This window comes from Notothenia rossii (assembly GCF_949606895.1).
Source record: "Notothenia rossii genome assembly, chromosome: 2".
Taxonomy (NCBI): domain Eukaryota; kingdom Metazoa; phylum Chordata; class Actinopteri; order Perciformes; family Nototheniidae; genus Notothenia; species Notothenia rossii.
In genome coordinates this window covers 29,834,421-29,906,509 of record NC_136904.1, presented here as the reverse complement: position 1 = coordinate 29,906,509, position 72,089 = coordinate 29,834,421, and the positions used below count along the sequence as shown (strand labels likewise).

Genomic DNA, 72,089 nt, shown 5'->3' with positions numbered 1-72,089 from the left:
TTGAGAGCGAAAGGAAGAGATCTATGGATACATCTCTCAACACCCATATGAAACAGAAATGTAAACAGATTTACTTTTTCTTGATGGATATTTTACAAATCACCCTTTTAAACTTTATTCTTGTTTTACTGTCATATAGTATTTCATACCTGTTTTTCATTTATTCTCTTATTTTTTTATAACTATAATGATCATATAAACGTGTGCCTCGGAAATAATTATTTACATTAATGGTGACCAAAACATTTGAGACCCACTGAGATAACACTGAGAGAGTCCTTTAGCTCTCAGTCTGACAGGAGAGGACTCTCCTCCACTTTGTTGTTGAAAAAACTCCTTATATCCGTTAGCGTAGCTCGCTAGCACCAGAAGCTAACAACAACGATCTCCAGTACCGGTGCGCTCTCTCTCTCTCTCACGCGCACACAAAATGGCTCGTTCCACACACACACACAGAGCCGAACTTTAATGAAACAGAGACCCAGACGTAATAGTACTGTACTGCATCATATTATTTTCGAATCAATAATTTTTCAAATTATGATTTTTATTTTATTTTATTTTTTTATCTTTTTTTTTTTTTTTTTATAACCATTTTTCCTCCTGGTCTCTCGCGCCCCCCCTGGCATGCCTCTGCGCCCACCAGGGGGGGCGCGCCCCCCACTTTGAGAACCACTGCCCTGAGCCAAAAAGTTTGGCCACCCCTGTTGTAGGACATTAACGATAACACTGAATATTGTTGTTCTACTTTTAGACATCTCGAGATCGACTGGGGATCGACTGGTTGGGCACCCCATATAGAGATATACAGTTTGCTAGTTAGCTAACTTATTATATTCATCATGGCCATGTTCATGTCCATTCTCTGGGCTAAATAAGCATCATCACCTGTGTCATCTGTGGGCGTTGTTTTTCAAATTTTAAGCACATTCTGAGTTTCTTCATCTCTCTCCTTTCTCTTAAACATCTGAAGAATCGTCGTTTGCATTTTTGCTTTAATTACCACGTAGCCTAATTTTCTAGCTGTCATTCAGTCACTCCATTCTTTTCTCCTCCCGCTGTTCTGATCAAGTGGGAAAAAGCTAATATGTGACCCGCTCTATCGAAATCAGTCGGAAGTCGCAACGGCTCATTTCAAAATAAACGTGGATTTGCGTAAAAAAATAGTTTTTCGGGGTTCGGGTGTTTTGTTTGATTTTAAATAAACAAAGTCTTGGCTTTCAGAATATGAAACTTTTTTCGGCAAATTCAGATGATAAATACAATTTAGAAGCTTGTAACGGCATAATTACAAGCGGAGAACGGAGTAACTTGAGGTCACAGCAGGCATAACAGCAGCCGGTGTTTCTCGTTAGTGTTTTCCCCGGGAAACAAACACAATACGCACAAACGCAAAAATACACGCAAAAATACACACACACACACACACACACACACACACACACACACACACACACACACACACACACACACACACACACACACACACACACACACACACACACACACACACACACACACACACACACACACACACACACACACACACACACACGAGCTTCCCCCAGACCAGTAATCCAAACCAAAATATCTGCCCTTCGTAGTATAAATTCCACGGGTGGAGCTGTCAATTCTTCCTGGTCCTCCGGACCGCCTGGAAATCTCTTACCGGTACTAAGGACCGGGTAGGACCGGCACACTTTCAACACTGCTCTTAACTCAAGCAGACATATCTTCATCTAAAATTGCAGTGCCTACAGCAAGTCTTCTGCTTGGCATCTTTCCGTTGATTTTGTTTGCACCCGTGCCTCCTCCACACATCACTTTGTGCATGAATTCCAACTGAATAGCAGATGGCTTTGGACAGTGAGGACGCTGATTGAAGAATCATATAAATAATAATTCTAATTCTAAATAATTCTAAACAAATTATCCCCATTCACGCCTCCGCACCTTCGGGGACCGTGCCTTCAGTGTCGCTGACCCAACCGTCTGGAACTCCCTCCCTGCTGAAATCCGTAACACCCCCTCTCGAACATATTCAAATCCCTGAAAACTCATCTGTGCAACATAGCCTTCCAACAATAACTCACACCCCCCCCCTGCAATGTAACACTTCCATTTCTGCCCTCTGTTCTATGTATTTGTGTCTTGTCCTTATATGTTCCTTGGGTTAATGAAAGGCGCTATATCAATTAAAGTTATTATTATTATTATTATTATTATTATTATTATAAAGTTTAAGGATTTATTTAATTGTTTAAGGGAGACACTCTTGCAAGTTTTTTTAAAGGTAATGTTTGAATGTGCAAATTAGATATATTGTAATTTGTAACAGTTCCGTGTTCCAAACAGTGGATAGAACCATATGTTTTAAACTGTCTTTACAACATCCACAGGCCTATTTTGCAAGACACAGTAAAATATTTTATATCACTATTACATTTCCCCCGTAGTTATTTACATTAAGTAATACTTTTTTTCATTCCACGTTTGCTGTAATTGATGTTTAAATACGCAAATGAAGCAATGCTAATGCTAACTTTGCTTAATCCAAAATACATATTCAAAAACAAAAGAGACACAGTTAAGTTAAATGAACACAAAATTGTGCATTTTGGACTTTCTTCTTCAGTAGCATTAAAGAAAATATGTTATGGAAGCAGAAATCCCTAACCCTAAGCCCAAAAAATTACAAGCGCAAGGAAAAAACGAAACATTCTGTTTATTAAATGTTCTACTGAAACTAAAAAGTAATACAACATAAACAGAATATGTTGCCTTAGGAGGAAAAAACATACTATCTCTACTCAAGTTGTGTCAGATATATTATGATCATATTGAAGCATGGCCCCTGTATTACAAATCAAGCTATGATGACTGTGTCACTGCTCCCCTTGTTTTGGAAACAACATGACCTTCAGTGGAGGTTATGTTGCAGCTTTAGACAAAGTAACAAAAGACTGATTTTTCAGATATAGAAGGGAGGATTAGTCCATATTTGACATTTACAGAAGGTCAGTGTTTGTGAACATTACATGTAAAAATGAACAGCATTATGCGCCTACTGATCAACCCAGACAGCAAATCCTCAAAAAGTTGAAATACTCAAACAAGCGTTCTTCAATTGGGTTGTCTCTAAATTGTTTTTAAGCTGTTGTACATGCTGACATGTCAAATTTCACAAACAAACTCTTCTCTCCTCTTACAGTCATAAATGTTCACCACCACATAAACCTGCAGTAACAGAAAGTTACAATTGTGGGTTTAAGGAAGAGGCGAGTTAAACTGCAGTGTGATTTCCCACCGGGCTCGAAAGGATAAACTCTCTGGGATTTCTTACCCCATTTTTGAAAGTAGAAGTTTGCCCAGCAATCGACCCAGTGCCACTCAACCTCCTCCCAAGAACGATTACCTGCTAAAAAAAGCGGACCTATACTAACCTGCCACCTGCTACCTGTTTTTCTTCTCCTTTGCTATAGTAATAACACCATATCGTGAAAACAGGAATGATTAATTGCCTTGTCATATCTGTTGAAAAGAAACTTGAAATATCGACAGCAGTGTTTTGTCTTCTTAAATAATTTACACTGAGTATCTGAAAGAAATGTTGTCTGTCTTGTCAAAAGCTTTGACATATTATTAATTCAGTTAATATGTATTTTGTTGTGCATTGTTTAATCCTGATTGTTTCCTCGTTCTTTAACAGCCGATGAGTCATCTTTCCCTAAGATAAGACCTTCTCCGTCCTTTTTAGAACACAATGAGTGATGCATACAGTAGATACAAGCTTATGACGTCAATACAGATCACAAATCAACGGTGCTACTTCAACAGTAAAGACCAAATAAACCCTTGTTCTCTTCCCTATTGTTCTGAAAAACTGGACATCAAATTGGAAAGTGAAAGGCAGAAAATGAGTGTTACATGTGCATTGCAAGGTCAACAAATTTGATTGAACTGAATGAACAAAGCCTTTTGTCTCACAGATTCATCTGAAATAGTGCGCCGTCAGCTTTCTCTCGGACTATTCTCAAGACCTTTTTCAGAGAGCTGAGGAGTTCTGGGAATACAGTCGAGGGGGTTGTGTTAGCTTATACAACCTGTTGAAAACCTCTCTAATAAATGCAGCCGACCAAATCTCACATGGTCAATTAAGTTGTGTCCCCTATGCTGCTTGAAAGAAAAGGAATGCAGAATGTATGAGCTAACCATCCACATTTATAACAACATTAAATAGCAATGAATGTAGTTTATTGAGCTGGTCTTTGCTGCATTTCCATGGTCAGTTTCTTCTAAGACGATTTTGTTGGACAGGTGTGAAGCTGATAATAATTGAACTTTTTTTTGTTTTTTCCCAGTAACCAAGCAGAGTGTGACAGATGAAAATGTAGGGAAAGGGGGCTGGAACAGCTTGCTGCCACACACTCAGACATTCTCTCTTTCTCACTCACACACACACACACACACACACACACACACACACACACACACACACACACACACACACACACACACACACACACACACACACACACACACACACACACACACACACACACACACACACACACACACACACACACACACACACACACACACACACACACACACACACACACACACACACACACACACACACACACACACACACACACACACACACACACACACACACACACACACACACACACACACACACACACACACACACACACACTCACACACACTCACACACATACAATATGCTCTCCAGTCGGTAGGAAGTCCTGACACTGTCTGCTGCTAGCCCATGAAATAAGCTGCTCCCACACTGTTCCACCATGTGCTTTAATTTTGGGCTTCAGTGGTCAGACTTCATTCTGTGACCCTCTGAAGAGGCACGGTTTTCCTCTAAACTCACTTTTTAAGTGTCCGTTGAAAGTAAAAGAGAAAATATTCCTGTTAATGTATACTTCCTAATTGATGCATGGATCAGAATAATAAAAGAGAAAATAATGAATAGAATTGTTGTTACGACTGAACAAGTCTGGACAGAAGTTATACTGATGCTCTGTTCCAACAAAAGGGTGGTTTCTATTTGTTTATCACTAAGTTAATGAAGTGGTGAAGTTAATCGTGAAGTCTTACTTTTTAAGAACATTACTACCTACAGTAAAGGCATGAGATTAGGGTTTGTATACTTCACTTCTATTTGTGAATAACATTGGCACACATTAAGCCCTGTATGTTAAATAAAGAAATTCAAATTTGAATTGAGTGATAGAATTGATTCACAACTGCAAAAACGTTAGCGTGCTATACCCAATTTAGTATGGAAAAAATTAAATGCTTATATACATTATAGATATAAAACCTGCCAGGAACTGCAGATGAAAATGTGCCATCATGGCTGTTAGTTGAAGTGCATTGTCTCTTCTCTAATAAATAAATAAATACAAATACTAAATAATTTCCACTGCACACTACCCACTGCATCACTAAGCAAGGATCTACTTCCCAATATTTGTACTGTCTTCCATATATGGGAAAATATCTATATCCTATTGAATGAACCTACCAGGCCATGGATGAGCTGCAGCTGGCAATAGAGTCTGGCTTTGCTGGAATTTCTCCAGGAACTCTGCATTGGGTCAGGGCCACATTTTGACATGTGGTATGCCTCCGCCTGCCAATATTGTGTCATAGAAATGTGCAAAGTACGAGTGTTGCTTGTTTGCATACTGCATTTTATATATGCTGCTAAAACACGTGCATGATATCAAGCCGGATTTCACAAGCTAATAAACCCACGTTGTTTCCCCAGTAGCTTAGTGACAACATACTATACTGGATCTATCTCAGGTCTGATTATAAATCACACACTGAAGCCATCACAGTTTAGTTATTCAGCATTCATGCAAATGAAATCACTGAATAGCCATATGTTTTTACTCAACAAATAGTAAGAGCCACAATGTCAAGAGTTCAAAACATTAAATGGAAATGTACAAAGATATCTGCTAAGAATGGCAATAGACCATGATAGACCTGAACCAAATTATATATAATGTTAAAACAGCAACTAATTAATTAATATTTGCTTTCAACCTTTGGGGTAGATAAGCTCCTACACTTTGCTGGGTTCATTTTAGCCACGGTGATATACCGAGGAAAACCCTCTGTAGGGCTCCCTGCAACTGTGCAATTTATTTTCGAAAATGTTTCAGACTGCTCCCCATTCCATCCCTTATAGGACTGGACCTGGATCAATAACAATGACACACATTATTTAACTAATTTACTACAAATAACATACATTTAGTTCTGTTTGCTTTTCAAGATTTCTGTCTATGAATGCATTTTTTATCTTTTAGAAAAGGGGAAATTGGCTTTAGTAAAATGTAAATGTCAGTGTAAAGCTTCAAAGTTCCTACCAATATATGGGACATAACAGTAGGCAAGTAGGACACACATATATGCACTAGTTCATCAAGCTTTCTTACGAAGTCATTGCTCTTTACCGCAAGTCTTTCAAACACATGTACAAATGGCTTCTCAAGGCTTCAGGTATTTTGCCATGCATTGTCCCCCAGCTATGCAGTTGAGGTCCCTCAAACATTGCACAAATAAAATGTGCCTCTTTTCTAATTGCCACACCAAGGACACTGCATTGGACTAAGTAAAGTATCTAAAACTCCAATCAGACTCAATAAAAAAATAGTATCATGCACAGCATTGTGACTGGTACCAGAACAAGTTGTCCTAACATACAGAATGTAATACAATCTATATGACAAAACAGGCTTTGGATGTATACTGATGTACAAAGAGCTGCTGGCTGTTGTTTAAAATGAAATTACTCTTGCAGTCTAGAGTCCCCACCCCCATGCGCTCAGTCAAGAGCCCATTAGTAAACCAGTGACAGACTCCATTCTGTTCCAGAAATATATGGCCCTTCACTGACCTTGTTAGATTACATCGCTGCTCACCATTTCTCTTTTGTGTGCCCAAGAAAGAACCTCCTTAGTCAAGTTACTTAACCAAGTGTCTGCTCCTGGATTGATTTCTGGGTCCCTCTTCCCATCATTAGCATTGAGTGTGAGAGGATTTCCTGAGAAAACACATCAAAACGTATAGGTTCTTGCCTTTTCTACCAACACTAAAAAAGGACAATACAAATTAAAAGTGTTTTATTTCCCCACAGCACAGAATCACCACACTGCAGCTGTGGGGAGCTGATACTGTTATTGATCAATGGTGGTCCCCTGGGAGACCATTAAAAATCCCCCCTGGGTTTGGGTGACACTTAGTTATTTGGTGTTAATAATGTATCAGAAAACGTGACTCAGATGTGAAGAACCAAGATGAAAGGGTGTCATTCATATCTTAAGAATAACACAGCAGAGCAAATAAAGATGAATGATGGCACAAAAATATATTTGCAGTTGAATTACTTGAAGGAATTGACAGTGTTTCTCATTTTTGTACATAGTTGGTTATTATTTATTAACGTATAAGTATATATATAAGTGTGTATGGTCATTATTTGTATTATTATTAATATTAGAAGAAGTAGTAGTTGTATTAGTATTTTTACTACTATTTGTAGCACTAGTAGTAGTATTTATAACATGTATATCAATCCACCATTGTTGTTATACTCTACACATTGATCTATTTGTTTGAAATGCATTTCACACACTTAGATTGGAACCCATATTCTCCCTGTCTGTTCCTTCGATCTGCACACATTACCGAAAAAAGAACTGAGAAATCCAATCACTTAAGTGTGACAAGATGGCGGGATGGGAGATACATCCACTAATCTTGTCTCTGTGACACTTCCCGGATGGTAAAGTAGTGGGAAACAGGATAAAAGAAGAGGCTGTGATATCGCTTTCCCTGCTCAGTCATCAGTGTCACATATCACCAGGCTATAAAAGAGATTCCTGGCAGTTCACTTTAGCCAGCACCTCGGCTCCCTGTGCTCACGGACGATAACAAAGAGCAGAGTAAACTGGCCATTTTGTCTCAGACAGGGGGCTGAGTGGCATGTTTGATTTATCTGTAGTGCACGTCTTTGTGCTTGGGTTGACGCTGAAAGACAGAGACTCTGTTCACATCGCCCTTGGATAGAACAATTGTACTGTTTGGATACTCAAACTGTCTTTTGATGTTCCATATCAAAGCAAGTCCCAGTATCCACATTTCTGCTGCAGTGACTCTCATATAATGATGTGCAAAACAGAGTCTATTTAACAGTTGTAGCTTGAGGTAGTTTCAGAATTGTTTGAAACACGGATCCATATCAGCTTAAACCACAGGTCTCAGCGTGTTTTAAGGCTAAGGCCTTACTATAATAATGCATAGCCATTAGCCAGCTCACGTGATTGCTATTTAACAGCCATGCTTTAAAACAGTTTTCTCTGTCACATGTCAGTGCATTATTAGCCCTTCTTTAAAATAATTTACTTACAGACTTAATTTAACTGTTAATCTCTGTGTTCAGCTAAATAATGATTGAAGACCTCTGACCAGCTTTACAACATTTATATTCAAGCAAATATTTATACACCGTTTCCAATTGAAATGATTTAAATGAAAAGTGAGTCAGCTGTGGCGTTCTGAATACTTACATAGATATAACAACAGGCTATGTAATCTACCGCACAAATACAGTACAGGAAACAAACATAATCATCTGGTATATATAACGGTGTATGACTGATGATATGTGTATGTCTCTTAATGTCCACTATGTTTATATGTATATGTATGCAGAACTGCAGGACGGAGTCCAGAACAAATGTCCTTACGGGGACAATAAAGTATATCGTATATCGTATCGTATTATGTTAGCTGACAAAGCCAACATCATGTGAGCCTAAAGCCTTTTCTAATCAACATGAATAACTAAAACAATTTTGGCCTTGAATAACTCACAGTGGCGGAAACTTTGTAAAAGGGTCATTCGTACACATTTGTAAACTCCTAAAGTAATGACCTAGCACTGCAAACAGACAAATCCTGATGACAAACAAACACTGCCATGTTTGTCTTGCAAGCTGATTAGCTGTGATAACTCTCCTCTCTCAGCTTGTTATCTAAACAGGTAACAGCATATGCATACATTACCAGTTTTAACTCCAAAGTGTATTCTTGATGCTAATATGATATCAGCAGTGTAAGAGACATTTACACCTGCAGTGAACATGTTCTTGTCTTTTGTTTTCCCTCCAATAAAGACAGAAGTTAGGTGCAAAAGGCTTTGAAGCATGTAGGCTAATGTTAGCTATTCCAGATATATAAGTCAGGGAATTTATTGTAATGCAGTCGAGCGAGCTAAGTCAAAGATAACCTTGCTCTGTTGACCTTGCTTTGTAGTATAACCCCCATCATGTGTTGAAACTGCAACCCTATTAGGGAAGTAAATAAATATTACTTATTAAGAATGCAGTTTAGTTGTATGGTAAAATATTTTGGGGAAAATAGTGATGCATCTGGTATCCTCTTCAAACTCACCATGCTGACCTTGTACTCATTCGCCATCATTGGGCTGTAAAAAAGGAAACCAAAAAAAACGACGTTTACTGTATAAAGACTTGAATAAACTTTCGAAGATATGGACTATTTTGTGAGTTGGATGGAAATGTTAAAGTACAACAAGAGAAGGCTCTGCTTACAAATCTGGGATATCTTACAATAGGAATAAGTATATGTATTTATTCGGTAACACTTAAGGTACACAAATTCACCATCAACTAGTTGTTAATTAACATGCATATTATCAGTATATTGGCTTTTTATTAGTCATTATTAAACACTTATTAATGCCTTATTCTACATGACCGTATTCTGCAAGTAATAGGCCATTAGTTGAGAGTTTTTCCTCAATAACGATCTAATTAGTGTTTATTTATTGCAAGTAAGGAAGTTGTTGTACATGAGTTTTGGTCTTAATATGCTCTGCTCAATATGGGCCTAATAAGGCATTACTACCGCAAGAATAGTAATTCTCCCATAATAACACTTAACAAATGATCTATTCTTATGTAACAAGAAATGAAACTATAAGGGTTAATTGTGCCTAAATAACTCAAAATTAGGTAGGCCTATTTATATCTAAGAATATGTTTTGGGGTATAGAGAACCGCAGTGACGCGTCATAAAACCCGGAAGTAAACTTCTTCCGGTTCCTTTGTCAAAAACAAATGCAATTTCTCCATAGGATTTTGGAAAATAGCTCGAAATAAGGTATGTGGTTGACACACATTTAAGAGAGGGATCACGTTTTGTTCAGCCGGATAATCTCCACACGTCAACCCTACTTTTATAATTTTTGAATCATAAATCTAGTCGCCAGAAGCAAAATGCTAACGTTATGCTATAAACGAACTACAAGCCAGTACATATAATATATATATAATATATTAACATTTTAAACTGTATACCCCGGTTATCTAGGCCCTTTTTGTTTTGTTTAATTTATACCACGTTTATCTTGGCCCTTTTTGTTTTGTTTTATATATATATGTCACACTGTGGGAAACGATATTTCGATATTTCTGGATGTATAACACATGTCGAATTTTTGACAATAAAGCTGACTTTGACTTTCGCACGCTTGCATATTTTAACAAAGCTTTTCATTTTAGCCACACTGAATTTAACTAGAAGTCATGGCTGTGTCAATTACCAGTCTGATATCGTTTTACAAAGATGACAAGAAGAGTGTAGATAGAGGAGAGAACCACTACAAGTCAGGACACGTAACAGTGCAGCCTAGATGAAGGTGTGCTTACCGGTGTTGTCAGGGCTAGCATGAGGGACAAGGTTTATAGTGTCGGTGAGTAGTGATAGCAAGAGTACCGTTAACCTAGAGTTCATTTATTCACATTAATTCCCATCAACAAATCAATTGTATGTGTCACATGAAATCTTTATTAGGCAAGGCAAGTTTATTTATATAGCACTTTTCAACACAAGGCAATTCAAAGTGTTTTACAAAAAATGAAAGACATTAAGAAAATGGCATTTAAAATCAGTCATTAAAAAGAAAAGCTAATAAAATAAACATTAAAAGAAAAAATACATGGATAAAAGTTACAGTGCAGTCTAAGATATGAATAGTTCAATTAAAAGCAGCTACAAAAAGAAAAGTCTTCAGCCTGGATTTAAAAGTAGTAAGAGTTGCAGCGGACCTGCAGGTTTCTGGGAGTTTGTTCCAGATATTTGGAGCATAATAACTGAACGCTGCTTTACCATGTTTAGTTCTGACTCTGGGGACAGAAAGCTGACCAGTCCCTGAAGACCTGAGAGATCTGGACGGTTCATCATTTAGCAGAAGATCAGAAATGTATTTTGGGCCTAAACCATTCAGTGCTTTATAAACCAGCAGCAGTATTTTGAAATCTATTCTTTGACACACAGGAAGCCAGTGTAAAGACTTCAGAACTGGAGTGATGTGATCCACTTTCTTAGTGTTAGTGAGGAACCAGAGTAAAGACTTCAGAACTGGAGCGATGTGATCCACTTTCTTAGTGTTAGTGAGGAACCAGTGTAAAGACTTCAGAACTGGAGCGATGTGATCCACTTTCTTAGTGTTAGTGAGGAACCAGAGTAAAGACTTCAGAACTGGAGCGATGTGATCCACTTTCTTAGTGTTAGTGAGGAACCAGTGTAAAGACTTCAGAACTGGAGCGATGTGATCCACTTTCTTAGTGTTAGTGAGGAACCAGAGTAAAGACTTCAGAACTGGAGCGATGTGATCCACTTTCTTAGTGTTAGTGAGGAACCAGTGTAAAGACTTCAGAACAGGAGTGATGTGATCCACTTTCTTAGTGTTAGTGAGGACTCGAGCAGCGGTGTTCTGAATCAGCTGAATGCTTTCAAATAGATTTTTTAGTGAGACCTGTGAAGACACCATTGCAATAGTCCAGTCTACTGAAGATAAAAGCATGGACAAGTTTTTCCAAATCCTGCTGTGACATTAGTCTTTTAATCCTAGATTTGTTCTTTAGGTGATAGTAGGCTGATTTAGTAACTGTTTTAATGTGACTGTTGAAACTCAGGCCAGAGTCCATGACTACACCTAGATTTCTGGCTTTATCTGTTGTTTCGAACATTGCAGACTGAAGCTCAGCGCTAACTTTTAAACGTTCTGCCTTGGCTCCAAAAACCATTACCTCAGTTAATCATTTTTTATTAAAAAGTACAGGCTGCATGTGTTCTCAGCCTTGGAAAAACTTGACATGTTTTGGTATACTGAACCTCTCTTTAGTGGTTCATTAATAAAACAGATATTTCAACGTGTGCCTACTTTGTTCATGTACTATTGAGGTTCATTTCAGTAGTTGTGTGCTATAGCACACAAAGCATACAAAGTGTGAAGAGGAGGCAACTTTAGAATCGGGAACCTGTTTAGGTCAATTAGAGTCAAATTACTAGCTTATTGGTTATGAACAACACTTCACTTTGGAATAAGGAACACATTTTTAGATATAAATACCTAATTTTGAGTTATTTAGACCTAATTAACACTTATAGTTTAATGTCTTGTTACATAAGAATAGATCATTTTTTTAAAGGTCCCATGTCATGGCCATTTCTACTGATCACAATTCCATTGTTGAGGTATACTAGAATAGATATACCTGTTCAATGTTCCAAAATGACATTGGTTTCTCATACAGCATCTCTTTATAGTATGTGTATTCACTCTCTGTCCTAAACGGCTTGTTGGAGCTCTTGCCCCCCCATGTTTTTTCATGCCAACAGCTTTATTTGAATAAAGCTCGCTTTTGTTTTGAAATCCGCTTCCCTTTTTAACTGCATTTGGGTCCTACCTTTTCCCGAATCGTAACATTGGACCTTTAAGTGTTATTATTGGAGAATTACTATTCTTGTGGTACTACTGCCTTATTAAGCTCATATTGAGCAGAGCATATTAAAGAGCATCTTGCAGGTTTTTTTTTTTCTACATTTATGCTTAAACTCGCTTGAAAATTACAATTAAAAAAGTGAATGCAGGATTTGATATGTTTTACGAGACATAAGGGCAGGAATTCAGAGGGAAAGGAGCAATTTTGAGCTCTGCTCTTAAAAACGGCTTTTTTTTAAGGTCATACGTCAAACGCGTCATATTACATCACACAGGGGACACGTCTCCGCTCTCTGACCGCGGGTATAGTTAGTAGTTGCGTTGAGTTGAGCGGTTGTATTTTAGTGAATTGGTATTTTTCGGTAGTTTTACATTGTATTTCACCATTGGTAATCATTGTGCAGTATTGTGTTTGTGCAGGTTGCACAAATACCAGCCTGTCAGGACATCGAGTCCACAGTAAAAAGGACCGGAGCTAGCGTTCGTTCCTGGGTGCGTTGTTCATCCACCTCCCTGCAGCACATACTCTCCACAGCCCCCCCCCCCCCTTCGCTGCTCTATCTCTCTCCCCTCCGGTACACGGCACCATAAGACGTAGTGTGGAGTTGCATTAGGAAACGCTGTGGTGGCTGTACTGCTCCAGCCGTCTCCTTTGTGTTTGTTTGTTTGTTTCCCCCTGTCTGTGTTGTTTGTGTGTGCGTGGTGGCTGTCACTCCTGGCTCCCGGCTCAACCTCCACTCACCTGCTGCAATCAGCTGTGCACCTTCCCCGACTACACACCTGCTTTCCATCAAGCCATTTACAACGACATATCAACGGAGGCTCCACAACCTTTCTCCGCCAGATCGTCAAGTATCAGCCGTATCTCGCGTCTCTCCTCCGGTACACAGCACCGTAGTGTGGAGTTGCATTAGGTAACGCGAGATACGGCTGATACTTGCGCAATAGTTTCTGTTATGGATCAGTATCAACAGTCCTGCCAGTAACGTTACTATATTATCAATGCTACTTTAGTTATAGCCTGATATAGGATAGCTAACTTTACAATGTTGTGATGTGACGTTAGCTAACATTCTGTAGCTAACGCCGGTCACTCACCAAGATAGCTGCCCAGTTCTCCACTGGTTCTCCTCACACCACAGCTCAATTTCTCTCCGATGGGCGTTATTTCTTCTAATCCTTAGCTGCTCCTGGTCTCTTGGACGCCTAGCAGGCTCATAATTATAAGGTTGTGGTCCATCATATACATTTGAATATTCATGTTCAACTTCTTCTGTGTCTTCTGTGTCGAAACTAGCATTGGAATCCATGTTTATTAATACGTTACACCGGCCGCTCTCCCCCTTGTTTCCCCCGTGTTACGTCACACGCGGGAGGTCACGTGCCAAGGCTTTTTTATGTGGAAGTAAAAATGTCTTACAAAAACGAAGCCAGATGTCACTGTAGTGTATATTTCTGGATATTTTTTTGAAGATCTAGTGTATTCATCATTTTCCTACACATTTATTCACAGGTGTCTTTAACCTGGAAGTTGCTCTTTCAGACCAAAACTCATGTACAACAACTTCCTTACTTGCAATAAATAAACACTAATTAGAGGATTATTGAGGAAAAACTCTCAACTAATGGCCTATAACTTGTAGATTACGGTCATGTAGAATAAGGCATTAATAAGTGTTTTATAATGACTGATAAAGAGCCAATACTGCTAATATGCATCTTAATTAACAACTAGTTGATGGTGAATTTGTGTACCTTAATATAAAATGTTACCATTTATTCATATTATCAATCTTTGCTACCAGATAAGCATGCGTTTTTCTGGAAGAAAGCTCATAGTAAGAAAAATGTTTAACATCTGCTGATACAGTTTGTGTGACAGTCATCGGTATGTCCCAAGTCATAAATCGCACCAGTGACTACCCTGCCATCTTTATTTCCTTCATCCCACTCCTCCCTGATGGGCTGATGACAATAGGGCAGATTGTTGTTTAACCGTCTCATCAATCAAATACCTGATGAAACTGTGAGTTTGCACATTAAGGGACATACACACACTTGGATAATGTTAATGTGCAGTATATTTCACAATAACTGTGTTATCTAAGGTTATTGCTTGACACTTTCGCAATGATTTTTTGCAAATTGTGCAATTTTAAATCTCATACCTGCCTGTTGTTTATATTTAAATGTCTCATTGTTTATTTGTAAGCATATTGTCTAACATCATCAAAACAGTTTTTATGTATTCACTTTGTTAATTTGTGTTTGAGTATTGCTTTTGCCTTTGTATAAATGCCAACGATTATGCCACAGACATATTCCAACTCTAACTTTTCTGCAAAATAATTACTTTTTGTGCCATATCAGACACATCAGTATTTATTTTTTAAGGCAAAAAGCTTATACAAACTACTGTGAGCTTTCCCATTGAGCAAGTTACAAATCTGCAAGGCAGCGGCAATTTATCTTTTTTTTTTGGTAACACTCTAGTGGTGTGCTTTTCGTGAGGACTATTAGATGGATGCTATGTAATATGGGTAAAGGCTTCATGGACTGTGGAAAGCGACATCTTTATTGTGACAAATTGTATTAAAGTTTTAATTTCACAATGAATGCATATTTAAACATTTCTTAATTAATGGTGCCCAGGGGACATATCCTTAAGAAATATGACTACAAGATTACACGAAAGCTACAAACATTCATGTTCAGCTCACAATTAATTGGATGAATTTGTCTTGGTCTCTTATCTTTCAATCAAGTGCTATCACCAGGTTCAGTTTTGAACTTTAATAAGTTAATAACCTAATATCTGTAAACCTAATGACAGTTTGATGGCCTGCAATTATTTGTGATTAACACATTTTCATTGAGAGCATAATAGAGTACTGCTGTGCGTACAGTAGTTTATTCAATAAAACAAAAAACATTTGATTTTACTCAAATACACACCTATAAATAGTAAAACCAGAGAAACTGAACATTTTCAAGTGGTTTCTTATTTTTTTCCAGAGTTGTATAATCTCACAGAGCACCTATAGTTCTGCTCTTAATTTTTATTTTGGATAACATGAGTAAATCCAAAATGTAAACCACTGTAGACTGAATTAAACTACTGCAGTGTACAAGACTAGCTGTAAAATAAACATACAGTATAAACATGATCGAAGGGAGATTTCTCATTATGAAAAACACAAGGAGTCAAGGACACATTACATTTTTCACACATCATTAATTGTACTTCCACAATGCCTGACAAGGATCTCTTTTTTTCTGAATATGCTTACCCTACGACCTGTTCACCTCAATAACCTAATCCTAATTATCCTTAAATCAACCTATGTCATTGTTCCAGTTAACATAACAGGATATACTCAAGTATTTAAAATAGCATAGTTAATGCCATTACAAGTACCCATGTCTATCACAATGTACCTCCTGACATCAGTTAGCTAATTTTAATTGACACTTCTCACAAAAATGATTCATATTTAAAAGCCTGTGAACCCCGGCACATCAGAGGGAGCAACCATATGGCTCGGATCAAAACCTCTCCTCGACTGAAAAAGAAAACTCTGCTAATTAAACGCTTCCCGATTAATTCAGCCACTCCAATTAGACAGGAATTTATTCCACCTCAATATTTCAGTATGTCAGCAGAAAAGGCGGCTTGGCCACGAGATAATGAAAAATACAGCTTCTTTTTAACCAGTTCCTAAAAAAATCATTACACTAAAAGAAGACACTAGTACGATGTAAATCTGAAATGTATGTGAAAATAAAAATGTGTTTCTTGCTATCACTTGGAATTTGTTCAAAGTAATAATACCTTTTTATGCAATGAATAAATGTATGGGTTTAGGGAACAACCAATCACAGACAGGAAAGCAGGGAAGTGTTAAGGATGAAACAAACAGAAGAGATTAACAGCAAAGAAAGGGAGGATTGAATCAGAAAAAACACAAATGGAGAGAAAGTGGGATTTTCTTACTGCTACACAGGAGTCCTATTATTGATCAAGTACAAACTACTCACTCACCCCGCTAACAGCACATTCAAAGCTGGTGTGAGAACAATTTTAAACAAAGGAGATAATTAGCCAAGCCCGGGCAGCAGTGCAGGGAAGTGGAAACGCAAGCGTGCACACAACCACTTTAGCTTCATTAGCACTGTTGTAACCGATGAGTCACTCAGTGAGGTAGTTTGCTGGTGACCTTTATAGTGCACTAATGAGCGCATGCCATGTTCAATTCTACAGGAGGAATTGGAGAAATGATTCACAAGATCTTAACAGCAACTTTAATCATACCTGTTTGCTTTATTTAGTTAATTTCCATTTAAAGAGAGAAACACTATTGAAATACATTTCTTGTGATTCATATTTTCAATCAGGATCAATATTTATGCTGCTATATACAATTTGAAAATATCTCAATGTGTTGCAGCAATATTACAAACTGTGGTGACTTACAAAATATGGAATAATCTATACTTTTTGCCTCTTGGGGGCAGCACAATCCAGCTACAAACACAACACTTATATACTTCTTAGCCATTAAAGTAAAAATATTATGCTCTTTTGAGTTGCTATGATGAGCTACTGACATTAACAGCCGACACAGAGCCGCGATAGGACTTATTTGGAGTTGTGTGTTTGTGTTGATTGACCCTCCAGTGAGGAAGTACTCCTCGAATCTAAAAAAAGCAACAAAAATAACTCCATGCCATGAAGGCTGCTTGAACCCTCTGCACACTGATGCCCCATCGCATGAAGCATGCATGTTTTTTGTTCCCTGCCTGAGTGCATCACTGGATGGATGGAAAGATTTTCTGAAACAAAATGGCAGCACAACTGTCACCGTGCTGCTCCTCAAAATGATTGCTTCTCGTCACTGAAGGATGAGTAATCACACACATCTGGTTCCCTCAACGGGTTTGCAGTCCGCCAGCCCACTGAACAAAGCCAACATGTCAGTCCGACAGAGACAAGAGTTACATCAGCATATATAGTGCAGTTGTATTTCATGTTGCAGAGCTAAGAGGACGATGGCCAGCTTATACTGAATAGTTAAAGGGATTCTTAATAGCTCTTTGGTGCTATTTAATTCTGAGAGGGTAGCTTATTCATGTTTAATGGTCTTCGTTCTTTAGGAGGATGTCCTTCTTTCTTGGCTCTAAAAGTCTTACGGGGACGGGATGTTTTATGTGCCAGGATGGCCAAAGAAGTGTCCCCTTGATCAAATGCCTTTCACTTTAATTCTCACCATCAGGAGTGGCTTTAGAAGCACTGAAAAGTAACAATTGTGGTGAAGAAATCCTAGCCGACTCCAGCAGCATAAACACTTAAACAATTCAAACATGAATCAGGACATTTTTCTTAAACAGTTTATTTTATTGTGACAGAGGGAAGACATTCCAACATTGGTATTTTTTCAGTGTAATAAGGACAAATCAATTGGTTAGCAAATGTATACTATTTCGTTCTTTTTTTTCATTCATCCTGCTATAGGTCAAATTACTCCTACATGTAAACATCACTGACGAGATGTATATGGAAAGCAAACAGTGCTATAAAACTATTACAACATTTACAGCTTTTTACATGCTTCTTCCCCAAAACACAAATCAAAAAGTTCCAGCAAAAAGTTCACCCCTCCCAAGGCTACAGATTTGTGTGAATTGTACAGTATCAAATAGGATTAAGCATTAGTTTGCCTTTGAGTATAATCATCAATCATTTTTCTTTCGTTTGGCCCTATACTATAACACTCCAACTGTTAAAAAAAAGTCATACATAAGGACTACTTCCTGCTCTTTCATTTCCCTAGACAGCGAGAAGGCAGAGGTTGATCAAAGTAGTAAAAGCAGAATAGCCTGGAAACCATGGCTTTGGTCCACAAAGGAGGATTATATGTGTTTGAAATTAAGCTCCCCTCTGGACTGTACCATACGCGCTGCCTCGCTGGCCTGATATCCATCCACCCCACATGCTGGAAGATTCATTATGTACAGCAATTAAATATAAACCAGCACAGCCCTGGCATTGGTTAAGGCATGAAGAAGTGCTACTGAAAATGTAGACTCTACGGCCTCTTTTGATGATAGTGGTGTCCTAAATAATAAAAACCAATGGTTCTAGTAAAAAGGAGCTGCATTGTCTTTGGTCTGAGAAAAAGCTGCTTTCTTGACTTCACTGGGCCCTGTACCAATTAATCATGTATTAGTGAACCTGGACAAATGATAGAATAAAAGCCTTTTTCAGTTGTGTAGTTGTATGCCGTTCTATAGACGGGTGATACAGTATCTGTAAAGAAGGTCACAATTATTTGGAATTCTTTATGTTATGTTGATGCATGTCGTCTAATTCATTGATAGTGGCTTCACAGTGGGCTCATCAGATATTATTCAAGTTGATGTCATGTGTGCTCATGTTTCAGATAAATAATCTTACATGTATTCCTTTGTATTTAAATGTGTATTGTATTGTGTGTGTGGGACAAAAATCTTCCAAATGCTATTCACTGGTCTGTTGAAAGAGAAATCGGTGGCAGCTTTCTGTGAATCTGTTTTTTGGTTACTCACATTTGATATTGTAATGTTTTTGAAATGACTCCTTTCTCTGTATGGTCATGACATTCTAGTTGTTGTTCATCAATGCATTAAGTTACATTTTGCTGCTGCTTTTATCCAAAGCGAAATGCAATAAGTGCAATAAACCATAAAGATTCAAACAAAGGACCACAAGAACTGTGCTGAGATATTCACTCCCAACAAGCAATAACTTTGTTAGTGCTGGTGCCTAAGTAAAACTCTTAAGTGTGTTTTATTATTGGATTGTTTCATCTTTCTGTAGTGCTGTAGAGTCTTGTTGTTAGCAAAAGGTAAGACGGTTTGCTCTCGTTAATCCTAGGCACCAAGTATTCACAACAAAATTGAATGATACATTTAAAAATATAAACTGAAATGCCAAAAAAAAAAAAATTGTCTCCCACAGGTTGATAAAGCGCAATTGTTATAAAAGCACGGTTGCATTCAACAAGATTGTGATGTAATAATAAATGCTGTTGGAGCCCGACATGGTGGATTTCCCCTTGACTCTCTTGACACATCGATGAGAATAATTTTCATCAAACATCACTTCAGTGCAAAGTGTGGCACGTTAAAGCAGTTTTATCTTTTGATAGATGTGTGTCAAGTAGTCTTCTTAACAAAGCTTAGGTAGTATATTGTAATGCTGTTCAAAAGCTTAAAAATAACATTTAAACATTTAATAGATAGCCAAGTTTGACACAAGTTTGTATCGTTAGAAATACTAGTTGAATTATTTATAGGTAAAAAATAAGACACACCTCTATAACACAGAAACCTAAATATGTGTGGTACTCATAGCATGTTACTATTATTTTCCTCTTTATTTTCTGTTTACTTTACATGATAATTTCAATGAAGAGCCTACATCTGTATATTGACAAAATGCCCTGATGAAGGCCTGTGTAACCAAACGCTGTTATTAAATATCTCTGACTGCAAGTGAAGAGCACAGTGTGTGGCAGTCTTTTGTTCAACATGAACTTTTGACTAAAATGTTATGTGCAGATGCTCCAAGGCCTTATATTAGCCAAGATACAACTAGCAGCATCCTCCCTCCATGTTTGTGCCTGTTAATAAAGTCAATCTCCACAGCTCACAGGGGTCGGGAAGCCTTGTGAATAGTAAACTTGGCTCCAGTGGGACATTTCTTCCCTTCCGAATCCTGAGCAAAAAGGAGACCAATGAGAGGTCTGACACCCCCTGATGGATGGGTTTTCATGACAACCTGCACAACTAAACAAGTATAGCTTATTGCTTAATGATTGAAATAAATAAATAGAAAATAAATGAATAAACAACCAAAATTAACTCCACACATAGTCATACTGCAAAAATACTGCTTTTGTGTTCTTGGAAGATGATGGAGTTTAACATCCTTGCTGAGAGCATATATAAAACCACAGGCATTGTTTACTCACCCAGCAGCCAACATGGTACACCAAAAAGGTGACTTGCTGTGTACTGTAGCAGAAAATATAACTCTAACAGAAAACGCAGCAATTTTCCAGAACCTTCAACAACACCAAGACTGGGTTTCATACAAGGTCTTGACAGAAAAGTCCAAGTCTAACTTTCTTTAGGGTACTATTATTAGGCCTACTTACTTTTTTAAACACAGTTATGAATTTAGGCAGTCATTGAGGGAACATTAAAAGTGAAAAATATATAATATATAAATATCAGAAAATGAAATGCTGAGCAGATACACTGGCAACTGCAAACGTATAGATTGTTTTGTTGTTGAACCTGTGCTTAAGGTAGTCAACAGATGCATGATGGGTAGAATTAGTTATGTAGTGTTGTGTGAGTGCTAAAAACATGGGTGTTCTCTTGGATTAATGGTCTAAAATACCATCAATCACAACGTCCCTGGTCCGTTTTCAGTGTCAAATAAACACAACCAAAGGCACATATCATTAGTTTCAATATATGAACCAAACATTATGTTATACAATAGGGTTAGATTTGACCCTGTGTGCTTTATGTTAGGTCTGCTTTTTCTGAAGGGCAATCGAGTAGTCTAAATTTGAAAAAAGATTGGCGTATGGATCAATAAAAAACTAAGATGTATCTGTTGTGGTGTTTTGAGATTTTTTTGGGCTGATTGATAATACTATTTGTTCCACTTTATATCAATCACTAGTAAATCTAAAAAAGCTGATGTAACTATGCAATCATAGTATGTCTCTGCTCGAGTTGGGTATTAGTTCCTAATCCTGCAGCAAAGCACATTATCCACTTTGATTATCTGCTGCCACCTACTGTCTCTGTTCAGTACAGGAGTATTAACAGTGTCCTGTAAATGCCTACAACTGTCTGTGAACTGTATTAAATGTACTTTAAAAAATAACCTAAAACCATTTACACAAAAATAAGGTTGTTGTGTTGTTGTTGTTTCTGTCATTATAGAAACAATATTTAAGTAGGACACTATCTGGAAACAAAATATGTTTCTGTGAAAATGAAGTTTGGGGAAAGTTCATTCGGTTTAATAGTATATCCATTTTAGATAATGGTTTGAATACATCTGATGATAGAATGTTCAGCAGGGATATAAAGTGACTGATAAGAACCGTCCTCCACAACGTTTAATTTATTAGTTTTAAATCAAATTATTTAAAAAACCTTTATTATGAACAAAGAAAAAAAAAAGTGAATACAAAGACTATACACCTGTTACTGTAGATAGGCCTTTATTAGAAAAGTGTGTAAACATTTATAAATTACTTGCTGGACTTGCCGGCCAAGATAGGGGCACAGCAAGGCTTAGAGCATGTTGCTAACCTTATAATTATCTAAAGTGCACTCTCAGCCCTTTAAGCTAAAATGTTGTTTTACAAGGAAAGATAAACGGGCCAAGACCTTTTTTTTATTGGATGGCATTCTATTGTATTATTGATATATTGAAATATTCGTTATTGTTTGTCTAATTCACCTGTCCTCTGTCTGGTGAAGTCTATAGGCCTACTGGGAAATGCATGTCATAAAAGCAGCCTGTGTTGTTGCCTTGGAGCAGGAGGGGAAGGACAGCTCGTTAAAAGGGCAGAACACTTCCTGATAGACGCTGCATACTGGATTTATAGCATCAACTGAAGGTATGAAAACCTTTAAACATAGCCTACATAGCCTAATCAAGAAAAAACAATGTTTGTCAGGTAATATTTAAAACTAAAAACATATCTTCTAGATATAAAAGGGTAAATGCAACTGATAGAGTTAAACTTGCAACGTAGTGCACCGTACAATATATTTAATATTATTACTATTTTGATTAGCAAGAGCTCATAAACACTTTTTATTAATAAAGCGAGAACAATATGGACACTAAACTACGCCACTACTAGGAATATGTAGTCAAAGACACTTTCTATGACTATCTTTTTAAATGTAAATGTTAGTTCAAACGAGGAACTCGTGCTTGGAAACACTTCCGGCTTTGCATGATCTATCTTCAAGATAAAAACAGTTCAGTCAAAGCATTTTAAGATTGAAAGATTGGACAAATGGATGGGTGTTACGGCTGTATGTATTCCCTGTTTCTTTTTCCCGTTGGTTCCTCTACCCAGGTGTGCTGCATTGCTGTAACGAGGTTCAGACGAGGTGCACCTGGAGAAGGAAGTGCTTCAAAGCTCCAGTGCAGCAGCAGAAGGGAGAAGCGTCTGGGGTGGGGACTGCTGTGTCTCTACTTCTCATCCTAGGAGAAACATTTGATGTGTTGTCTATAATAAATCCTATGGATTTAAAAGGTGTCTTTCGTGTTATATTTGGGTCAGTGGTGGAATTTTGTTAGCTCCATAGGGCCCTTTTTGTGGGGCGTAACAATGGGCCAACACACAAGGGTACGCATTCTGATCTGGGCCATGTCAAAACATATTTGCCATGCTACTTCTGAACTGTCCCAGCGATATATAACACGAATGGTTTTGAAATCATACTTTTTCTGTGTATGAAAAGGCACGACAGGGGTTTTGTATATATTTTGTTCAAAAGCTGTACAGTTGGTCTCACTTCGTGCGGTCAATTTTAACTGGAATTACATATCTCATACCCAAGAATAATTTGGTTTGGCTCGAGCTAGGATTTGTGTAGATGAGCTTTTATTCTGAAAATCTAAATCGGAAGTCCTTTTGTTTTGTCCGTTAGCCGAACACAGTCGTCATGTTTGTACCATGTAGCTACATATAAGCTTATGTAAATGCTGCAATTTTTACACAGTGTCTCTATTTTTAACCATGAACAGGACTCAGCTGAAGCGGTCCAGTATCCTGAGGATGGCTCTAGCCGGCTCGGAAACGATGAACCCGGATGGAGAGACGTTCATACTCCGGGCTGTCCGGATAGGAGCTGTGGTTGCACTGTACTGGTTTGTCTCCATAACAATGGTGTTTCTCAATAGTTATCTGCTGGACAACCGAGAATTGGACGCACCATTGTTTGTCACGTTTTACCAATGTTTGGTGACTGTGGGACTGTGCTGGCTCATGCAGCTTCTGTCCAAAGTGTGCCCAGGTCTCATCGACTTCCCGTCGGTCAAATTTGACTTGAAGACGTCCAGGGAGGTCCTTCCACTGTCCATTGTGTTCATCAGCATGATCACCTTCAACAACCTGTGCCTGAAACATGTGGGAGTGGCTTTCTACACGGTCGGTCGTTCTCTCAGCACAGTGTTTAACGTGCTGTTGTCGTACATCATCCTGAAACAAACCACATCACTTCAAGCCATAATGTGCTGCGGGGTCATACTAGGTATGTTAACGGTTATTTTCCCTGTAGGGTGTGTGGATGATATCGCAGGGTTTTATCTCTGTACTAGATTAATAGTAAGGTGACTCATTTGGAAACTTGACATGTGCTGAATAACTAAAAATAAAACAGTTTCTTAGTAGATGTGTCATAAATCTATCTTCTGCATTATCCTCAAGCCAGTCAAGTTTTTCTACACCAACCCCAGAAAACAGTTGCTCTCATTGTTTTGGGGAAATAGTAAAAAGGGCCTACTTTTAGCTTTTGCAATAAAGTTTGAAGCAAAGTATTGTCTTAAACTTAAATGGGGCCCAAACAATGAACAAGTGGATAGAGTTGTATACTTACTGTTTGAAATACTCAATACATTGTTTAGAATAACATGACATAACATTAATTAAAATCTGGAATAATATACTATTTAATTACTTGTATGACTTGAAAAAATACTAGAATGAAAGATTTTGGCATATTTCTTATTAAAACTCAGCAACTTGACTGTTCAAGTGTTAAAATGCTTTATGTGTATGTAGGCCTGTCACGATAATTAATTTTGTTGGACGATACATTTTCCACGAAATTATTGCGTTAAACGATAATATTGTCGGCACCGTTGTAAGAACATTTTAGACCACTGACATAATGATAATAATAATTCAAGTACATCCTTACAAAAATAACTTTTTATTGAACATTCAACATTGCAAATGAAATGTGAAATCATATTCAAATATATAAATTGTATATAATAAATAAAACAAATACATTTAATTATAACACATTAATTAAAAACACACACAACCAAAAATATCAATTAATTAGACTCAGGCTGGAAAACAGAGCTCTCTCTCTCATATATACAGTGGGGCAAAAAAGTATTTAGTCAGCCACCAATTGTGCAAGTTCTCCCACTTAAAAAGATGAGAGGCTTGTAATTTTCATCCTAGGTATACCTCAACTATGAGAGACAAAATGAGGGAAAAAAAATCCAGAAAATCACATTGTCTGATTTTTAAAGAATTAATTTGCAAATTATGGTGGAAAATAAGTATTTGGTCAACAACAAACAAACACGATTTATGGCTCTCACAGACCTGTAACTTCTTCTTTAAGAGCCTCCTCTGTCCTCCACTTGTTAACTGTATTAATGGCACCTGTTTGAACTCGTTATCAGTATAAAAGACACCTGTCCACAACCTCAAACAGTCACACTCCAAACTCCACTATGGCCAACACCAAAGAGCTGTCAAAGGACACCAGAAACAAAATTGTAGACCTGCACCAGGCTGGGAAGACTGAATCTGCAATAGGTAAGCAGCTTGGTGTGAAGAAATCAACTGTGGGAGCAATTATTAGAAAATGGAAGACATACAAGACCACTGATAATCTCCCTCGATCTGGGGCTCCACGCAAGATCTCACCCCGTGGGGTCAAAATGATCACAAGAATGGTGAGCAAAAATCCCAGAACCACACGGGGGGACCTAGTCAATGACCTGCAGAGAGCTGGGACCAAAGTAACAAAGGCTACCATCAGTAACACACTACGCCGCCAGGCACTCAAATCCTGCAGTGCCAGACGTGTCCCCCTGCTTAAGCCAGTACATGTCCAGGCCCGTCTGAAGTTTGCTAGAGAGCATTTAGATGATCCAGAAGAGGATTGGGAGAATGTCATATGGTCAGATGAAACCAAAATAGATATTTTTGGTAAAAACTCAACTAGACGTGTTTGGAGGAGAAATAATTATTTGTTGCATCCAAAGAACACCATACCTACTGTGAAACATGGGGGTGGAAACATCATGCTTTGGGGCTGTTTTTCTGCAAAGGGACCAGGACGACTGATTCGTGTAAAGGAAAGAATGAATGGGGCCATGTATCGTGAGATTTTGAGTGACAACCTCCTTCCATCAGCAAGGGCATTGAAGATGAAACGTGGCTGGGTCTTTCAGCATGACAATGATCCCAAACACACCGCCCGGGCAACCAAAGAGCGGCTTTGTAAGAAGCATTTCAAGGTTTTGGAGTGGCCTAGCCAGTCTCCAGATCTCAACCCCATAGAAAATCTTTGGAGGGAGTTGAAAGTCCGTGTTGCCCAACGACAGCCCCAAAACATCACTGCTCTAGAGGAGATCTGCATGGAGGAATGGGCCAAAATACCAGCAACAGTGTGTGAAAACCTTGTGAAGACTTACAGAAAACGTTTGACCTCTGTCATTGCCAACAAAGGGTATATAACAAAGTATTGAGATTAACTTTTGTTATTGACCAAATACTTATTTTCCACCATCATTTGCAAATTAATTCTTTAAAAATCAGATCATGTGATTTTCTGGATTTTCTTTTTTCTTCTCATTGTTGAGGTATACCTAGGATGAAAATGACAGGCCTCTCATCTTTTTAAGTGGGAGAACTTGCACAATTGGTGGCTGACTAAATACTTTTTTGCCCCACTGTATATAAATAAATAAATATGAGCACACACAAAAACCCCTCCTTAAAACAACAGTCAAGTGTACAGTCCACTGTCCATACAAAGACCCAGATGCCTCAACAGGCCATGTCCAAATCTGTATTTCAAAGATTTCGAACAAGGAACCCCAAGATGTGTGCATTGTCGGGCAAATGCATCTTTGATTGTAAACTGTTGGGAAAGTGGGGGCTCTCCATCTCCAGCTGCTGTGTTTTCTCCCAGCTGGGAAAACTGAATGGGTAGGTTGTGTTTCAGGTGCAGTTTAAGGTTGGTCGTATTGCTAGCTTTAGTTGCTACCTTTTTAAAACAATTGCAACACACTGCCCGGCTCATTCAACTCCGTAAGTTTCGCCTCATTGATTTGGCTTAAATCCAAAATATTCCCACACCGGAGATGTGGTATTAGGTTTTGCGACCACTTCCATTTAACTTCAAATTCCCCTCGAGTAAGTCACACGTTGTATCCTGCTTGTCTCTATATTAATAATTTGGCTGCTACACTGCTGCACGCTAAGTGTCCTGACCTGGCTGTGTCATGGGCTGTGTGTGAGCCCCGCCCCTCACAGCGTACCAGGCTAAAATGCTGGTCACATCCTTATGTAAACAAACACGCATGTAAACTGCAAGTTATCGAGCTCAGAAAAGTTATTGAGTCCATTTTTATGTATCGTAGGATAAGACAATTGATTGATTATCACGACAGGTCTATGTGTATGGTGTTCTCACAGTCCTGCTTGTGTCCATGCTTCTCAGGTGGATTCTGGCTTGGTGTGGACCAGGAAGGCATGACGGGGAACCTCTCCTTGACAGGCGTCTTTTTCGGGGTGGTGGCCAGCGCATGTGTCTCTCTGAACGCCATCTTCACCAAAAAGGTGATGCCAGCAGTAGACGGAAACATCTGGAAACTGTCCTACTACAACAACATTAACGCCTGCGTCCTCTTCCTGCCGCTCATTCTGTTGTTCGGAGAGTTGGGCAGTCTGGCCAGCTTCAGCCGCTCCTCTGACCTCAAGTTTTGGGGCATGATGACGCTCGGAGGAGTGTTTGGTTTCGCTATCGGCTACGTCACAGGCCTGCAGATCAAGTTTACCAGTCCACTCACACACAATGTCTCAGGTACAGCAAAGGCCTGTGCTCAGACTGTCATTGCAGTGGTGTACAACTCCTCCAGTAAAAGCCTGCTGTGGTGGACCAGCAACATGATGGTTCTTGGGGGCTCTTCAGCCTACACTTGGGTCAAAAGTCTAGAAATGAAGAAGACTCCACAAAGAGTCCCTCCCGACTCAGCGAAGGAAAAACTGCTGCCTGAGGAGAAAGGCAACCTGGGAGTTTAACCATTTTAAGTACCCTGTGAAATATTTTACTTTTATACATATGACGTGTGAATATGAAGTAATGTAAGCTTCCTTCTTGATGGATTCAAATTGTGGTTGGGTTTAATAGTTTGTGGTTTTTTAATGTTTGACTTGAGGCCTAAAGGATTTTTTATTTATAGTTTATTTAAAGCTGCTCACATACAATTGGGGCCTTTTTACATTAGTATGTATAATACAATAATGTATCTTTTATTATGTAGTCTACAAGTGAAGAGGGAACAAATCATGTTTTTATTGGAAGGGATGGTATGCTGATAATAGCTGCTTTCACACCGCAGTACTTTTCCCACAAAGGTTCATCAGAACATAGATCATGAGAACTCTTTAGTTCTCATGATCGCGTTCACACTGGAAGTCCCTGGGGAAGGATTAGGCAAATGAAGGCGCTGACGTCACTTCTTCTTCTGCTTTGGGTTTACTGGCAGGCCGCAAACAACTTACTTACTGTAGGTAATCATGAACCTTGTTTCAGCCTATTTCAAAGACTACATTAAAGATGATGTACATTTCAACTCTTTTCAAGTGTTCTCTTTTTGAACAAAGTGAGTTTTATAATTTGTTTGCACATATGTTTTGGCAATTCTGTCAAAATAATGTTTTTATATTGTATCCATCTTAAACGAAGAGACAGTAGACTGCCATTCAAGAGTTTCAAAAATCCTATATTATTCTGATATTGTATTTCTTCTCACATAATAGCTATTTTTAACAGCAGTGAATACAATATAGTACAAATACCCAATGTATTACCTACAACTGAAATGGTCTTTGCCCCCATAAAATAGAATACAATTATTACAAACTTTTAATTGTTTTAATATGTTGTTAAGTACAGAAAAGCTCAATGGGCCATAGATCATTATTTGATATCTGCCATCTACTCTTTGGTAAGATAAAAGAGGTCTACTGTGATTGATAGTCCGTAGTATGTTGAGCTGAGATTCCCTGATTCAGTTGCGACAGTGTTCCAACCTTTTTATTTAAGTGTGATGTGCAAAAACAACGCTAAAGAAACAGAAACATGCCTTGTATGCCTACTCGAGGCATTATTGTTCACTAGACACTGAAAGAAGAACCTGTCACTATTTCATGTAAAACACAAATCCTTCATAAAAAAATAACATATCATTCAAACACAGACTCGTCCTCAGATAATTTCGCATCTGTGGTGTATTTTAATTGTAATATAATCATAATTCAGAATCAGAACTTGTGAGCGTTGATAATGCTGTAGGTGGTGGTTTTAGGCACTTTGATGTTAAAACTATACATTGATTGTTATCTTAAAAAGATCTGAATGTATCAGCACACACTGGATGCCAGTTTTTCAAGGTGACACATTCTTGGCACACGGAGCATTTAGCCACATGCAGAGGTGTCTGATAAGTGAACATTTGAACACCTCCCTCCTGCTGGAGTTAATGTGTAATATGAAGGCACAATGACAAAGCATTGTTAATGTTTTTATGACCACAATGATGCAAATAAGGTGTTCATTCTCAGAACGGCTGAAATGAATACATGCAAAATGAAAGGATACAAAAGGAATAAACATACTTATAATTTACTGAAATTATCCCTTTTTAAATCACCAGTAGGATCAGGTTCAAAGCTAGTACATTGTTTAGCATTATGATTTTGGGCAATCTACAGTACCACCAAACTGCTGTTTGAATAAAGAAAACTAAGTAATATATGTTTACCTTTTTTGGTATGAGACTGCAATCCAAAGAGGAGTAAAATGAGATATTACTTATATATAAATATAAAAGCAGCTTGATCAAACATGACAAAAAGCTCATTGTTTTGTCCCCACACGGGAGTATTGTGTATAGAAAGTGTTGAGTTATATTTCTCGTGCTACCTAACATCCATGAAGGCAACATGACAGAGGGAGGCCTGTCACTCAGGAGGCCAAACTACTCTTTGGTAAGCCCCGCCCCCTAAGCAACATCAGGGCCAAAAGTTTGAAAGCGAAAAAAAAAGATCTGAAAGTGAAAAACGATCTGAAGGTGAAAAGTACGGAGCCCTGGAGGGTTCATAGGGAGAAAAATAAATAAAACGAGGCCACTTCCTCCAGGAAGTGGAGCGCACAGGAGACAACCGTTTCATTGCAGACTGTTATGTTTATGTGGGGAAATGACAGGGCATACATTATTTGAGATATATTTCAAACTCAGACTTCATTTTAGGGACATTTCGGCCAGAGGTGTAGAGCTATTTGTTTAAGCACCGATTTCGCAAAACAGGAGAGTCTGTGAACCAGTCTGCCTTGATCTATGAATTCATGTCCGTGACTCTCACAGTATCTGCTATCTGCGCGCAGAGAGCTGTGTCTTTTACGCAGTGCCTTCACTGTGTTTACCTTCAGAACAGCTGAATAGAGATTGAGGCTGCATACGTTTCAGCCACACACACACACACACACACACACACACACACACACACACACACACACACACACACACACACACACACACACACACACACACACACACACACACACACACACACACACACACACACACACACACACACACACCTCTACATACATCAAACTGCCCGATTATTCCCCCCATTCGTTTTATGAAGGAGATGTCCGGTCACCAGGGCACATGATGAGTAAATAACCCAATTTGTGTTCTGTGAAACTGAAAAGAATATGAGATTGTTTGTGTTACTTTCATTGCAGTTGTATAGGTCTTAAATGTAATTTAGGTTAACCTGCTGTTTTATTTAGATGCTTTTATTTTGAAGGCCAGTTTACGCTGTTGACAGGAAGTTGTTGGTATGGAAACGTGAAATGCTACATGATGTGTGTGTGCGTGTGTGTGTGTGTGTGTGTGTGTGTGTCTGTGTGTCTGTGTGTCTGTCTGTCTGTCTGTCTGTCTGTCTGTCTGGTGTATGTGTGTGTGTCCGACTCCGACATCAGCATTTTTTTTCACATCTGGCTAACTCCATAATGTGTTCCCAAGTGAAAGACATTTGTTTAATCTTAATCTCAATGTAGGCTAGTGTTAAATGCTGTCGGAGTGCACCGGAACGAACACCATAATATCTTCTGAAAACAAATGCCCACACACACACACACACACACACACACACACACACACACACACACACACACACACACACACACACACACACACACACACACACACACACGCACGCACGCACACACACACACACACACACGCACACACACACACACACACACACACAAACATACACACATGCCCTGGCGAAAAATATTAATTTGTGGCCACGTATTAATAATGCGTGGCCACGATTTAGTTATTATGTTCCCATGAATTAGTTATTATGTTCCCACGAATTATTAATGCGTTGCCACACAATAATTATTGAGCTCTGTAATGAGGAAACTCAAGATCCCTCCGCTACGCGTCGGGACCAAGATCTGCCTGACAAGGCTCCATTAAAATATAAATATTTTTAGTGAATTACTGAGTTTAGGCACGTTAATAACGTTTTAATGAAGTTGGCTACAGTATATTCATATTTGTTAGTGCTTTCATGTAAATTCAGCGAACATAAACATAAATGATCGTGGTGAAGATGATGATTAAATTAGAATTAAAAATCGAGAGCATTTCCTCCCGTTCGTTTTTGGAGCCGGAGGGCTTCCTGATGTTTTTTGTACAGTAGTTGTGGACTAACCAACATTATTTTGTTAAATACAAACATGGTGATGTTTTGTAGCCTAAATTATTCTTATTTAGCACATGGTCCTATCCTTGACATATGGATCTTAACAAAGATCCGCCATACAGTAACCTACCTGACATAAATCTACCGTACTATATCAGAGTCCATGATCCATTGCAGCTGGCTTCATTATAATTACATTTATTTATCAAGGGGGCGGTCTCAAGTCACGCTGGAGGTTTTCCTTTGAGCGAGGGCAGACCCCGTGCCGGCCACGGCCCTCGCGTTTCAAACTGTCTGAAATGAGGTGCTACATCAGTAGTGTTGTCACTCAGTCATCAGTTTCTATAGACTATCTGGATTTAGTTATTGCGTAATAATTATTGTGTTCCCACGAATTACTAATGCGTGGGAACATAATAACTAATTTGTGGCCACGCATTATCAACACGTGTTAATAATTTTCTCACCAATGTCACCAGGGGGGCTCCGTAGAAACTAAAAAAGGATTCAAATATCAAAATATGTGTAAAAGTGAAACATGAAAATAAATATTTTATTAGAAAAACTTCCTGAGCTGAATCAAAATAGTATTCAACCTGAAAAATTATTTCAAATACTTATTTTTTTTGTTTGAATACATCATTGTATTTTTCAAATTTCAGGATAAAAACCTTAACTTTCAAATAAACTTTCAAATAAACCTGAAATAGCTCCATATTTAACACTGTAATATTAGGATGTCTGACCGCCAGATGGCAACATTTGGGTATTGTTTTGCCTGAATTCTTCATTATAATGTGATCATAGCTTGTTATCCAAACCGGCTGTGTATGTTCATTGAGGTAAATCATTTATGTTGACATGTGGACTTGAAAGTGTGAGAGGTTTTTTTTGTTTACCTTTTGCTAAAAAAAGTACGGGGTATAGCTTGAATGTCAGCATAGCTTGACTTGAAAATGATGTCTAAATTAATTATAATTTAGATGCCGGTTATATATACTGCGAGTGTCTACTTTTCCCCTTTGGCACTAATCACAGCTTTCATTTTAGTTTGAAGCATCTGTAATTACCACATAATATCTACTCCAGTCAAGCTGGAGAGATTTTCATGGCAGCCTAGCAACAACCAGCATACAGATAAAGACAAGGTTGTGAAGTGAAGCCAATTAACTAGCAAGCTAGAGACCAAACTTTTAGTTGTTTTTGTATTCTAGATGTGTGAATAGACAGTTAAATGCCTTATACCAGTCTTTACAACATACTGAGATTCTAATATGTCAATATGTGTATTTTGGAGATCCTATGCCCTCTAGTGGTCAAACATATATAAATGAAGCTTTAAAAGAGAAAAGGTTTGGACTGAATAGGAAGATATATTCCTTAAAGAACAAAGAATATGAAGATTTACATTTCTATTTGTTAAAAAACAAAATGTTATCCAAAGTATCAACGTCTCTTGAGGAAGTACAAACACATCTGTCTTCAGCTCTGTGACAATCTTTCAGATAAACCAAAAGATATATATTTTTGAACTATTATTTAAAATGTAGGAGACATTTTTATGCTAAACTAAAATGACAATTGATATCAATTGTAATATCCACCCATTATAGATATACTGTATACATAAGATGTTCTACTCAACTACACTGTAGCTATGTACGAATGACAATAAAAGCCTTGAATCCTTGAATCTACATTATAATTATTATTCTTATGTATACCACCAGTTATGTAACCAAAAAAAGAACAGAACACACTTGTTGTGGGTATATTTAATGTAATTAGGAAGCCAAGAGCAGATTATCTCTCAATTATCTCTTAAAAAAGTAGCCTACATTATTACAAAAAAATAATCTGATCTTTATTATCAGGTAATACATATCTGATAATAATACAAATCAGATATTTCAAATGAAAAAGACAACCTGCTTTATAAACAGCAAACAACAGTTGACATCATGTAATATGTTTCAGCTTCAATCTGTCTGCTTACAAGCTGCTGTAGAGGAAAAGATGAGACAGATATGATAACATGGAAACTCCTGGGTAAATGCCAAGGTGATGGAAAAGCAACCTTGGGCATGAAATAGGCTGTGACTATCCTGTCAGCGTTACTGCTCCAGGCAAATCTATGAAGCCTGACATCGTAAACATTTCATAAAAAAGACATCTGTCATCTGTCTACCGTGAAGTTGTGAAATTCTCGTGTCCGGCATGACAGCTGCCGTTTAATGAAGCAACAAGACTAATCTACCTGGAAATATATATGTATGTTTATCTGCATAGGTTTTGAAGTATTTTGGAGAACAAGAATATTTTTAATATAAGTTGCCAAACCAAGATTATGTTTCTTCTTTCCTTGAAACCCCTAACAATAAACTGATGGATTGTTTTTTTTCTGGACTTCCTTCTTCACTGTTTTCCTCATTAGCATTTCTTGATTCCCCCCAATTGCACTTTCCACTTCCTCTGTCAACAAGTATTTCCCCCCTTTCGCTATTCCTCACGCAGCTCTCATTCTGGACTCCCAACGAGAGCAGATGAACAGGAACTAGTTGGAGACTTGGCACTGATTCGAACTGAAGAATTTCAAAGTGAAAACAGATGAAAGCATCATGGAAGGAATGGGTTAAGGATGTCTGTCCATTATGCTGAAAGGGAAGAATTAATCATCCAAAGCGACGTCACATTTTGAGAAGAAAGGAAGATCTGGTAACAGTGAGCTTCTGTTCTTGGGACATCTTTGGAAATATATTGCTGTGAGTTTGCAGCCAGCATGCTCCCTTTCCCTACAAGGAGATTGCCTACATCAATTTTTCTGGACCACAAACTCTACTACCTACTCCTAAATGTCTGTTTTTGTGCAACAGCTTGGCCACGTGGTGAGTATAAGGGATTTGTTTTAGTCGTTACTGAAAATAGTATTTGAGAGGCTTTTACATCACATGGCCTCTTCTTTGTGAAAGGGTTAGGGTAAACTGGTTAAAGAAAAAAAGCCTGTGGACTTTATTGCTGACTAACAGTGGAACAATTCTTCGACAATGAGTCACTTCTGCTGCTAAGACTTGTCTCAGTTCATGTTACAGACTCTGTGTTCATCACACATTTTTTTGAATGACATGTAACTTCTCCTGGTAAAGCTAATTTACAACCCTTAATCTAGCTAGTTAATGAAGACATTGAACACATTAGTGAAGGTTCGATATCTGGGAGGCTTTTGTATTTTATTTAGCACAGAAATCCATAATTATTGATGGAAAGAAATAAACCTGTGATGATGACAATTAGCTATAGCTCCTTGTGAGCTTCAATCCACTTTCCACTGCTCTGTTGTACGTTTATTCAAACCAAATTGGGGGTTTGGGACATATCCCAAGCTGTGAAAACATGGTGGAGCATTGCAGGTCAAAGTTCATAGTATTCCATGGCAGCTCAAGGTTTTGAGATTTGGTTTGCAAATAGTACACGGTTTAGCTTGAGCATAGTGGTGTCATCCGCAACAAAATCACCTGCCATAAAATATTTCACAGTTCAGGAGTTTGTCCTGTCATCATTATTTGTTATAGATGTGTTTGACCAGAATTTTGCATCATCATTTAAGTTATGCTAAAAAGGCACGTTTGAACCTCAACACTGTTTCCTGCGTGTCTATAACCACACCAGAAGAAAGCCCTTTTTAAACATTAACATAAATAAATGTTTGTTATCTGCTGTAGTCTTCCTCATCCACGTTTTAAGAACTGTGAAACATGAGTATTAGAAGTCAGAGGTGTCATTAGGTGCATTTGAGGTCTATTGCTTCTTTTCTCTGCTTTGGTTCGACATTTCTTACAGGGGACAACTGCCCAAGCTTTCAGTGGAACGCCATGTGTCGTCCGTGTTGTGAGTACCAGCTGATCCAGTGCCGCTGTCCCTCAAAAGGGTCGAGGGTTGGCTACACTGTCCCCTGCTGCCGCAATGCTCTGGAAGAGTGTGACCCCTGTATCTTTCATCCAGGTACACTCTCATCAACCCTTATATATACTATTATAATATTATTTGTTATAATCTATTACATTCAATACTTAATCTTCTTTCTGCCTTTGTCTTTGCCAGGCTGCAGTCTGTTTGAGAACTGTAAAGCTTGCCACAATGGAACATGGAAAGCTAATGACGACTTCTTCGTAAATGGAAAGTATTGCACAGAGTGTCGCCAAGGCTGGAGCGGAGGGGACTGTAAAAGTGAGTTACTGTATGGTTGCTTGAATGCAGTATGTGAGACTCTTTTTGGCACAGTACCATTTATGTAGGCCGAATATTCTGAATCAAATTGCTGATATGAGAAAATATGGTGCACAAGGTAAATATATTTTGGAAATACACATTGATGCAGTTTTGAACAAGATAAGATAAGATGGACCTTAAGTAATACCCATGGGGAAATTCCGGAGTGTTCTATAAGTGTTTTCTTTTAAAACATCCGCACAACTCTTTGGCTGAATGCATTCTTACATTTTTTGATTAAAATGTAATAAATTACATGCAGAATATAATATAAAGTCAACATATGAAATGAATAGTTAAGTCTCATAATGCAAGGTACTCATTCCACAATGATAGGGCTCTTGAAAACAGACAATATCTGATAAATGTAAAACTGCTTAATGTATTACAACGCCTTTAAAACATTGTTTATCCAGCATTTGTAAATATGTATTGTAATTGTTTTAATTATAAGCCTAAGTTAATGATCCATCACATAATGATTATAAATTGTGGTTCACAGTGTTCAGATTGCTGCACCCAAATCTGTAAAACACCTTTAGAACACTAGGTGGCGACAACGTTTTTTGGTTTGGTTTCTGAAAAAATAAATACATGTAATTAAAAAATAATGAAGAAATTATGGATACTTTTAAATGTTGTTAATAATTGAAAACACATCGAGCTACAGCAACTCCCATAAGGCACATATGTACTCGTAACATGTTGCTATTCATAGTGGAAAGAAAACAAGTTTACCTGCTGGTTAACTGCTCATTACATTTGATAAATGTTATCGTTGATGGCCCATAATTGGCCCTTTCATGCCATTCTCTCATGTACTAATAGTTTAAATAAATAAGGAGAAGCTTATGTTCAACCTCAATTGTCCTAGATAAGCAGTTTAGAGTCTTTATAGGTAAAGTGGCCAATCATTCAAATGTGAAGGCTGCATGATTAATCAATTAATTAATTAATTAATGATTAATTAATTGATCTGTTAAGGTAGCAGTGTTTGCAAACATGTTTGTGAATGGTTAAATTGTTAAACATTTGAAAATCTTTAACCAGTAAATGTCAAATTAAACCCAAATGTCAACCTTCACCCCAGTCCCTTTTAGCAGCAAGGACTGAGAGAACTCAATTTGTTGAATATTTAATATCTTGTTTAGCTTTTGTATTCATCTGAAAAACACACATAACAGCATGTCTCCCAGCATGGTGTTTATAATCATGGTTTTTGAAGTGGCTCGTTGTATCCCGTCATCCCAATAATCTTTTTGGAAATGATCTACCCTCTTAAACAGCATGCCACATTACTGATCCTCCTTTCAACTGTAAAAATATTCAGTGCTACTGTGATAAACACACATTTGTTGAGAACGAAAGTATGAATTTACCAAGTGAAAGTGATTACAGTTCTCTTGTTGGTAGCATGTGGAGACGTCATTCAACGGGCCCAGGGTCACATATCCATGGAGAGTTACCCAACAAACACCCGGTGTGAATGGACAGTGCAAGTGGGGAGGGACAGCAGCATCGAGCTGAGGTGGGTCAATGTTTTAACACTTCCATGAACTGTGTCTGACTTTACCAACAATACAGTTTTATCAAAACATCAGTTCAGACACTCGCAATCCAAATAGTATATTCTGCACTTCCCAAACAGTGCCTTTTCACTGTAACCTTATTGTTTACAACACTGGTACATTCACCAGAGGCATGTAAGAAAAACATAGTTTTAAAGACTTCAACATGGGGAGTGTCACAGATACATTCATCGTTAAAGTCTTTTAAATTGTTTTAAAAAAAAGTACATAATATGTGTTTGGTTATGCTGCAGGTTTTCACTGCTCAGCCTGGAATCAGACCATAACTGTCGTTATGACTATGTTGAGTTGCGTGACGGCAACGATTTGAGCTCCCCTGTGATTGGAAGATTTTGTGGGGATCAGCTGCCTCCTCCAATTAAAAGCTCTGGGAACAACGTGCACATCCTGTTCTCTTCAGATGGATTCAACAACTTTGATGGCTTTGTTCTGACATTTCAGGAAAGTTCAGGCAGGTATAATTGTTGTTAGTAATGCTTCTTTCACATAAGACAAATTAAAATAATTACACATCAGTATGATGCAATCTTATACAAGTACATGAAAATCATCACCCTATAAAAAAAAATTCAGGCGTGTTTTTGCAGTAAAAGTATTGTTGAATTTATTCTCATGCATCATAATGTGTGGTGTTGCTGTTATTTTTTCCACACACTCAGCATAGAAGGTCATTTAATATCTGGATTGGAATCTATCTATCTGGAATATATCAGTCTGATTTATTCTCATTCAGGATACATATATATATATATATATATATATATATATATATGTATTTTTTCATTTTAATTCTTTTTAATATCTTTTTTTTAAACCTTTTATGCTCTTAACCTTTGATTTTTTATATTACCATATTTTATTCAATATGCTCCTTTAGATGTCTTTTTAATGTATTTATTTTATTATTTTCTCCTTATAGCTTTGTGAAGCACCTTGAGATGACGTTGTGTTTAAAGTGTGCTATATAAATCAAATGTATTATTATTATTATTATTATTATTATTATTATTATTATTACTATACTGCAGGTATTTACTGTGATTCTTCATTCACATGATGCAGAAAATGCTTTGCTCTCCCTTCATGCATGCAGCACATCTCTTTGAGTGCATGCACCATGTTTGCTCCAGGACTTTTTTTTTAATATTCTGCTGTGTGTGTGCGCAGGCTCCAATACAATGCAGTGATGTGAGACGGACAGTCAGCGACACAGATTTATCACTTTCATCCCTCCCCATTTGCCCCCTTTGAATACAATTATGCATCAAACTTATCCCATTTATCCAGTTTTTCCCCTCTGGGACACTTTTGCTATAGCTAACCTGAACATTATCACAGTATTACGATCAAAATTATTAACCCTTTTAGTGCCCCTCTTAGCAATATTAAAGTAAAGCTTATTTTAATAAGCCAAAGAAAGGTTAAAGTATTTTAGCATAATTAATTATTGGAGAAAAAATGTATCGTTTTTGGGCTGGTCAACTTGAACTTTTGGTGGCCTCCAAGGCAGTGGCCTGGGGCTATTATTCTTTTTACTGTGTACGTAATAATTGAATAAGAAAATTGCTCATGTGGTGAATACAGCAATATTAGAATCATCTGTCAAAAATGTATCGACCATGAATGTCAAAGTAATAAATACTGGATCTCGTTGAGAAAATGAATAAGATCTAGTTAGATAATCTCAAGGATCTCATACAACAACCAACTGCTGGGCTTTAGTGCATGTTTCAAGCATTCACCTTCTGCTAAAACAGTTTTCCACAATATATCAAAACAACTTCCCTACAAACATAATTTTGAAAAAGTTAGGTGTTCTTGAGAGAACTTTACATCATACACAGAATGGTTGCTTATCCAATCAGTTATTTCCATAATTACGCAGCAAGAGGTACCCCAATTTAAATGTTTTCCTTTTAAGGCAGAAAATGTGTTTACATACCACAGCAGTTTTTCAACAAATCTGGATCAGTAGCTCTATAAGAGGTTGATGAGATTTGAACCGTTTTGTGAACTCAGTGAACTGTAAACATTTTGGCTGTACCTATTGTAATTTTCATTGGAATGGAGGTTTCTCTTTAATTTATCACCCACAAACTATCTTCACAGGTTCAGCCATCAAGGATCCAGAGTGTATACTTCCAGAGAAACCTGTGAATGGGTATTTGCTGCCTTATTATGGATCAAAGGAGGAGCTTGCATCTGTACATTACCGGTGCCATCTACCTTTTACACTGATAGGCTCCCAGCAGAGGATCTGTCTGCCTAATAGCACATGGAGTGGCACAGTTCCTATGTGTGTCAAAGGTAAACTCCACTTTCCACCAATTGGCATCTGGTTCTTATGTCTGATGTTTTTCCAGTTTAAAACCCACACAATTATGCGTCTTTGTCTCAAACACATAATTCATGCAGGCCGAACAAGCAGAGTCCGGTGTGCCCCTCCCTCTAAATTGCTCAATGGCTACCACAGACCTTCTAGTGATACAGCTGGAGGTGAAGAAACCATTGGATTTTTCTGTAAAAACTCTTACATCCTAATTGGAAACCACCTGAGTACCTGCCTCTCTGATGGATCCTGGAGTAGCAGGCCACCCAAGTGTTTGAGAGGTAGCTGTTTTCAAAAAGACATTAGGGTTGGGAATAAAATGTTACATACCCAAAGTTGCCTATTTTCCGCATCATTACAATGTAAGGACTGTACAACATGTGTCCAATATGCCGAGTTCGTTTGTTTATCAGACAGCCTTATACCTGGAAAGCCACATTTTCCTGAGTGAAAAAGTAAAAATGTATAATGAGAACGCTATGATGAATATACATATATATTGATATAATAATAATACATTATTTTTCAACAAACAAGTTAGTCCCTTTTAATGCATGCATGATATTGTTTAAATATCCTCTAAATAATACACGCTTACAATTATTCATGCTACTAAAGTCATATTGTTAATGTCGAGGATATTCATAAAGCGATGAGTCACCTGCTTTATTTGCCCCTACAGCATGTCGGGAGCCCAAAGTGTCGGAACTTGTGCGACAAATCGTTGTGAAGCCACATCGGATATCAAGGTACTTAGATCCTGTTTTGTTAACTCAATCTATAGCAGCATTATTTAAGAAAACAAAAAATTCCTCTGTTTCGTTTTTATTGTTCAGTAACACGAACAAGTAGGCTATAATAAGTAAGTAGTGATGAGATAAGTAGTATTATATTATATTATTTATATTATTATATTATTATATATAGTATTATATTATTATTATTATTATTATTATTATTATTATTATTATTATTATAGTAGTATATATTAAATAAGTAGTGATTGGAGGTTCATCATTAACCTTCAAAATGGTGGTTTGACCAAAAAACAACATTTGCAAAAGGAAATAGCAATCAGTTTGCTTATAAAGGCAACAAGATGTGGTTGAAAGTTCTAGAACAATCTGTAAAGTGAAGGCTACCTTTAAGTATGCATACTGTTAGAAAAATAGCAAATAACAGATTTGATCTTTTCCACAGCGAGAATCCAGACCAAAGAATCCCCCTTTCATCAAGATACAACATGCATGATCTTTTATCAGCTGGCTTTATTCCACTCAAATTGAATAAACAGTCAGAAAAAGACGACACCGGTTTCCTGGAGTTTCCTAAAGGTTTTCACCCAGTGCACACGAGGATTGAGTACAAGTGTTCCTCCCCGCTATATCGCCCCACAGGTAGCACTCGACGCACCTGTCTGAGATCTGGCAGGTGGAGTGGGCGCCATATTTCCTGCTCACCAGGTGAGAGCAGCAGCATTATAGACCCAGCTACTGAACTATAGAGTGAGACTTTATCAAAAGTAGTTGAACCTGTTTCAACTAATAACCTACTTTATGGTGGGTAATCTTTAGACATATATTGTTTATAAGTTAACTAACAATTCATTGACAATTTTCATGACTCTTAAGTGTGCCGTTAGCAGCCCAGAAGAAACAGATTACACTACATTTTAAAATGAACCATCAACCCTGCAGTTCCCACGTGTGGCCACAGTGTCAGTTTAAAGTTACATTGGCTCACTTTAGAGCAGGGGTTCCCAAACTTTTTCAGCATGAGACCCAAAATAGAAATGTTGTGGTCCTAAGGGACCCAAGCTCAAAAAATGTCATGATTTTCCATAATATCTACAGTTATAAACAAAGAATGCAACACACCATGAATTTAAAATGTAAATTAAAATATTTATTTAATTATAAAAGTGCATCGCAGCAATTAGGTTTCTCACCATAACAACCTTCCCTTTGAGCTTGCCCAGAAAAAAACAAGGATCAAAGCAGAAAGACGAAACATGGGACGTGCAGTCAAGTATATACAGTACACATTTCAATTATCAAAAGTGCAATATTAAGTTTGTCGCTAGCTCAAAAACTATGTACACACCATTTTAAACTATTTTAAATGAACAAAGAACAAACATGTTGTAAACAGAAAGGGACAAAACACTAACTGAAGTACAGTGAAGTGTATTCAGTTAATCACAGGTGAGACCAAATTTAAATGATCAGAAGTGCAACATTAAGTTTGTCACTAGATCAAAAACTATGTACACACATTTTTTAAACACTTTTAAATGAACAGAGCTGTTTTAAAACACTCTGAGAGAAAAAGAAACTCCAACACTTGGCAACTGATTAACTTTTATTTTGTGGAGGCTGACTTGATATGATGCCCTCAGGGCCCCTCTGTTCCCTTTGAATGCCTGAAAATAACAGAGAAGATATTATCATTAACATTGCTGGGTTATTGGGTGATTTTTAATACCAGCCGGCGTACGCTGTATACCCGATGTGGACCTGGCAACCGCATTTATAGCGCATTACATTACGTTAGACGCTTTTATCCAAAGCTACTACATACTCAATACTGTGGGGAATCCCCACGGAGGGATTTTGACAGGGTTGTTGCAAAAAAGACACAAGCGCGCACAGAAGAAATCTGAGAGCAGACATTTCACGAGCGCAAAGAAACAGCCTGAGTGCAAGGAGAAGGTTTTAAACTGGAACACAGGAAACCTGTAAGCGCAGCAATATATCTGAGTGCAAGCCTACAGTTTGAGCAGAAGCAGAGCAAATCTAAGCGCAAGCAGACACTATTTGAGTGTGAGGACAGGGTTTGAGGGAAAGAAATACATATTCTGAACGTGAAATCTATAAAGTATGCTCTCAAATTTAAAGAACACGTGTATTCCTATGTGCATCACACTGCAGCAGTCACGTCCGTGCGGCTGATACTTTCTCTCGCTTTCCTTCTCATACTGCCTGTCACTTTCCCTCTAATCTTCCTGTGGTTATTGTTTTTGAAATACCGCTATGTGCCGCTGCAGAATGTAGTGGACTCGCGGGAGCGAGTAGAGGACGCGCGAGAGCGCGCAGCTGGCGGTCCGCTCCGGGGCTCAGTCTGCATTTCATCCAACTTTGCATTAACGAAACAATTTCACAACAGACCCTGACAAACTCACAAAAACACAAAACAAATGATTAAAATGAGTGACTTACTTTTCCGCTGTCAAAACACTGCTTCTTGAAAGACTCTTCTTTGCAGATGAAAAAATCCTTCGATTTGTCCCGATGCAGAGGATGTTTTGTTTGGAGATGCAGGTCCAATTTATTCATTTTCAAGCTTTCGTTACTGAGCACCTCTCCACATAAAACACACTGAGGCCGCTCCTCTCCATTTCTAACAGCTTTTGTGAAGCCAACGTTTAAAAATTCCTCTTTGTATCTTCTTTTTGCCATCATGTACGATCGGGATTAATCAACAGACAATAAACGGACAGCGCAAAAACTTTCGCGGGGGACGCGTCAGAGCTGATACAAATACAATCTTTTATTTTTAGTTTATTTGTATTTAGAAAATTAAATCATTCAATATACAATGCTATATTGAATAATTTCATTTTCAAAATAAAAAATAAAATACAAAAATTATTAAAAAAAAATCTTTGCAACGCAGCCATCAGCTCTGACGCTGCGTGTGTGTAGCAATGCATTTAACTGGCGACCCAATCAAAAGGGGTCCGCGACCCATTTTGGGTCGCGACCCTGAGTTTGGGAAAGGCTGCTTTGTATTACAGTAGTTTGGCGTTTTGGCAAATGGTTTTCTCTAGTCTAGAGTGTTAGAAGAAAAGATCGACACTTATTTCACGTCTGCATGGTGAATATTAAGCTGGAACCAAAATGTGGTTAGCCTAGCATAATGACTATAAATCAGATTTACAGATCAAATTAAGATTACCCTATAGGCCTACATGAAGGGCCTTTAAATGTTTGAGAAGGCAGATGAATGATATTCATATTGTATTACCTTAAATTACTTTAGAAATGAAAGGTTCTAACCAATATTATGCACATCCATTCAATTAACATTGTTTCTCCTCTGTGACTGCTACTTTCCCACAGTTTGTGGCAAATTCAACACTTCCAATCTTCTACACAACCTCACGGACACGCTGTTGCCATGGCATGCAGCCGTCTATATCCGCACACCTGCTGAACATACTGGCAGCACCCACAGGCCCAGTGGAGAAGCCATTTCTCTCCAGCAGGGGGCCTCAGAGGAGTCCACATTCTGGCTCCTGGCCTGCAGCGGGGCTCTGCTCACCCAGCGGAGCGTCCTAGTGGCCGCTCGGTGTGTGGTAGACAAGGACAAGCAGCAGACCCTCCACCCAGCACATGTAAAGGTTGTCACAGGCCTGCAGTACCAGACATCCAGGGGTCGTCAGAAAAGTCTGCACCACCTCAGGGTAAAATGCAGTCCGTTAGAAAACACAGTTTGGGGGGAAATCATTCAGACCCTTTTATATTTTGAAACTAGGCTAAATTAGTGTAGCCCTCCTGTTGTCTTCGGGTCAAATCTGACGGATTTACTACTTTCATCAATCATAACTTTTTTGTTTTACATTCGAGAAACAAAGACAATAGGAGGGTTGGATTTAAAGATGTATTTTCTCTCAAGATAATTTCAATGGCCATATTTCAGAGTGTAAAGTGCCAGTTGAAATAGCACTTTAAATAGTGGTAGAAATTGGAGGTATTGATGTCTAAATACCCAACAACATGTATCCTCCCTTTAACCAAGAAGCCTAAACTTTTAAATTACAAACAACATGCTTATAATGTTGTTTTTATTTCGATAATATGCAGTGCTAAAAAGTTTCTCTATGACTGCAAAATATACCAAACGGCAGATGCCGTGATAAAGTCATAAACAAGGAATGGTCATTAAATAAATATAATCTTCTGGATAGGTTTTTGTCAGTCCCGTAAACGGAAAAGGAAGAAATCCTTTGGGATTTAGATGTACACTTAAAGCTTTAACGGGATACAACTTTAATTGATTTGGATTTAAAATCTCTGCGCATCCTGGAGCATATAATCTAACAAATATCCCAAAAACAACAAACGTTGGCAAATTCTAAGTGTCTTTAGGGTCTCTCAGGTATTCTAGCTTCCAAGTTTAATCCCTTGTTCTCTCTTTCAACAGGTTTCAGATATTTTAGTCCATCCAGATTTTTACTCTGCACCAGACTCCCAAGTGGCTGTGCTTAAGCTAAGAGACAAGGCCAAGATCAGTGAGCGTGTGTTGCCAGTGTGTCTACCCAAAGTTCAAGGTGGAGAGGTCACAGCGTTTGAGGCTTACACTTCGAGGTGGATTTTACCAAACGATCACCTTAGCGGCAACACTCCCTCGAGCCAGACAAGACTTGTTGAATTGGTTGATGTTGCTCAATGTGAAAGGGAATTTGCCAAAGGAAGAGCCCACACAACAATGATCAGTGACAATACACTGTGTGTCATGAGGAAGTCCAGTTCTCAAAAGCCCTGTTCCAGTGTTATTCCAGGTATCACAACCATGCCAGCTGTGTTGACATCAACAAGCGGTGACTTGCCAGGTCACAAGGAGACTCAGGGAGCTTCAGGCTCTGGCTGGCAACTTCTTGGTTTAGAGAGTTATAGCTACAAGGAAGAGAACTGCCACCAACAGACTTACACAGTTCAAACAAGAATAGCTAATTTCCGAGACTGGATAGAGAAAAATATGAAGTAGGTTTACCCTCTCAATATTTAATGTAGAGCTGATTTATCTGTAACCTCTCAGATGGTCATTTATTTCCAGGTCGTCAATATCATGAAGAGTGGAACTCTACTCGTATATCTTATGTGTACATGTCATTGTTCTGGATTTGGGCCACTTCAAACAACTCAACAGGATCTGCTTAACACACACAATCACATGCTCATGATGTGTGAATGTAATGTGGTGCTGTGTATTTTTCATAATCTTTATAAAAATGGTTTTAAAAATGTAAAGAAACCCAGCAGATGCCAGAATATTATAACATAGAGTTATTAATGACATTACCACTGTCAATTAAGAAATGTTCTTAAATATCTGATTATCTTTTAAGCCCTGTCTGGGTCTAGCTATCTCTAGGCGTCATTCCAAAAGTGAGTTAACCATTAGCAGTCAGGTGTTATTGTTTTTTATTTAGCATTTATTTCCTCTGGATTAATTTTGATGCATATCTTATTTTGCTTTGTTACTTTAATGTGTTACTTTACTTTAAAATGCAGTTTATATTTTTTATCATATAATGATTTATAATATTAAACAACACAATATCATATAAATGAATACACTATAATAAAAAGCCATTTTAATATCCCAAAAATGCTCCATCCCTGATCACTGCCGGCTCCAGGCTCCTGACCTCTCTGAGTATCTAGGAGATAATCATTTTCCAAGAAGGATAAGTCATTATCTGCCAAGTAGGGCACACAATGTGCAGACTTGCATGCAATTATCTTCTGCTGAATTGTTATGAGACATAAGGACATTTTTCAATTTAGTTTGCATGTAAAATCTAAATTCCCAATTTAAATAGTTTACATGCATTTTCAAAGCAAAACTCCTGATCAGTTCAAATGTAATGATAGATCCTTTCCTTAATTTGTATGCATTTCCAAGCTGTTCATGTGTGCAGCAGTACATCACATATGTAAAGCATGTCCTAGCATCTATCACAGAACATACTGTATGCAGTACCTGTGTGTCTGTGGCGATTGCATGTGAAGCTATGCGTTCCTTCCTCTGTATACTGTCAAACATGTGCTGTCATTCAGAAACACACTGAGAGGATTTGCTAAATTTAGCCATTACTCCTGAGACGTACACACCCGCTGTGCTCTCCGCGGCTTTGTGCAGGACACCTTTTAATCCCGGCCAATTAAACAATGAGTAGCTCAGTAGTCTGTCTCAGATACTTGCAAAGTGGTTCCAACTGATGATTGTTCTGCTTAATTAAATTACTGAACAAAAGCTGCAAAGTCCGGAAACTGCATCACACTCGACACAGAAACAAATCTCTAATACTGCAGAGCCCCATGAGTAAATTCATGCAAATTATAGAAATGCATTGCAAAGAGTATTACATTATCAACATTTATACATTTGAATTGGAATTATGGGCTTTGGCCTTTAATATAGCAGTAGTCTACATTTTTCTGTATGATGTCAAAATACAACAAAAGGGGAAAAGTGTGTTAATCTATTTCATCCTTTAACTGAGAGAAAACCCCACCCACACCTGAGAGCAAGCAATGACCTCTCATCTCAAATCCCCACCCTTTGCTGTACATTTGTTTGCACACTGTGCATGTGCAGGGTGTTAACCAATCACTGAGGGGAGGTGGACAGGATTTGTTTACCTTAGAACATGAGAGGACGAACCTGCTGCAACACCTGTATTATTTCTCTCCATAAACTCTGCAAATCCTAATGTTTCTTTAATTTGACCAACAATTGAGGGACATTTTCTCCAATTAGGAAAGCCCACACTTTTGACGAAGACAAGACTTCTACAGGTGAGCAGTTTTTATCGAAAGATGCCTTAATGAAAATTCTTCCTCTACAGTAACATCCATGCATGCATCTTAATAGAAAACAGGTTATTACAAGTAATGAAAATGTTAAGGAAAACAACATAGCCTGAGATTTTTTCTCAGGGTGACCTCTGCTTTATCCTCTGCAGTCACTCAGCATGTTCCTCGTACTTAAGATGGTTGCTTTGTTAGACAAACTGTATAACATTAAGCTAATACATTAGAGAGGATTTGTAACTATTGTTCTAGTGCTGTGACCTAATTCTGGGAACACCTGATTGTCTTGGTTGGTGCAGCTCGTGGTTGTATTCCTACTCCTACTCCTGACTGAGTGGCTTTTTGTAGGTCAACTCAGGATACTGGCAAAATGCCTTGAGTGAAAATCAAAGCAAAGTCTTGAAAATAAGCTATCTGCCTAAAATGATAGAAACACACAAAGTGTTAGTGAATTTAAAGATGAAGGACTTCACATCTCGGGACAGGAACAAGTGCATTTTATGTTAGAGATAGTCTCTTAAAGCAATGCCAAACTGCTGGCCTTGGGCCCCGTGTGCATCATTAGAGATATGGCGCTCTTTGAGATTCACTCCCACCACACTTCCCAAACTTGAGACAAGGCTGCAAGACGATGAACTTCAAAAGAACAGCCCAAAGGGTAACACTGTAAATCAAGTTGAATTAACTAGACTGTCGGTCACGCCACAGACAGTTTCTTTTTTCACGCTTTGTTTTTAGGGAATTGAACTGCATACATAATCACAACAACCTAAAATAAATAAGATAATGCCATGCCCATTTCAATCATTTTCAAGTCACACACCTTCCAAAATATACAGTGGACCCTTTTTATGTATGTTACATCATTTGGCAATGTCTTTTTTTACCCATCCCAATAGAAATGTACTTGAGTGATGTTAAACATGTATTAAACATATTCTAAAAGTTTCAGATAGGTGAATTATTATGAGATTTTGCTCTGTAGACTTTCCTAACGACTGTATGAAACCTCTTGTTAAAAGAAAACACATATTTTTCGTTAAAACGACAATATGTCTTTTAAATCTTGCCTACAAAATCATTCTGTCTCATTGTCTCAGATGAAAAGTACACCTTAAAATTGCTGAGGAAAATGCAACCAAAACATCTATAAATAAAAAAAAAGAGGACTGTTTTTATTTCATATTTTTTCAATTATTATATTTTTTTCTATGATCCAATTGGGCTGTGCACACACACAGTGATAGCATTCAGTCTCTCATAGGTCCAGTCTCATTGTGAGGTTGCCAGCTTTCCAAAATGTTTAGCAACACTCAAAAACATAACGGGTAAACTTGGATGCAGTGGGGGCTAACCATAGGCTGTATAAGGGGCCAACCAGCTAGCTAACAAGACACAACACGTAAACAATATTTGGGAGATGTTGAAATATGGGACATTTGGAAATATGGGAGAGATGTTGAAATATCGGAGACGTTGAAATATGGATTGTTTTTCAATGGTGGCTTGTTCCCACTGCTTCCTGCTAAACATGACTACATATTTTCTGGAACAAGCTTATTTAGTAGACAGATAGAAATTCCTCAATCTTCCCACATGAGAAAGTGAAATCCTAGCTGCAAAAAATTGTGAAAACGGCATTTCCTTTTCAACTTCACTCTCAAGTGGATGGCCTGATGGCAGAGCAAGTCAAAAGCTCCTCATCCATCTGAAGTGTTTTGATTGTACATTTCCTGCATAAGTAAGAGTAGCTAAATCTCACTGATGATCAAAATCATCAGTGTAACAGGATCATCAGCTGTGAATCATGCATCTTAGGCCAGTGACAACACTCTATGCCGTCTTTTTTTGGTATGTGTTGAATTTCTGCATACATTTTATAGCATTGTTAAGAGACTCTAAAAACCCTAAAATTATTTGTATTCAATTAACATTTTCATTTACAGTTGGACCTCAAAGTCTGAGCCAAAACCTGGATCCATTTTGCTAATGTTAACCTAAAAAAATGGTCTTTAATATCCAGCAAGGTACCGCTCCACTGATTGGAAAAAGAAGACCCAATATTTAGAGGTTAATGTGAAAAACCTTTTACTTATCACCTGTTTTATTAACTTTAAAAACATTTTCCATTTTAGTTTATGGTCTTAATCAGAATAAGAATAACTTTGTTATTCCCACAGAGGGGAAATATAAATTGTGACAGCAAAAGTGAAGACAGAGAAAAAATAAATACAACACTATTAGATAAGAGCATGCACATAATCTGAAAATATTATTTACAAGTAACATTTGTAATTTATTTCAGTGGTCTCGCAGTCTTTATTTGTTTTTTTGTTGATTTTACATTATTAGATGTTGGTGAAATTACACAAAAGTGGTGTCTTAATCCCTGGTTCAAATACAATTTCAATACAGCAGGATGTTCATTTTATAAATGGTCCCATTTGCGATGAAATAGGAAAGAAAGCAGGTTATATTTTCCAACATGGCTACGTTATGACTGAGAAGTCGTACCACAGCGTTATCTATCGTGGTTTTGTTTGTGTTTTTGTCTTACAACTTGAACTATTTCAAAGCACGTTTTCAGTTAATAATACATGTTGGACATTTTTCAGCTTTCCTTTGTGCTTACTGTAGCTACTCCCTCTTACGTCATTCCTGGTTCCACAAATCCTAACCCGAGGCTCCAAAACCATAGACAACAAGCTGGTGATTTCACAAGGACTACATCTGATTGCTTTATTGGTTGTGCTCTTTGAAAAAAACCTTTTTGTAATATGTTTTTTCATTTACCTTTAAAAAAAATTTTTTATTCAGTCAGGCTCTTTTTTCCTCCTTGGATCTCCAATAGGCCAGAAACTCACAGAATATATCTCATTGCCTTAACTGGGAAGATTCACACCAAGGATCTTTAGACTTCTTGCAACTATTCTGCTGTGACCGGAATTTAAATTATTGGTCATGGATTACGATTGTAAGTGTAAAAAAGTAACAAGGTGGATTTTACAGTTAGTTGTTTTTCCTACTTATCAGATGGAAATTAAAATATCACATGTAATATAATACAGGAACAAGGAAAAGTTCAACATTAAAAAATAAATGTATTACTTCTTTGTAGTCAATTAAAAGACATAAAGCACTTTGAATAAGTATTCTTCTAACTTGTGTTTTGTAGAAATAGTTTGATTTTTAAACAATTCTACATGAAGATTTGAGGTGTTATTAAGGCCTATATTTGGCCTTAATAACAGTTTTCATGACTTGTCAATGGCAACTTTCAAAGTTGTCAAAGTGTGGTTATAGATCCGTCTCCAGAGATAATATCCATGAAAAGATGTTCTCTCTCTACATTTGATGGATATTCCTAAGCTTGCAGTGAAGCATATAATAGTTAACTGATATGAAAGCATGAAATCCCAAAAGTGATGACAGTTTGACAGTTTGGCATATAGAACCATCAGAAAAAGACCATTAATCCTATTGTTTCTGGCCCATTGAATTATCACTATTTCCGACTCGCTGACCCCTGGGTTGTGGTATCTTTACACTAAATCCCTGAAGTCAATGGACTTTTCACACTGACAGCAAACATACATCATCAACCATTAGATCATATTGTCGATGATGAAAGTTGTATTCTTCTTTTAAAATATATTATTGGGGCGAAAGAGTGTCTTTATTGGAGATGCAGAGGTGAAAGAGGGATATACTGTAGAGGGGATGACGTTGCTTGATTTGGGCTTGGGAGTTGAATCCACGTACACAAGTTAATTCAGTCGTCCGTAAGACATGAATTGTATTAATTCATTCATACACGCTACACATTCGGAGGCGTGCGGCACAGTGGATAGAGCGATGGTGTTCAGATCAAGGGGACAGGTTCAAACCCCACTGCAGTCAGCATGTCGTTGTGTCCCTGGGCAAGACACTTCACCCCAAATTGCTCCTGTGGGGATTGCACGGTATTGAGTATGTAAGTCGCTTTGGATAAAAGCGTCTAACAAGTAACATGTAATGATAATAAATTCAACTGTAGTCAGAGTAGCAAATGAATAAAGAAATCAATTCAAATTGCTGCATTGTTAACGCTGTTAGTTGTTTTGTAGATCTTTAAACAAAATAGTTTTTAAAAGTAGTATTGCAATGCAGCTTTATGAGGAAGGGGAAAGTAAAAAAAAGAAAATGATTTAGTGAAAAACAAATCTTTGATTTAATCTGAAAGATGTTATTTTGCTCAACATTTTCCAAAACATGTCCCCAAAAATCAATATTGTTTTCATAAAAAAACCTCAAAAGCACTCAATGGAGAATACTCAGCATCACCTTATTTGATTTTGCAGGGCCATCTATTTGTTTATGTGTGTGTGTGTGTGTGTGTGTGTGTGTGTGTGTGTGTGTGTGTGTGTGTGTGTGTGTCTGTGTGTGTGTGTGTGTGTGTGTGTGTGTGTGTGTGTGTGTGTGTGTGTGTGTGTGTGTGTGTGTGTGTGTGTGTGTGTGTGTGTGTGTGTGTGTGTGTGTGTTCTAATTATAGTCTGTGGGATTCCTCGCAGTGAAAAGGTCGGAGAAAGACAAGATTTTTAGCAAGGAGAATGTCTCTTCATGTAAAACTAAGGCTTGGTTGTGCCCAAGTGCATGAGACCCCTGCTTATTTTGACCTGCAGTCACACCTTTGAATTATCAGTTAGAACGCTCTCCTCTGCTATTCTTGGGTATTAATTCTGCTGCTCCCAAACTGTAGTTAAAGGTCTTACGGAAGGTGAAGAAGACTGGATTAATCGACTGATAATTTCACCACATAAACAAAGAACCTGACAAATAAGACCTTTAGTTATTTCTGTAAATATGTTCTAAAATGTCCCCAGTGTGGACGGTTGTGGACATGTTCTCTGAGTGTGTCTGATCCATCTCAGTGTGTATGTGTGCTGGATTAGGATGGCTCGGAACAGATTAGTTAATTATAGACACCTGCTGTCTAAGCGTGGTGTGCGTTGTCAGGTGTTGCAGCATGAGGTCGGCTTGGGGCTGAGGAAAGAAATGGAGGACCAAGATATGGAATTGCATATACAAAATCTTTACCATGTGTGTTTTAGATTGGATCGTTTTTCCCTGATAACTAAGGAATTGAAATCTTCATGCACATTTCACAGATTTAAACTCTTACAAACTCACTTGCAACCAGCAAAAAGTGGTGAAACGCTTATTTCTGACAGCAGCTGTTTATTCTTTTAATAGTTGATCACTCTGTAATCAGACAGCTGGCGTTCCATTATTTTTTTATTATGAACAAGCACTTTGATTCCCACTTCAAGGGATAAAGTATAACATGTTCAATGTGTTTAACTGTAGATCCATTCCAACATCTAAATTATAGCGGGGATAAGAATACCCTTGTAAGAGACCATCCGTCATCATGATTGACTTTTAAACGAATAATTGCTGTCAGAATTGAAGTTATAATGGTTCCCATTTCCACACACACCTTATTATCAGTGCACAGAGGAAGTCCCAACCCAACATTAAAGAATAAATGCTGCCATGGCAACACAATCATGTACAATGTCACACTGTGAAAGCTAAAAGAACAAATGGTCTCTCAGGAAGAGTTTAATCATACCGAGTCTGCCACTCAATGACTAAGCAGCACTTATCGGCTGCACCACTGCAACTCAACCTCAAATCAAATGTAGATGTGGTGCTGGGGCAGGCAGTATGGGAAAAATATTCAGTTATATTATTGAAATGCATCACACAATTTAGAAAAATAAGAATAATTTACATTTATTTGCCATTATCTGAAATGAACAAGTCATCCCAAGTGGTTTGATGTTGGTGTAAGCTCAGGAACAGACTGCCTCAAGCACGCTAAAGAACTCCATTAAAAATGGTAGAAAATATACAAATTTACCCAAACATAGGCCATAATTGATGTCTAATTAAATACCATTTTTTTTATTGAGGAAACAGCTGCAATCAGTTCTTCTGTTTTGCTCTCATTATCAACTTTTATTCTGCTAAATGGGTTCCCATTGAAGCCTTTTGCTTAATTCGGAAGTTATTGTTTACTGTGAAGTCCTTGCTTGAAATTAATTGAGTACCTGAAATCAACCCTACAATATTTCTCTTCACTGTCTCACATACTAATGAATCATGAAACCATAACAAATATATTGCTTAGTTTGTAAGAATCTTAATCATCTTTTAAAGACCATTGCATTTATGGACTGCACGCAATACATTTTCAGTTATCAGATAAACAGCACTCGTGTGATCAGCTGTTACATGTTCCCTGAAATTGATCCAAATCCGGTAAATCACATCTGACCAAAAAGGTTATCATAAAAAAAACAGTATACGTTAAGCCAAGGTGGGTAAACTACACGCAACATATATTGACATCTATTAAAAAATGTTGTTTAGAATATCCCAGAACGAATATGGTGTTGGGGAAGTAAGACCAGTCAAAGAAACAACTTTTTTATACTCAATCAGAACCGAATGAGACTATTTGGATGACCAAAACAAAGTAATTTACTTTTGCTGGAAGAAAAGTAAACAAATAAACCAGGCAAAAGTCAGCAGCAGGGATTTTCATCTCCTGGCTAATCTTAGCTGGTTGACTCCACCCTTCGTGTCTGCGAGACTCCTGGGATATTCAGTTTACCTTTACGTACCTCCCGGAGACTGAATGAGCAGGCATCCAGTGGATATACCTTCAACGCTGAGGAAAAACATAATCTGCAGATTTTAATTGAAGTAGCGAACAGCCCTTTCTGGAGGGATACATAACTTTTTGGAAGTTCTGACTGGATTTACTGATGCATGAATCATGACTTCGTTAATTTCTTTCCCGAAGCGGATGGCTGTGTAGTAGCTCTCCACAAATACAATTTCAACCCAGAACAACATACAAAACAACTGGTAAGCATCATTAGTAGCACATTGTGATGTGGTAGTTCTATGTGAATAATCATTGAACATTGGCATTGAAGAGGTGCCATCAAAATAATGTTCTGCGGCTCCTGTTCAGGTTAAGATGATGCAATAATATCCGTGGCCTTCTGTCAAGAAGTCATTGCTATAATGGTAAACATCCATAACTTTGATATCTATATAATTCCTCTGTTAGTATTCCAATGGTGGAAGTATGATGTTTGACTTAATGATTTGTCATTGCTGTTAAAAAACAGTACATGTACTTGGTCGTTTGCTGCCCTTTGACCTTTTGAATTTAGCCTCTTAACCATGGTAGTTTATTTTGTGTGACTTGTAATGGTAATAGCATCACATTTCCAGCATTGGAAAATATATATGATTCTAATATAATTTGTTTCTTTTGTAAAGTGTGACTGACTAAAATTGCACATCAATTTACTTTTATAAGACTTGTCAAAGGATTTAGGACAAGTAACTAACTGATACAAATGAAGAAAAAATGTCTTGGACACTGAAGTTTGGTATTTAAATGTGTAATCTCCTGCATAACATTGGTCAGGTGGGTGGTGGTGACACCTTGACTTTTCCTGGGAAGCCCCTTTTCTGTTGCATAACCCAATCACTTGTGTGCTGGAGGTGCTAATTTTATCCTCTTTAAAAGGCTTAAGTCTCATTAATGCTAGAGCACAGTGTATCAGACAGGCGTGATTGACTTGGCTGTTGTTTTGTCCTCACATTTAGACAGAATGTTCCATATTCCCTATTATGCTTGCTAAATTCAAATATTGAATTATCTAATGTGTTATTGAATCTTCGAGGTACATTTTGTTTCCACACTGCCTATACAGTAATTAAGGCTTTGTTGCCTAACTCTACTATGTATTGTCCTGAAGAGAAGTCCTTATGTTGAGGGACAGTTCACTTAATTCAACTCCTTTGCCCACAGAAACGTAGGCATATTTTGTTGTTGTGGTTACTTCCAGCATTAACAATCCACGTGTTAAAGTCATGAAGGTCGAAATAATCCAAATGACACGAGCATTCGCAGTTACGTAACTGTGCACGTCTGTGCTTTACAGGGGATTTAAAAGCTGCACAGGGGAAAGCTGATCTTTAAGTCAAAGAGGCTTTACCGCAGACCACAACAAACCTGAGATACTTGGTGGTTCATTGAGATGATAAAGCAGTGAGATAAAGAGCTGGATTGAAGATTTGGTTGGATCATTCTCTGAAATTAACTCACAGAAAGCATAAAAAAAAATCAAGGACCACATTAAACAAAAACATATGTGTATCAAAAATTGAATTACTAAAAATAATAAATCAGAATACCTAAAATTACCATAAATAAATATGCACAGACAGCCAGCAGAAGCAACAGAAGCAACGGGGAGGATATGAGTAACAGCTGGTGTTCTGTTTATTCAAATTGAGTAAAACTGTAATAATTCGTTTATTATGCAGATGAAAACAGGCTATTTATTGATTCTGTGTTAATTGTCCGGGAATGTCGGTTACTAATTATGAGAGACCATCTGCAAACCTTTTAGAACGTTGCATGCATTTAAAATGCATAGGATGCAGATATTAATGGAATTGAACCATGTGTCCAAGAGCCATCATTACTTACCTAATGACACAATTGAACACGTTTTTGAAATAGTAAGCTTGCATGCGATATTGGGAATTAACTTTTGCTCCTTTTCTGAGAGCTCTTTGACATAATGCTCTCAAAACTAAATATGATTTTATTTTCTCATTAGTTTGGAATCACCAATACAGTGGGTTTGCTGTTATTCTTTCACTTATTGATACCCACTTTTCTTTCTTTCAGTGCCAACAAAATGCAGAAGCAAGTGGAGGTCAGGATGGGCGAAAGCCACATGGAGCCCATCGTCGAGACTCCTGACAGTATATGTGGCTCTATGTGTGATAAAATCATGAAGAACATGGTTCTCACTCTCACAATCCTTGGTACGTATATCTGGTCAGCTATTTCCATCAACACTCCTATGGAGCCTTTCCCAACATGTATTAGATAAGACAAGATGTACATTCTGGATGGGTTGTTAGACCATCACTGCACTAAAACAAACTAACACATTTAACAAGTGGGCATTAAGCCTTACCTGGTCTTTGGAGAGTGGACACATGGAGCCTCAGTGGCAATCTACCCAGAAACGCACATGGAAGACATACAAACTACTCTCAGGAAGGCCCCAGTCTTTCCCTTGCTTAGAGGAAATGTTACTAACCACTGAGTCACTTTTTGTTCCCTGCATGAAGCCATACACTTTACCAAATACTTTTTAATATAAATGGATCACAGTATCTTTCTTTATGTTTAAATAAGTGCAATGAATAGTTGTTTAAAGTTCTCATGGAACCAAAGGAGACTGGGTTTTCTGCATCACATATGTATGTAGAAAAATGTGCAGTATCTTGCCCAACATGGCAAAAACAGTGATTTAGTAGGTATTCTTGAAATTCCTCCAAAAAATGTGAATGACTCATTCCGAACTCGTGGGCGTATTCTTGCTTCCAGTGAAGCGCCAGTACGCCATACCAATGGGATGTATCAGCGTCTGCAGGCTTTGGATCATTGCTTGGCTCTTGCATGTCTGTCTCTCTCTATGTTTGGAGCACCACACACAATAAGTGCTATTTTCAACTTTAAATAGCAATCAATATCTCCAACAATTCCTTTCCAAACCCAGTCTTTTACCAGGAAACACGAGGAATAAAATGACACTTCGATAGCAGTTTTTTGGGAACTTTGATAACATTTTCTCTCGGGGTTTAAACTAATGTGGCCGGAATACCAGATAATTGTACAGAGAAAAGGTGTTATTTTCATTATTTTACAGCATTTCTTCTTTAACAGAAGTAAAAGGGAAAACACTTTGATCAGTTATATTTTCACTGTTAATGTTAAAACCCAAGTGACCTTATAAGGTTAAAAGTTGTATTACAGTATAAACACAAATGATCACAGTATCTACTGTAGGTAACACCATGCATCTGTGTCCCTTAGATGACAGGTTGTAGTGTTGCTTTAAAACTCCAAAGAGCAAAAGGTGTTGTATTTATCACACCAATGTTGATAAAATCCTTCCGTGTTCACAGTTAGTATCTCATGACTCACAGTCAGCTTGCTTTGTGTTTGATGTGTGTTTTCCCACCGGCTCAGGTGTGTTTCTGGGCTCCATTTCTGGAATGCTGCTGCGGCACATATCGCCTCTCCCGCCTGATGTCATTATGATCATCGCCTTCCCTGGAGAGATCCTAATGAGAATGCTGAAGATGCTTATTTTGCCTCTTGTTGTCTCCAGTCTGGTCACAGGTGGGTGAGGTACAGTAGCTGCTGCACATTTTCTGCTCAATTAGATGACAACTGTCCTGAAATGAGGTCGCACGGTCCGACTTGTTGAGAGTTCAGTTGCAACAGGAGAGACAGGAGAGTAGGCAGGTGATGTGCTAAGGACGCCAGACACCCACCAAGGACTACATATTTTTTTGATATACAGTTTATATAAATGTATTTAAATTCTCTTGACTATGCTCTTGAGGGCAACATGTCCACTAAAATACGCATTAATGCAGATTAAAGCATATATAATTGGAATATAGGACTCACATGTGCAACACCTATCCATCTATTGTCAACCGCTTATACGGAGTTGGGTCAGAATTTGTTATTTCCAATAGATTTGGAGAATATTTCCTCATAAACAGGGCAATCACAACACTCCTCTAAATGAGTGTAGACTAATGTGTTGAGGCTTCACTTTTTAAATTCTGCAACCGGTCCGTGGAGCTAATCAATGAAAACTGTGATGTCTAAATGAGATTTTATTACAAAAAAAACAGACCAAGAGAAGAGGTTAGATCTGCTATATAGAAATGCATATCATTTAAATATATTTACTTTAACAAAATCTCGCTTTTTAACTATCTATTCAAGATATTATATATATATATATATATATATATTTTTTAAGATAAGTAACTTATATTATTTCCTACAGGACTTGCTGGTTTGGACGCTAAATCCAGCGGTCGCCTAGGCACCAGAGCCATGGTGTACTACATGTCAACCACTGTGATCGCTGCGGTCCTAGGAGTGATCCTGGTGCTGGTCATCCACCCAGGTAACCCCAAGATGAGGGCTGGCCTCGGACAGGGAAAGAAGAACGGCGATGTGTCCAGCGTGGACGCTTTCTTTGATCTCATGCGAAACCTTTTCCCAGAAAACTTGGTGCAGGCCTGCTTTCAGCAGGTAGGAGTCTCACAAAAATAAGTTGCCCAACATACATTGTATGATTCATATGTCAGTTCCTCCAAGTGTGTGTTCTTTCTTTGCTTCTTGTCCAGATCCAAACGGTAATCACTAAAGTGCCAGTGCCCACTAACAGAACAAAAGCACCTCCACAGTTCACAGTTAAAAGGACGCTTCAGTTCAAGAGTGGGATGAATGTCTTGGGTAGGTTAAAAGTCTAAAGAACCACCCACTGCAGGACTGGAAATAAAAAGTATTAGTTAAAGTTTGTTAACATCCTTCATCCTTCAGAGCTAAAAACAAAACCTCCTTGGCGGATAAAACATAATTTTCCTTTTTTTCCCTAATATTTTTGTTTTATTGAAAACAAAGCAATTTACATTAACATATGGCTATTCGAAGAGTGGTTAACCCTCATTCTTGAATATTTATTTTCTGAAAGACACCATGATCCAAGACTAATTCAATATTATCTTTTTTTTATAGGTTTGATCGGATTCTTTGTCGCGTTTGGAGTTATTATGGGAAAAATGGGAGAAAGGGCCAAGTTGATGTTGGACTTTTTCAACGTCCTGAATGAGATTGTGATGAGGCTTGTTGGTGCCATTATGTGGTAAATTGTCAAACTATTTAACTTGTTTTTGCTTACATAAAACATACATTAATGTATATTGAATAACCTAAATATCACTATATACCAAAACAAAAAATATTCCTGATAAAATATAATCTGATCAGATTAATCCTGTGTCTATCTTCAGGTACTCCCCTTTTGGTATTGCCTGCCTCATCTGTGGAAAGATCATCTCCATTGCGGATTTGGAGGTGGTTGCTAGGCAGTTGGGGATGTACATGGTAACCGTGATAGTCGGGCTCATTATCCATGGAGGCATCTTCCTCCCGCTGATATATTTTGTGATAGTAAGAGAGAACCCCTGGACGTTTTTCATGGGAATATTCCAAGCTTGGGTCACGGCACTTGGAACAGCATCCAGGTAAGATGTCTTCATTTCTTAACTCTAGGATTCAGACTTTCTGACCCTGGTGAGCTCAGTTTGTAGTTCAGGTGTGTTCTTTAGTGCGCTGTATGATTTTTCTAAATACTCAGATTCACCTTTTCTCCTCCAGAGCCATATGGTAAATAACAAAAGTAACCTTTATTTCAAATGATAATAAGTAGTCTTGCCAGCAACGGTTTCTCACTTTGCCTCAATGTGAGATAACTTAATGTTTTATTTATGACACACTCCTTCGCCTCCTGAGGTGAGCTCAGTTCTCTCAATGTCTGTGCTGCTCACTGCTCCTCCATTTGCCAGAAACACTTGATAATTATCAGACAAAAACATACAAAACAACTGCTGAGTCCCAACTGCAGTTTTCTCTGTGGGATTCCACTCAAAGTTAATTCAAACTAGTATAACTTATTTCTTTGTAATTCATCAACGTTTTGACCTAAATTTGTCTATTTTGTTCAATGATCAAATAACCAGTTGATTTATTTCAGTATACGTATGAAGGAACTATGCAATTTTAACACTATTGCAACATGAAAGTGTGAATAAGACAATCTCTGCACGTTTTAGAGCCAAATTGGGTGCAAAGTTTGCAAACTGAACGACACTATATGATGTTGATGACGATCACAACAAAGCATTTCTTTATGTTTTATTTTCCGCAGTGCTGGAACCTTGCCTGTCACGTTCCGATGCTTAGAGGAGAACCTGGGCATCGACAAGAGAGTAACTCGCTTTGTGCTCCCAGTGGGTGCCACCATCAACATGGACGGCACAGCGCTTTATGAGGCTGTGGCTGCCATCTTCATCGCTCAGATGAATGGGATTCACCTCGACTGGGGCCAGATTGTGACTGTCAGGTGAACATGCAACCACAAATATAGATAACACAGCACATTAGCAAGGCAACATTTGGAAACACATTATCCACATTCTTCACTCCCTTAAATCTGATGTAGCAAAAATAATTCTTTATAAATGCGTGTGAAACATGTGAACATCCAACTGTTTTCAAACACAGTCATTTGATTTATTTTGTTATTTTCACATCATTTTATCCACATTTTCTTGTCCATGGTTCAGACTCTTTCTAGTTTAATTGATTATTTCAAAACTATAATTTGTTGTCAAAGTATTTTTTTTAGAAATACAGAATCGGCATGTTTAAAGTGGCAGAGGTATGTTGATGCTTCAGAGCTTGTGGTTTGTCCTACTTGCTGAGAGTTGGATTTGCTTCCTAATTAGTATGACAGCCACCCTGGCCAGTGTGGGAGCGGCCAGTATCCCCAGCGCTGGACTTGTGACCATGCTTCTGATCCTCACAGCGGTGGGGCTGCCCACTCAGGACATCAGCCTCCTGGTTGCTGTCGATTGGCTGCTGTGAGTTCACCATGAACACAAACACTATCATTATAAAAAACATTCCAATACCATACAGGTGTTTCTTACATTAAGGCTTGAAAAAGATAAAGAGAATAATGGTAACTTCCCATACTTCATACAAGTATAGTATAATGTTTGGACAATTTACTTCTTTACCCCCAAAAAACTACAACTACATTGAAAATAAGAAAGGTATCATTCACTCGGGGCTAAATAACAACGGTTATACATGACAGCTTCAAAGCACAACTCTAGCTACCTAATTGAATCATATATCCCCAACAGTCCATTTGTCACTAAGCATAAATACTCACTTGTATCATGCTTGCCTGGCTGTTTGGTACCAACTTGCTTTTGGATGATTTGCCATCTTAAGGATGTAAAATCACCTCAACACCTTATTTTCTTAAGCTATTAACATCCTTTCACTTTGTTCGACATACAGTACATATGTTATCAGCATATGTTCTAGGAATTTCATTCCAGGACATCCCATGTATACACACACACACACACACACACACACACACACACACACACACACACACACACACACACACACACACACACACACACACACACACACACACACACACACACACACACACACACACACACACACACACACACACACACACACACACACACACACACAATGTATAAAGCATAGAGCTTAACCACCACAGTCAATATAGATGCTTGGATTTAAATGAACTATTTAGGTTTTTGCTAGTGTGACGGTATTGAGCACATTTTGCCTTCATCTAACATTTATTTTTATGTTGTTGTTTTAAAAAAACATGCTTACTTTTCTGTGATGATTTAGAAGCCTAAATAACAACATAACTAAAACATTTAAATTAAAACAAAAAGAAGACTCGCTCCATTTAGCTTTTTCTTTCATTTATCATTCACACTTTAAACACACCTTCTCTTCATGCAGGGATCGTTTCCGTACCTCAGTCAATGTGGTTGGGGACTCCTATGGAGCGGGCATCGTGTACCACCTTTCCAAGCACGAGCTTGACCTTTACGATCAACAGGCCCGGATGGAAGAATTTGAGATGTCAAAGACACAATCCTTCATTGAAAATAACACCAACCAGAATGTATACACACACCGCAACTCAGTCTTGATAGACGACTGCAAGGTACATTTCACGTTAACGGACATAGAGACTTGTATGTAGAGAAACCTCCCCTGCTCTGTGTGTGTGTTACCCTTTATTTTCCTTTCTGTGTGTGTGTTTCTTTTTTTATACATCAGTGTGTCGGTGTCTATGTAAATAGTACATGTTACATTTTCTTTGACGAAAATGTTTTTTTGATTGGGGTGAAGAGCTAAATAAATATTTCCATATTTAGCTCTTCACCTGTTACTTGTATGAAAAAGCAGTTTTTGTGGTACCAGGTTCAACAAAAGCAAAGTTTGTTCTTTTGTATACTACACATTTGTTTTTTATAATTTCCAAAAACTCAGTCTTATTCTCATGAAACCCAAATGACAGTAAGCATCAACCATTCCTAATGTGTTGTCTTGTACACAATTATATTTCACTTGCATTTTGTTGTGGTATGTTCTGATTTCATTAAGAAACTGTTGTTATTTATTTATTTATTTTGGTCTACATAATTGGACATGTATTTCTGGCAGCCCTGACCAAATTACAATTTTCAATCATTGGCTTTTTTTTTCAAATACTTTTTGTAGTCAGTGGTATACATAAAGACTGCTGTTTCACCATGTTTCACCCAAAGTGATGCACTCGTTCATGACATGCCTATCAAAGATATTTTAAAGAGTATTTCACGCAATTTTGTTGCTATTTCATTGTTTGTGCAATGCAACTTTCGCATGCTGATGCTAAAGTTGCTGAAGTTGCTGAAGTTGCTCTTTGATTATTGTAATTCGGTTGGGCGGAGAATCCATAAAATACATGGCCAACTCTGGGAACTATCCTTGTTTTAATATCATCTTGTTACCACATTGACATGTAAACAGCATCACTGCTTCATCGCATGTATTTCAATGTTGGGGATTCACTCAATTATTATACCCTAAGGTCGATGGCCTGTAAATTCATGTCATGTAAAAGGGCCTGAATGTAATGACGCATGGCTTCTCTGCTCCCAACCATTGACGGTGTAAATAACAGTGCCTTGGCCATAAAGTTAGATTTTCTCAATAATTGCTTACAGGTCGGCATGGGCAAAAATGGCAGGACTGGAGGGTTCTCTCTTGTTGAGGAAGGACCATGGAAATGCGAGTAAAGCAGATCCAGATGCTGCCACGCCTTACCCTGAGTTCCAGCTTTAAAAATGAACCAAAAAAAAAATTACGTAGAAAAGAAGGGGGGAAAAGTTAGCAGAGTCAACTGTACCACAAGTGACAGTAACAGTCGGCCAGTCTCTTCCTTTCAGTTACCCATCAGGGTAGCTACTGAGCAAACTACAGAAGACTCAGCAACTTGTATTATACACAAACTGTAAGGAACTGGTGCATTTCGTTTCATTCACTTTGTATATAAGAATAAATCCTTCGGTTGACAACACATTACTTGGTGCTGCTGCAATCCTCCTGTTCTGTCAACGAAATAATTCTTCAACCTTGTGCAAAATCAAGTTTTTCTTTTGTTTTGAAGCATTTTCTTTTTAGCTTTAAGGGCGGAGCGATGAAACGTGGATGATGGCCTTGTTACCTTTGATACAAGGACCACTTAAGAGAAAATACAAAGGTTGGTGTTATTGACTCAGAACAAATGTACCAGATCAGCATATCAGAGTCTGACAGACTTCCTTACTGAATCGTTGTCAATATCAACATGTTTGTGTATTTTGTTTTCTCGTGAACTATCCAAATCTGGACTAAAGGTTCAAAATAATGGGAACTGTGTTCATGAAAATAGAACATGAACAGAATGAAACAGTGCTTCTGTCATTATAAGTTAAGTAATGGTTCAACACTGTGCTACCTATGACTCTTTGACTTATGGGATTACTCCTTGATGTCACACACATGGCCAAGCCTAAGAAGCAAAGCTTAGGACTTAAAGCATAAGAGCAGAGCGTTTGACCTCTAACTGTGGCAACAGACAGCACAGGATGTGTTGCAGAGAGCTGTAAAGCAGAAATAGAAATGTATGTGAAGGGTGCCCTCACAGTTATTTATTTATTCCTTTTGTATATATGTTCTTTATGGGTGACGCACTCTGTTTCTGTTTTTAGTCAATAAGTATGCCTGTGTACTGGAATTTCTGTGTTTGTGTGTGTTTCTGAGAGCAAGGGGAAGATTCTGAAGGAAAGGAAGTCGGAGGGTCAACAAGAGTAAAAGGGGGGGTAGGGGGGTGTCTCAAACTCTCGGCAGGCCAGTGCATTGCTCTGTGTTTTATTTCAAACTGTTTATTTCTTTGCTATATGACAACCTTGCCTTGACGATGTCAACTGCAGAGTGCAGTCAGTGTGATGACTAACAATGAATAACATTTATTACTGTTAATTTCTTTAGAATATTGGGACACACATTTCAATAGAAGAAGTAAAGTTTTTCCACCTTACATGCTGGATTTCCTCACAAGGTATCAGTGCGATTTCGCACATTATGATAACAAGTGCAGATTTATATATAAATAACACGCTTGCATATACACAGAGTTATTTAGCTGTGGTCATGTCTGTTTAGCAATGCACACAAAATTCTGCCTCCAACACTCACAGAAATCTGAAGCCGTAACAACAAGGTCATTGGATGTTGGCTGAATATGTTTTTGAGTTTGACTCCGTGTAGAAACTCTGTTCAAAGTTAAAATAGGTTATTTATTTCCCTTTTCAGATAAGCGACAGCTTATATTCATGTTTAAAGTGCCTCCTTGCACTTTATATATCATCTTTAGATAAAGTGTATAAATCAAATGTGTAGGATTTGACATTTCATGTCAAGCATCAGAATTGTTTTTGCTATGCTAAACGTTTCTATAAAGACTTTAACAATATTATTTAAAACGATGTAAGTACAATGTTAATTTTCATTTTATGAGCCACTAGTGGTCCCTATAGGTTATAAGTTTAGAGTTATTTACTTAGAAACAATGCATTCAATTTATCTGTTTTCAAAATAAACGACTGATCTCTGAATGTTTTAGGGGAAGGAAGCCCAATATTGTCCTCCTCTTCAATCAGATAATGTTGTTTTTAAGTATGTAATGGTAATCAGGACATTGATTCAGTTTTGTGTTGGCAGCTATACAGTATGTCACCATGCTGCTGTGGCACCTTTGCAAGTCATCCTTTGTTTGGGTCAAGCACTACCTTTCTCACAAATTGAAGAATCTTCCTAGGAAACTATCATCGTAGCCTGACTTATGTAAAACCCATTATCTAATTACTTATTACATCACTTCTGTTGTATTGTTTCCGGGCCTTGATCTAAATGTCCTTAGTTGACTGGCCTAGTGTAGCATAGTTGTCCAACCCTAACATGAACATGGAATCGTTCAATCGTTACAAAACAAAGCATATCTTTTCTATCTTCCTTTATGATTTGCTGCACATTTCGGTCCAAGAATGTATCCAATATTTCCCTTGTGTCTGACATTTATTGTGATGCAACATGTCTTGTAAATTAGAATGAGCAGGATTGAATGTAGCACAAACAATATTTGTCTGGCAAATGGACTGAAAGTGTGTAAATGTTTTAATACCTGTGTGTAAATATTAATGGAAACAAATAAATGTTTATTGATGATAAGATTTGGTTGTGTTTATTTCTCAAATAAAATGTGGTGTAATTCATCATATGAACATGCAATAACGACAGATGGAGTGCTGTGTAGGTTGTCTGAGTCAGTGGGTCGGGCACTGTTCAAGAATCAGAGGTTTTTTAATAAAGGTTGGGGAAACAACACAACAGCTTAAAATAAGTTACAATCCACAACACAAATAATTTTATTGCAAAAAAGAGATTTTCACAGAATCATTGCCAGTTAAAAAAACATACAAAAAACAAACAATAAAACATCCAACAGTATTTCTTTCCGGATAATACAATGGCAATAAAAGCGTCAACATGAATATTGCTGTAGTTTAAAAATAAATGAGAGTTTATGAAAGTTGACAGGGAAAGCCACATTATGTTTCGGGTTCAGACTAGGATCAGAGCTGAGAAGTTCACAGGAACCGTTTTTGCTCCACAGCCCTTTCGTTGCTCTGATCAAAGCGTTCTGTTTCAAACTCTGACTTGTGTTTCTGTGATGAGTCTGAAGCCTCCGGAGAGTCTGTGTCAGAACCTCAGTGTGAGGAAGGTTCTGGAAGCTCCTCCAGGGGGATGACCGTGTACTCTCCCGCCGTTCCATTCTCCCTGGGATTGTCTTTGTGCAGGAACGTCTTCATCTCTATCTCCCTCTGCTGGTTGGAGGAGCTACTCTTGGTCTCGGATGCCTGGTTTGGTGCATTCCACCTGCACAAATAAGGAACAATAAGAATGTTTTTCTAGGCTTAACCAGTTATAACAAAACAAAAAAAGCCATATTTGTCCTTTTTCAAAGCCTTACTTGTCTCTGGTAGCGATGGCAACAAATAGCACTATCAACGCTGCAAGGCCCACAATAAAACCAACGATGATGATCCAACCTGGAGATATGGGAGATAAGAAGTTAGGACGAGACTGACTATGACAGAGTTTGATCATAAACAAATCTGGTTTACAATTTTTTCAAAACTTACCTGGTGTGCTGTGTCCTATGTTAGAGGCAGGATCGTCCAGACGGCCTATCTGACCTAAGAACAGAAAAAAACGGTTTTATATTTTCCATTGGCAATCAATAAAACACAATGTTCATGATTGTAGGCATAGCTATTGACGCAGGTTTTTAATACTTACTATTTTCGCTATTTCTCAAAGGTTCTTGCTTCGAAGGTGTCTCATTGATTAGCACTATACTGCTGTTCTCAATATCTGATCCTGATCCTTCACCTGATCCTTCGCTTCCTGCAAACATTCTTGGTGCGATAAAATCAGCCACGCTGGTTGATCGTGAACTGGTTGTAGTAAGGTCCTGGGTAAACATCTCTCCATCTCCATCTCCAGAGCCTGAGGTCGTACTGGAGGTTGTAGTAGGGTACTGGGTAAACATCTCCCCATCTCCATCTCCAGAGCCTGACGTCATACTGGGGGTTGTAGTCGGGTACTGGGTAAACATCTCTCCATCTCCAGAGCCTGACATCATACTGGAGGTTGTAGTAGGCTGCTGGGTAAACATCTCTCCATCTCCATCTCCAGAGCCTGATTCAGAACTCAGGGTGGACCGGAAGGCAATGTCGAAGGCAATCGTAAGGTCAGTAGTTTGAGGGACTGTGATGTGGGTGGCCGTGACGCCTGGCTCGGCTTCATTTGGCTCTTCTGAAGAGGTAAAGCTAAGCTGAGGGTTTGGGGTAGTGGTTAAATCTGAAATGTTGTCTTGAGTGTCCTCTGGCAAGATGGTGGATGTAGATATGTGATCCACTGACTCCCCTTTAGCACTTTCCTGAGTGTTGTCAGTTATCTGCTGAACGGTAGTGTTTCTTTTGGGCGATTCAGTTGTCAATGTTGGGAGTAAAGACTGTTCGACGAGGTATCCGTCCGTCAAAGCCTCTCTGATAACTTCATTTTCAGCTATGACTGGGATCTGAGTCGTAGCTAGGACAAAGAGAGACAGAAAAATCCACTGTTCAGCTTGAGTGTTTACCAGCCCTGACATGAGTGGAAAGGAAAGTTACCAAGCCTTTTTGATACCTTACAAACATTGTCACACAGGGCTTATGCCCCAAATTCTTGTATAAACTTGTTTTGTGTTTTTTGCTTAGAGACAGTAATGATTAACCTCTGTGACTAATCATCTATCAGAGAGTTTACAATAGAAAGGAAGCCTCATCAAAGCATCAGTTTCACAAGAGCCTACCACGCTTGACACACCCAGTTTTGTCTGAAGGAAGCCAATCCCAGAGTTTTGTGACACAAAGGAAAACAAATTAGGCACTTTGCTAGATTGAAGTTTTTGCTTGTTACTGGTCTGGATTTTTAGATATTTCACACTATAATCAGTTAGCATTTAGCATGTACTTATCTACTGTTTGCAGGTTGTTCTTTGATTGAGTAATTCCATTGTATTCTTCTACTTCACTTTACTACATAACAAATATTGGGTGTTTTACTCCCTGAGAGCTATAGCTACATCTTACTAAGTATACAATGAACGTTTAAATGCAATACATACTGTAATAACATAATAAACCAGTGTTTTCAAAATATTTGTGTTTAAACTACTTACACATTGATACTAAAGTTGCAATATGATATACTATTATAAGTTAAAGGTACCATTCTTCTCGAGAACAAGTACTTTAACTGTTGATACTAAAAAAGTATGACATTGATGATCCTTGACCTTCAGTAGTACAGTATATCTGTGTATTTACACTCGAGCACAAATCTGAAAAATCTCAATAAAGCGAAAAGATAAGTGAACTGAAATACATTACAAATAAAGCCTGAGAATTGAATCAAATATCTCCACTCTCCATTTCTGCCCCATCACGTTCGGCACTAGTGTTCCCTATGAGGTTACCGGATGCCCAAACTTGCGTAACAGCTCTTAGCTGATCTTTGGTTTCACCTTACTCCAGACACACGCTTTAATGCACCTTCTGGAGGGGCTCAGCACATTTGACAAAGATCCCTGTGTGTAATCTGGAGATGCCAGGGAAACCTGTGCACCCATAATGAAATACTACTCTGGAATTCTTACAGAAAGACCTGAAACATAAAGAGCATCTTGGGTAAGGAGGGGAGTGCTGACTCACAGGGTAATAAAAAGGACACGATGGGAATTATTGAAATTTTAGAGGTCGGTACAGCATAGAGAAATTCCTGTGTCTGCAAAACCCATGAATATGGCCTCATGAGTCCTGAGGTGGAAAGGTGTCTGTTTTTTCAACATAATTGTACTGACTACCGTTGAATAACTCCTATTAGGATTAAAGCAGAATTAAATGGACCTGTATTAGGATTTTATAATGTAAAAATGTAATTATATAAAGAAACATTTAATTACCAAATAAAAACAAACACATGCTAAGCTAGAATAGAAAGTGTTTGCTTAGGTATTTGTTATTAAAAGAAAAAAAGACTTTCACTTACTATGGACAGGTGTTGAGTGGACAACAGCAAGAAGTCCGAGAAAAACCCCCACAAGAAGATTCCTCATCTTAATAGAAACCTGTGACAAAGCAATGGGCTGAAGTTAGCTGTCGGAGAGACGAAAAGGTATTTGGCACACTGAACTGATTATGAAGCAGATGAATCATGTGCTTGCTTTTATACACAAGCAGGTCACGTCAGTGCAACAATGGGGCAATGACGACACACAGACACACACGTACGCAGAAGGGCTGGCACACCTGTGAACACACCTTCTTCCTCAGACATTCTCACGCTTTGTGTTTATCCTCTTCCTTTGGCATAACAAACAAATACTGAGGAAAACATAATATATCCAGTTTTTCGGGAAGTTATTCTGTTTCCAGATAATTTTTACTGGAAGATGATACACATCAGGAACATTTTCAGTTACTCAAGAAACTTGGCTGAATGATCACATTCACCCCCTTAAATTCCAAATAAAACTAAATAATAAGGAAACAAACACCACTGATGAGGCTAAATCTAATGCACTTTATAGATGCCATAAAACAAACCACATCAGCAGAAATAAAAAAGAGAAGCACCAGAAAAACCACGTTACTGATGTTATTCTAGTTTCCCTAGATACATGTTGTAGGTAACCAGACTCCAACAAAGACATACTGGTGAAATTACAAAAGTGGATTAAAAATAAGCGTATGTAAGCTTACAGTAATACAAATTAAATGTCACTGGTTATATCTATCTACATGAACAACAAACATGCAAATGTACAAGATATACAAACAGAGGATAAACAATTGAAAAAGAAACAAAACAAAACAAAAGGGAGACAGCTAACCTGATTATGTAAGGAATGGAATTTCTTGAATAATTTTCACAGTCTTTTTGTTCCATATTCACTCAACTAGCAGTTTTTATAGAAGTTAAATGTAGTTAAAATGATGGTAAATGTGATCAAGTAATCACCTGGTCGTAAAGTACAATTAAAGGTACCGAGGATAAAAACTAAGCAAAGCTTATTGTAGTTTTTTGGGATAGGGCGTACAGGGTTTACATATAAAATAAATATGTAAATGCAGCAGGGCATTGATGTGCGAGTAAATTAAGTTTAACCAACAGTTTGATTATGCGCAACATAGTAAAACTGCACACACCACAGCATTCATTGAAGTATTGAAAACAATGGGTGACAGTTGGGAAAATAACTTGGATGAACCCCTTAATTAAAGACATGATTAATGATGTGTGGTTATGGAGACAAACAACAACACACACTTCCATATCAGTTTTTAATTATCAATACCTTTCACATTTCCCAGGTTACGGGAATGAGTTTCAGCAAAACAAGAGCCTTCATTTTTGGCCTAGATTCAACCTTCTCACAGGCAATTATATAATTCACCAGGATGATTTTGACACAAACTCAGGTCAGTAGCCTCATTCTCATCTCCCTGTAGGCAGTGCATATTGTTTACAATGACTGTTGTGGTTTTTGGCATCTGAGGAAAATGGGTGTGTCACAGCAGGGCATTAGCCCCGGTCTCTCTGTACCGATCATGAATTGTGAATCAACAGTCGTGAATTACTCAGCATGTGGGTGAAAACTTGTCCAGTCTTGCACTCTACACCCACAAAAGGCCAATTTCCGTTACAGTTTAGAATGAAAGGTTACAATACACAAGTGATGATTCATAACAGGAAGAACCTCAAGGCTTAAACACATTCAACAGCATGCAATAGTCAGATTTCAGTATTACATTTATTCTCACAGTGCTTCCTCCTGTGAGTGTGTTTGTTCTCGAGGTCATAACATGTTATATTGTGAAAATATTGCCACCATATGAGGCAAAATGTGGGAAGGTCAAAGTAACTTTTGATGAAAAAAAAAAATTGTTGTCAAATTATTTCCATATAGGTCAGAAAAGGAAAAACCTTATGTGATTAACCCTTATAGAATATATAGAATATTGCCTTTTAAAGGATATTCTAGTCAGGCTCCTGGGACAATACATGTATCAGTAGTTTAGGGAAAAGCCTGAGATTTATGAAAACTATGTTTCATTATCCTAAAAAGCTTCAATGGGTTTCCAACTTACATTATGGTGAATCAGTATCTTGGAATTACAAAACATTAACATAAAAATGTAGACTCGGAGCAGCATTTCACTTTGATAAAACCTTTTTCATTTTTCTTTGATGCAAATCTATGAACCCAACGACTCAACAAAGGTTTATCTTCAGAAAGTGCTTTTGAATGTTTTTGAAAAAAGGTGAGATACATTTCAAAAATATCCTATGAACATGAGCTCATTTGACCATATGCTGCACAAATTAGGAAAATGTGCAAAAAAACCAAACATGCACATCTATCTCAGTAGTCCCACATTTTCAAACTCTGAAAAAATAATGTTTTTCCTTCTGTGTTCCTGTAAAATCAGATGCAGTTCAAAGTAGCAGAACACAGGGCAAGTCAACTGGGCATGGTTTGGCCAATTAGCAGCCATTGTAAAGCCCCCCCCCCCCCCCCTCCCCCAACCCCTCACCTGTTATATCATGTTTCATGGCAGCCACCATTGTTCCTTTCTTCAAAACCCCAGCTCACTCTCTCTGCTGCTCTCACATATATTACCACCATTATTTGAGAAACTAGTCAGCCTTTATCACTCCATTCTACCATGGACAAATATCCGCTTTCGCACATTTCTGTAGCAGATTCATAACAAACACATAATAGCAGCGTTCATCAGCGCCTTACAACAGTTGTTGCTAGACGACATTCCAATTCTGACCGTATTAGTCACGAC

General features: G+C 37.9%; 4 protein-coding genes across 9 annotated transcripts; 3 read left to right on the top strand and 1 right to left on the bottom strand.

The window, feature by feature from the left end:
- Positions 1-22,468: 22,468 nt before the first annotated feature.
- On the top strand, positions 22,469-28,559 carry slc35c1 (solute carrier family 35 member C1). 6 transcript variants are annotated; one of them, XM_079663534.1, is made up of 4 exons: positions 22,469-22,551; positions 23,023-23,168; positions 23,697-24,202; positions 27,425-28,559. In XM_079663534.1, coding segments are annotated over exons 2-4 (1,089 nt in total). In that variant the 5' UTR covers positions 22,469-22,551; positions 23,023-23,166; the 3' UTR covers positions 28,006-28,559. The 6 variants fall into 6 exon arrangements, with proteins under 6 accessions (XP_079519660.1, XP_079519661.1, XP_079519663.1 ...); XM_079663535.1 differs by having other exon boundaries at positions 22,470-22,551; positions 23,023-23,120; XM_079663537.1 differs by having other exon boundaries at positions 22,470-22,551; positions 23,023-23,202.
- A 5,685-nt stretch (positions 28,560-34,244) lies between these two features.
- Positions 34,245-48,408, top strand: pamr1a (peptidase domain containing associated with muscle regeneration 1a). Its single transcript, XM_079664683.1, has 11 exons — positions 34,245-34,601; positions 35,554-35,715; positions 35,815-35,940; positions 37,396-37,510; positions 37,805-38,022; positions 39,681-39,878; positions 39,987-40,181; positions 40,583-40,649; positions 41,101-41,363; positions 44,022-44,365; positions 45,106-48,408. Exons 1-11 carry the CDS (start codon positions 34,496-34,498, stop codon positions 45,667-45,669), a joined length of 2,358 nt encoding a protein of 785 aa, XP_079520809.1. The 5' UTR covers positions 34,245-34,495; the 3' UTR covers positions 45,670-48,408.
- Positions 48,409-56,278: 7,870 nt separating this feature from the next.
- On the top strand, positions 56,279-64,390 carry slc1a2a (solute carrier family 1 member 2a; the record flags this gene model as incomplete). Its single annotated transcript, XM_079664167.1, has 10 exons — positions 56,279-56,408; positions 57,625-57,777; positions 58,463-58,713; positions 58,809-58,917; positions 59,200-59,326; positions 59,475-59,708; positions 60,392-60,586; positions 60,972-61,106; positions 62,053-62,260; positions 63,309-64,390. 10 exons carry the CDS (start codon positions 56,279-56,281, stop codon positions 63,378-63,380), a joined length of 1,614 nt encoding a protein of 537 aa, XP_079520293.1. The 3' UTR covers positions 63,381-64,390.
- Positions 64,391-65,935: 1,545 nt separating this feature from the next.
- cd44a (CD44 molecule (IN blood group) a) lies at positions 65,936-69,418 on the bottom strand. Its single transcript, XM_079664168.1, has 5 exons — positions 69,280-69,418; positions 66,985-67,779; positions 66,828-66,881; positions 66,656-66,734; positions 65,936-66,561 (listed from the first exon to the last, which is right to left on the bottom strand). The coding sequence occupies exons 1-5, from the start codon at positions 69,344-69,346 to the stop codon at positions 66,393-66,395; spliced, it is 1,164 nt and encodes a 387-aa protein (XP_079520294.1). The 5' UTR covers positions 69,347-69,418; the 3' UTR covers positions 65,936-66,392.
- Between the last annotated feature and the right edge of the window lie 2,671 nt (positions 69,419-72,089).

Excerpts from the sequence above, each read along its gene's own strand:
- slc35c1 (XM_079663533.1), top strand. The coding sequence starts at position 22,960 with ATGGATGGGTGTTACGGCTGTATGTATTCCCTGTTTCTTTTTCCCGTT. Across the intron at positions 23,121-23,696 it reads AGAAGGGAGAAGCGTCTGGG|GACTCAGCTGAAGCGGTCCA; the intron begins GTGGGGACTGCT and ends AACCATGAACAG. Across the intron at positions 24,203-27,424 it reads GTGCTGCGGGGTCATACTAG|GTGGATTCTGGCTTGGTGTG; the intron begins GTATGTTAACGG and ends CATGCTTCTCAG.
- pamr1a (XM_079664683.1), top strand. The coding sequence starts at position 34,496 with ATGCTCCCTTTCCCTACAAGGAGATTGCCTACATCAATTTTTCTGGAC. Across the intron at positions 37,511-37,804 it reads GACAGCAGCATCGAGCTGAG|GTTTTCACTGCTCAGCCTGG; the intron begins GTGGGTCAATGT and ends GTTATGCTGCAG. Across the intron at positions 41,364-44,021 it reads CCATATTTCCTGCTCACCAG|TTTGTGGCAAATTCAACACT; the intron begins GTGAGAGCAGCA and ends ACTTTCCCACAG.
- cd44a (XM_079664168.1), bottom strand. The coding sequence starts at position 69,346 with ATGAGGAATCTTCTTGTGGGGGTTTTTCTCGGACTTCTTGCTGTTGTC. Across the intron at positions 66,882-66,984 it reads TTTGAGAAATAGCGAAAATA|GTCAGATAGGCCGTCTGGAC; the intron begins GTAAGTATTAAA and ends TTCTGTTCTTAG. Across the intron at positions 66,735-66,827 it reads CATAGGACACAGCACACCAG|GTTGGATCATCATCGTTGGT; the intron begins GTAAGTTTTGAA and ends CCATATCTCCAG.